General features: G+C 41.2%; 2 protein-coding genes and 1 non-coding gene across 6 annotated transcripts; all 3 read right to left on the bottom strand.

Annotated features, from left to right (window-relative positions):
• Positions 1-36738: 36738 nt before the first annotated feature.
• RDH14 (retinol dehydrogenase 14) lies at positions 36739-41779 on the bottom strand. The gene is made up of 2 exons (XM_003984483.5): positions 41048-41779; positions 36739-37813 (listed from the first exon to the last, which is right to left on the bottom strand). Exons 1-2 carry the CDS (start codon positions 41762-41764, stop codon positions 37196-37198), a joined length of 1335 nt encoding a protein of 444 aa, XP_003984532.4. The 5' UTR covers positions 41765-41779; the 3' UTR covers positions 36739-37195.
• Positions 41780-43482: 1703 nt separating this feature from the next.
• Positions 43483-69310, bottom strand: NT5C1B (5'-nucleotidase, cytosolic IB). 4 transcript variants are annotated; one of them, XM_011281313.4, is made up of 12 exons: positions 69195-69306; positions 63428-63552; positions 61579-61668; positions 61059-61241; positions 60310-60447; positions 58544-58975; positions 58036-58203; positions 56800-56929; positions 54258-54380; positions 53683-53867; positions 45375-45416; positions 44643-44874 (listed from the first exon to the last, which is right to left on the bottom strand). In XM_011281313.4, exons 2-11 carry the CDS (start codon positions 63458-63460, stop codon positions 45405-45407), a joined length of 1494 nt encoding a protein of 497 aa, XP_011279615.2. In that variant the 5' UTR covers positions 63461-63552; positions 69195-69306; the 3' UTR covers positions 44643-44874; positions 45375-45404. The 4 variants fall into 4 exon arrangements, with proteins under 4 accessions (XP_003984531.3, XP_011279614.2, XP_011279615.2 ...); XM_003984482.6 differs by lacking the exon at positions 45375-45416 and having other exon boundaries at positions 43483-44874; positions 69195-69304; XM_045054909.1 differs by lacking the exons at positions 44643-44874; positions 45375-45416 and adding an exon at positions 52304-52489 and having other exon boundaries at positions 69195-69310.
• Positions 57316-57418, bottom strand: LOC111559929. Its single transcript, XR_002741397.1, has one exon. It is a non-coding gene; the product is annotated as a U6 spliceosomal RNA (small nuclear RNA).
• Positions 69311-72089: the final 2779 nt, after the last annotated feature.

Raw genomic sequence — 72089 nt, 5'->3', positions numbered from 1 at the left:
CCTTCTCTTCCTCTTTTAAGAAAACACATGTTTCTTCCTTTCTCCTGTCTTTGAATCCTAAATTCATCACCACAGACCCAGAGAGCCTACACTGAGTCGGGTAGAAGAGACAGAAGCTGTACTCTTTGAGGCGGTGGGATAGGCTATTTGTTGGCATAGGATAGAAAGGAGAAAGCTGGAGATTATTTGTTCTGAGTGATTCTAAGTGCCAAAGTCTCTCACATACTTCACTACTTCGGAAATGATAACCAAACTCTTTTCAAATTTGCTTTTGGACCTTCCCCTCTGAAGAGAGAGCTGCTGACAGCAGTGTTTGCAATCCTGGGACCGCAGAGGGCGGTTCTGCCACCGGACTCGTCACTTCCTGGAAGAAAGGGAGAGAAGCATCCCGGTGACTCACAGAGGTGACTGAAGATAAACACTACCACCTGCGCCGGCACGAGCCTCTGGGGACTCGCCGCCGAGGTGTGTTAATGGCATCGGAGCTCCCGGCTGGCCATCGGGACATGTGCAGACGGCAGGTCAAAACAGCCTCTCAGAGTGTACCCTCCAACCATTCAGAAAATGTCTCTGATTAGTGCCAAACATAGTCCCACTGAGCAGTGTGGAAATAGCACTCCTGAAGCATAAACACGCCTCCTTTCCCCAGAGGCTTGGGGCTCTGTTTACAGATTAAATCTCAGGATGTGTATGTTGGGTGTTCTTATTCCAAGATATTAATGGCAAGATGAGCTTGTCTGGTGATGGCTCTGTCACATTAATGTCTGATGGACGGTTCAGATGTGAAAGGTGCCTGGGCCGTGCTGAGGGCTCTGCATGTGCTAGTCGGAGGCTGCAAGGCTGGAATGTGAACTTGTTTAGAGTGAGCCCAAATGGAGTCAATTTAACCCTGTAGGAGCCGAATCGTCTTAAATACCACAGCTCCAGAAGTCAGGGTCTTGACAAATAGAATGAAACATGCAAAATATTTACCTTGTGATTCACAATCTGTCTAATGCAGTCTAACGCAGTCTTCCTAGTAGCATTTCTGGGAAGCTACGTGGGTTTTAAGCATTATTTCAAAACCTATAGTCAGTGCAGAGGTCGACTAGCTATAGGGCTCTGAAGATTCCTAATGCCTGCTTAAATCTTCCAGAGGTATCTGGGTCATCTCCTGCCTGGAAAAATCTGGACAGAATGCTCACAGGAGGTGATGGGTGTGATGAGTAAGCTAAGGAGTAACCTCTTGGATGTATTGATCATTTAGGGAGCATTCATACCATGCCTGTCACTGAGCTAGGCAATGGATGGGAGGGACACAGATTTTTGGTTCTGGAATCTGATTGGGAGGTGAGGCCAGCTCGTAGGAAACAAATACAGAACCAAGTGGAGCAATGAAACCTAATGTCTTATGGGTATGGCCGGAGAATTAGCCAGACATCGAAGGACCCAGTAATATCTATCTGCCCATGTGCATTGGCAGCCTCGAGGTGATCCAAGCTTCTGAAGTGATCCAACCTGAAAAGCATTTAGCTTGAGCTAAAGCGTGTGGTTCCAGGAGTGACTGGAACAAGAGACGGTGAGGAACAGAGGACTCCCTGCTCCCTCTCTGCCCTGTGTCTGCAAGATCCTATCTCACCATTTGCCTTCCATCTTCTCCATACGTCCTACGCACAGCCCTTTAGAGATGACAGGACCACAGAGCCAGACAAGAGGGACAGCTCTGAGCTTCCCTTGGGACTCTGCTACCTGATTCACACTTAAAGCCTCAAGAAATCACCTTTCCTAGTGTCTTGGAGAGGACATGGCAAACCTTTCCTGTCTCACTGAGGACCTTCTGAAGTCTGAACGCCAACCAGTCCAGAGTCCTAAAACTGGTAGAAAAAGAGAGTTGTGATTAAAAAAAAAAAGTTTATTATATGTTTAAAACTATTATCATAAATAGCAACCTAAATTTCTCCTGGGTCTTGCTTTGTATTTACTAGTTGAAAACATCAGATGCATATGTCTCTTTATACAATTTTAGTTCCAGAATATGTAACTAAATATAGAACTGCCTTAAAAAGATGAACATTTTTTTCCTGAGAGTGAGTTGCTTTGTCTCACGGATGTATAAGAAAATAACAAAGATATTGCAGGTCCTTAAGAACTCATTCCGATAGAAGAAAAGCCAGTAAGAATGGAGGGACTGGCTTCACACCCATTTCAGTGCCATTGATCCAGCCAATTCTTGTTGAGTGCCCCTGTGTGCCAAACCTTGTGTCAGGTCTGAAGGATAGAGTGACTCAGGCATAGTGGTTGCACCTCCTGAGGCTGTTGCTGGGGAGCACTGTGGGCATCTCTTCTGTGGGACAAATAGTCCCCCAGGACACACTACCCAGCATCTTCTAACCATGATCTTTCACGACTCACGCTAAAAACGTCTTGGCTGGATTAAACTTGGAAAAAAGGAAGAAAGAAGAAAGAAAGAAAGAAAGAGAAATGAGAAGTAAATACGTTTGACAATAAATTTGAGATCATAAACCTTGGGATTCCTTTTATAATACCACGTACTTCAAAATCAAGCAGTATTTTTCATTCGACATAGATTTCAAGGTAGCTCAAAGCAAACAGGATTAACTGTAAGTAGTGGGGTAGTGAGCGGGAGCCAAGCTTCCAAATAAACACATCAGAGCCTTGGTCTAAAAAAAGAACACAAATAACCCCCTCTTGATGTGCCTACAGCTTCATTTAACTGTCCCTGGGTCAGGAACCAATTTGCCAAAAGGAGGTTAGCTTCAGTTCAGCAAGGCAGCGTTTCAGGAGACAGATTTTTGTGCCTGTGTCCTGTAGATGCTGGGCTACTCGAAGGCCCTGCCAGGGGAATGGCTCTCACATGAGCCCTTTTGAAAACCCTTTAGTATACATTAGTGGATGGGCAATGCTTTCAGAAGCTGGAGAATATGAACCTTCACAAACATGGGCTTGGCTTATCCCCAAATGTTGATGATGTCTCCAAATCAAAGCATTAGCCCCAATAAATGTGGTTTGAAAGGCTAGGTGACCTTGGGCAGCTGACTTCCCTTCCTAGGCTAAGTGTCTTCCGTTTAAAACAAGAAGCTTGTATGAGCTGCTCTTTCAAATCCCTTCCAGTACACGGAGGCCCTTCCCCAAAGACTCAGCACAGGAAGGCTGGCCTCTGCCCCCAGAAGCTTCCAACTGAAGGAGAACAGTCAAGTAGCCAAAGTCCTCAGAGCTCAGCTGTGGGGTGGTTTCCCTTCACACTAATCTGTCAGAACCCTGGGACCAGAGCAAGAGCAACCGCATTATATCATTTCCAGGCAAAGACCTAAGTTCTCATTTCGGATCACATGATTTCTCCCCAAATTTTACACTTCATCATCTGCTGCCTCGTCTGACCTAACTCGGTGAGTCTGCTGTGTGCGGAAGTTACCTGGGGATTTTGTTCACCATACACATTCCTGGGCCTTGCTTCCAATGACTCTCATTCAGTATGTCTGGGCAGGGGCCAGGAAATAAGCAGGACTTGCATGTCCCCCCCCCCCCAAGGATTCCTTGCTTCCAGAACCACTTTCCAACTGTTCTGAATTTGGGGTCTGTCCCTTCACATACTTAGTCTCCCAAAGGCCAGAGACCCTCTGACACTGCAATTAACAGAGAGCATAGCCAAAGGGTCATTCAATCCAAACTCAATGAGGAAGTGAATGAATCAGGCACAGCTGATTCACAGGGAGGGCATGATCAACCGTGAACTACCAAACACCGAGGCCACCTGGAACTCTTCAGGTAATGCTTGAGAAGCTAAGGTGAGTGGGAGAGGGGTACAAGACAGGTTCCAAAGCTGGGTCTCTGTCGTGTCACTAGAAACAGTAGGCTGCCTGCAGAGGGATGCTTCTTCTTTCGCAAACACATTTGTCCAGAGGGAGTCCCTCAGCCTCCACTACATTGTAAGCTGCATCCCTCAAAATGTCAAAAGTGGGATTGCAGTGTAAATGATTGTCAATTCACTCCAGTCCCCCTGGTACTGTGCTAAGCATTACAGGCCATTTGGGGCTGTAGGGCAGCAGGGGGCGGGGCGTTGGGGATGGTCTTTACATGTAACTGAATAGAGTGAGCCCCGGTGTGTCTTGGGAGGATAAAGCAGTTCACAGGCTGCTACTTTTTTGTGACATAGCTTTTATGGGGGGAGAGCCAGAATATTAAGCTCATTGCTTCCAGATGGGAAGGTTGGACAAGACAGAGAGGCCTTGGCTCTGAAAGCCTGGACGCCGTGGTGCGATATGGATGTGACATATTGAAGTAATCAAGATAGAAGATCTGGCTTTAGCCAAGGCTGTCAGATAGATACTTTTTAAAACATTACATGGTTTGTAACAAGGTATTGTGTATCCTCCCAGAAACCCTGCCGCCTCAGTCTCTGGGAAGGCGGTGGGGGGAAAAGTGTGCTTATTTTGCTTGAGTTACTAAAGCTCCTTTTATATATGAGGAATTTGGCATCTCCCGGCTGGGAGCGGCTGAGCCAACAGTCCGATGCACTTGTAATGTAGATCATGCTAGTGACTCGCTAAGTAAGTCCAGGTGCTTGCATAAGAGGCAGGGTCCTAAGCACTCCCTTATTTGAGCCCTGAAGCAATCATGGCCCAGCGCCTCAAATGAGCCTCAAATCTGTTTAATAAATCATCTGTCTATTTATAGAGTTAATCCAGGGAGAAATCCTTCAGTTTGTCTTGTGGACCCTCTTCCACCAGAGGGCGCCCAATGCCCGCCCCTTGCGGTCAGGGCTGCTCTTGGTTTATGGGGACTTCGGCTTCCCTGGAAACCCTTTGCCCAGTCCTTTCCTTCTCCTGTAACCTTCAGGCCCTGGATGCAGACGCAGGGATCAAAGCCGGCAGGGGATGGGGAAGAAAACCCAGACCTCTCCTCTATTGTCCGCAGCCAGGGTTTTGTTCTGGGTTGGCCTGCCCAGGCCTACTGTGGAAAGGGAAGGAGGGCCCAGCTGTTTTAGGAAATCGCCAGTTTGTAACAAGCTGGCTTCCTTGTAATTACTCCTAGTTGGGAGACTGCCCCTTCCTTGAAGGAACTTCACACCTGAAAACAGGTTGGGCCGTCCCCACGGAGCCCGGTGTCGGCCTCACATTTCAAAGCCTGGGAACTGTTAAGCTTGTGTTTTGATTAAAATTTTGTATTAGCTTTTCTTCCCCTTTCTATGTAATTTCAGGATATTTAATTTCAACCAATCATCTGAGGGGAGGGGGGAGAAGGTATGTGATGTGAAACAGCACACAGGGAAAGCCAGCCAAGTCAGAAAAGAGAACAGCTCTGGCTGTGTTGATATGACAACTGAAATCTCTTTTGTTCTCCCAGGCAGGCTCTGAAACCCAGAGCCCCTCAAGGACAGGCGATCTAGCCCCCAGCTTGGAATCAAGGGGACCAACTGTCCAGGCCGGCCTCGCTGCTGCCTTTGGGGACTTGGGCGAGTCTTGAAAGTTTCCTGCCTTCGGTCACCTGGTTGGGCTCTGGGGCAGGAACGCCTACCGTTGCTGCTTGTCATGGGATTGTGGAAACAAAAACAGCAAGTCTACAGAAAAATCGGTCTCTGGAGGCTGTGGTGGGACATTGGTTACAATATCCTAGCCTCAAAATGACTCAAACTTCAGGTTATGGTGGTTACACTAAGATGGATGAAGGGACATGAGTCAATGTTAATCCACGTCTGTCTTCTGTAGCATGGCAGTCACTTATTCACATGTCTGCAGGGTCCCGGCAAGTAACGCAAACGTAATCACGAGGGCATTCCTGGCACAGAGCGGGTGCGCAGTAAACATTTGTTAACGAATGGATGAGTAAGTGTGGGTCCAGTACGAGACATTAGGGAGGGCGGGGACATGTTAAACTGGAAGATACATGCACTGTCTTTGGTGTTCAAGTTACAGTTCTTCTGAGCCAGTGGCTACTGATTTGCATCTCTACACCACCTTTTAAATATTTTATGCCTACTTAGAAGACCAAGAAAAGAGGAAAATTAATTTGGTAGTAGAGAAAACCCCAAATCTGCCCAGTTGAGGTTGATTTTAATATCCTACCCTTGCTCATAAATATACATCTATTTGCCATTCTACTTACACGCTTTGGATTTGGGTTAACCCAGTCACTTTGGAAATCCTAAGTATGGATGGTATCACATAGAATGAAGGATCACAGACACATTCTTGATTGCGGACGTCCATATGGAGGACAGACTGATGAACTAATGACCAATCCCTTCACCATCTTCCTCAAAGAAAGCCCCCATCAACAAACCCACAAGGTTATGACAGAGCCAGAGGGACAGCTGACCTGGTTTTAGACCTGGTCATGGGACCGGGCTCTCCTGGTCATGGGACCGGGCTGTTTGTGAGGACCCATGAGATAATGTCATGTGAAAGGGCTTTGTCAGTTGCAATGTACTAAGTGAATAAAAAGAGTTAACTCTATCAATTTGGGGGAGAGAAACTGGAAGAATAGTCATCTACTGGTTCATTACCTCCCTTAAGTTAGATGATTGGCATGATTCCCTATTCCCGAAGAAAATTCCTCTATTTGTGGGTCAACCTTTGTTTCTCTCTAATGTTATTTTTGACTTGAGTTAACGAGTCCCAAGTTCACGTTTGCATGTTAGCTGTGACCCTCACTCTGTGCTCACCCACAGCCCTGCCCTTTCTTTAGAGGGGATGTAGGGAGACGAGCCTTGGGGCCAGACGGCTCCTCTGCCTCCTCCAGCCCTCCCCTCCGGCCTTAGGTCCCATTCTCAGTCATCTACTGTTTGCATTTCTGTTGTGTCTGTATTTACCTCAAGGATTTGGGGCTGCAGATTTCCCCTACTATATTTGAGATAAACATGCAACGTGATTTCATCCTGGAGCCTAGGGGAGCACACCTAGTGTTGCTTATAAGCAGGTAAAGAGGAGGAGGCTAAAGCCAGCTCTCTCTGCCAGAACCCGGCACTGCTCCCTGCTCTGGTGGACGCACATGCTCAGAGTTATGTTTCCAATAAGAGGCATGGATTTGCACTGCCTAATGATCAAAGTCAAAGTCCTAAGCCTGGAATTCGAGGCTCTCCAAATCTGGCAATATCTCCCTTGCCTTATCCTCCCCCATCTCCTTGTAAGCACCCCGGGCTTCAGGCACCCCGCAGCAGCCCCCTTCCACATACACATTCCACATTTCCTCACATCAAGCCTTTATACATACGATTTCTTCTGCCTGAAATTCTTTTCTGGACTGTCTGCCCACTGCATTCATGAGCATTTTTAGAAAGAAATGCTTATACGCCCCTCATATTTCCACAGAGAAGGAGAGGCAAGGTGGAGAGTTTCAACACCCTCTCCAGGAGAGGAGAAGTAGAGGGACATTTCTGCCCTTCTCTCCACCTTTCACGGGGAAGGGATGATGGGGGACCAGGACCTAGGCACACTGGCTCAGCTCTCCCTCCCTCTTTGGAGGGCCCCCTTGCCTGCAGATCAGTGCCTTCCTGTCTGGTCCCTACCAGCTGCCTCCTAGAAACAGTCACTAGTGCTGTGCATGGCCATCCACTGATCTCTGTGCATGGCCATCCACTGCGGCATGGCTGGCCTGGACTGGTGATGCCCCTGCAGGAGACAGCATTAGCACATCTGCTCTGCAGGCCCAGCTCTGGCCTCACAGGGGCCTCCCAAGCTGCAGACGCCAGGGCAGGGGGAGTGGGCCCTGTTCTCCCATCCAGAGGTAGCAGGAGGAACGCTGATGTGTTAGCTCCTTCATCTGACTTGATCCTTCATGCCTGATCGGTTCTGAATCCCGAGGGTGAAGAGAGAAGTTATTAATTATATCCTCAGACCTCAACACCCAAATATCACATCTTCAAAGAGGTCTTCTCTGACTCTCTTACCAGATGGAGCAATCCCCTCTCTTTCTCCTCTTAGCTTGTGTCCTACACAGTTTCAATTTTACTTCATTTGCTTATTCTTACGTTCAATGCCTGTTTACAGGTGTTGGCAGAACTGGGATTCTCCTGAATTTCAGAGGTGATGAGAAGTCACATTTTAAGTGATTGCTTCTGAAAGTCCAGTTCTCTCAATCATGTGGTTTAATGAAGACAAAATGGGCAGAAGGCCTAGGTTTGGGTCTCAGATGCAGGCCCATAAAATATCGAGAGCCTGTTCGAGGCCAAGCAGTGCCTCTACTGCTCTGGTGGTGGCTAGGTGCTTTTCGAGACCCAACCTTGAGTTAGCTGAGCAACATTATTATCTCCTTTTTGTAAGAAAAATAACTAAAGCTCAAAGACAGAAATAACACCAAAAAGAGCAATAAGGAAACCGTGGCCTGTAGCCAGCGGATGGCAGAGCCAGGCCGAGAGCCAAGGCTCCTGACTTTGAACGCTATGTCCTTTGTGCCCCACCCCGCTCACCCTCTGTGCCCCTTGTAGTCCCTCCACAGTGACAGTACTAATCTATAAAAAATACCTTTAAAAAAATTTTTTTTAATGTTTACCTATTTTTGAGAAAGAGAGGGAGACAGAGTGCGGGTGGAGGAGGGGCAGAGAGAGTGGGAGACACAGAAGCGGAAGCAGGTTCCAGGCTCCGAGCTGTGGGCACAGAGCCCGATGCGGGGCTCAAACTCACAAACTGTGAGATCATGACCTGAGCCAAAGTCAGATGCTTAACCCACTGAGCCACCCAGGCGCCCCTATAAAACATGTCTGTAATGACATAGGCAATAAATGATAATGCCAAAATAGGTATTTCAGGCTTCGAGTGTGTGGAAGCTTCCACACAAAGCCAATCCTGTGGCCTTCCACACTTGAGGCAGGTTCAGTGGAAGTGGCAGGATTGAGCTGAGCCCTGGGAAGAGATCTCTGGAGCAGGCAGAGAACCCTTCGAGGAACACTGCAGGCAGGAGGTCCCACAGGGACAAAGAAGCAGTGGCTGGGTACAACAGGGACACTCAGAACGCAGTGGCTTTACCAGCCCAACCTGACCCATGGTTGACAGGGATGAGATGGGAGGGAGCCAGAAAGGACAACTAGGTTTCTACTTGACCAGATAGCAGTTGTCAGCCTCGGATGAACCACAGGATCACCATTTTGAAAATACATATCCCCAGGCCCCAGACCCACTGAATCCAAATCTCTGGGGATGGTTTGGAGCAGTCATTTTTTTTTTTTAAATCTCCCACAGAGACCTCTGATGCTGCACAGAAGGGAAGAAAGGACATAAGGCAGATAAAGAGCCCCGGATTTGGATTCACGAATCTGGTTTTGGCATTCACAATGCTCTGGGATGGGGCAAAATACTGCCTGCCACTCAATTTCCTCCTAAGATAGGGGCAATAATAGGGTTGCTTGCCTCCCTCAAAAGATGGTTATGACAAAAAAGCAAAATGGTGCCCTTGAGAGCCCCAAGCAGCACATGCCCAGAGGAAAACCTGGGTAGATGTGCACAGACGCTGGAAACTGGGAGATTCTGCAGGTTGCTGATAAAAGCACGTGGGGCCGGACGGCGTGCAGGGAGAAATAAGCAATGAGGACTGGAGGGCACTGGATGGCGGCTGATGCAATGATTCAGGTGTGAGCTGATAGAGCACAGCGATGGTGAGGCCTTGAGGACATCTGTGTGGCCACAGGCCCAAAGCATCCAGATTCTCTGTGGGTGAAAGGCAAGGCAGTATCCTCACCTAAAAATAACTCCAGGCTTTCCCAACACTGGCCTGGGTGTCTGGAAATGACAGGAGGGCAATGAGGTACAATTCTAATTTTGGAAAAGTCGGCTCTTTTAGTACAAACTCAGAAGCAGTTTTGCTGGGGGCGGGGGGGGGGGCAGGGGGATGTCCATGTATTGTATCTTCCAGAGTATTGTCAGCGATCCCAAACAGATGTTAAGTACAGGAGTCCTGGGAGAGGGGCTGCCCAGGCAGGAGATCGGGGGTCTCTGGTTCTAGCATCTTTCAGCGGGAGGTAGGAAAGGACAGAGAAACCCAGCTCTGGGAGGTTTAAAAAGGACCGAGCTGTGAAACCACGCTCCCGATGCTCCACCTTGGTCTGACCTGGAGCCGTTTCCTGCTGATCCTGAAAGAGTTACTACACCCCAGGGTGGGGGCAGGGGCGGCTGCTCCCCTTCCTCCCCCCCTGGCAGCTACAAGATCCATTATCTCATGAACTTTCCCCATATCCCTTGGAGATAAGTATTTCCTTATGGTAATGATTGTTATTCTCATTTTAACAGCTGAGCACGTGCAGACAGAGGGATGGTCCTGAGAAGAGGGAGACATTTTCTTCCTTTTCTCTGGACTCTGTCAAGTTCAAATCATAAAACAGAAAGCACAAGGAAGGTCTCTGAGCATTTTCGAACCCGAGGTGGCAGGGTCAGCACTGGGAGATGACGGGGGACAATGTGGGTTTGCTGCGCCTTAAAATTTACGTTCAGTCTCATGGGGGGTTGGGGGGGGCGGGCAATAAATAGCATCTTTTTATTTTCATATGCCCATAAAGAAAGATGGAGTTTCAGAAATAATCTCGGGCAGTTTTTCTCTTGCATGTGAGGAAATGGAGGCCAAAAGATGAAACAGGTTAAACATGTTTCAAGGGCAAAGCTGAGACCCATGCTCTGGGTTGCATGTATGCCCCGTTGCTTCCAGCCCTAAACTCTTTCACATGCTCCGAGGGCTGATTCTCCCAGCAGAGGCACATCCAAGGGTAGTGCTGCCTTTCTTCAAGGTCATTTTGAGAGCCTGGCTGGAGGCCGGACTTATCTGTGAAGTTTGAGAAACATATTGAAATTATCAAGACTTGGAGCACAGCCGCCCCTTGCACTGAGCTTTCACCGCCTTATCGAGTTCCTACACTTGAACTTCGCAAGGTTTAGCCAGTCAGTTTTATTTGCCTCATCGGAAGCCCTGCAATCTTAGGCTTGTCCCCCAGGCCCCGGGTGAGGATTCTGGGAGGTATGGGAGCCCTGCTCGTTCTGTGGCCCTCCGATGACTGAGACGGGAGAGGGGCTCTGGGGAGGCTACCCATGCTAGGGACTACCCCAGGCATGAAGATGGGTGGCCAGCACAGAGCCAGGGCCTGGGTTACAAGAACCAACATGGAAGTCAATACTGGATGACACCCTTCTATGCAAGTCACATATTACTGGAGACTTCCCACAATGACAAATTTGAAAAATCCAAAGCTCATTTTCTCATGGGCATAAGGAAGGAAGGATGTGTCGTTGAGACTTACAAATTTATAATTATGGTAAAAGCTATATATTTTTTTACTTTGAATTTACTTTTAAAATAATAAATCTATAATGTAACATATAAAGACTTTCAGGAAATTTAGAGATGCTTATTTAATACTGCTTTTATTGTCTTGGGGTTAGCATTAGTGTTTCCCTAAATGAATTTTAAATCGACTGCTTGAGTTATCCTGGTGGATAGTTGGTCATCTTCATGGTATTTTATCACATCTACATCTATTTCCTAAGGTTTTTATTCTCAGGAATGTTTCTCAGCAAAAGCACTCTCCCCGCTGCTTAGTGCACCCTTGGATGACATTGATACAAGAGATGGGGGAAAAATTAAATGATGAGAATACAGAGTACCGAAAGAAATGGCAGCAAGAGTTCCCTTCCCCCACCTTTTTGGGTAAACAGCAGAATGGACGGGGAGGGACTCGTATGGGCTGACAAATGTAGCGTTGTCATGGGCAATAGTGAGCCCAGCTTACAACTGAGTCAGCACTATTGATCATCATGCAATTCTCAACGTTTATAAATTTTGGAGATTAGAGTTACTTTGAAGTTTGATCATTTGGTGTACTATGTTTAAATTCATCTGACTTCCTACCATACTTTATAATATGCAAAATAGTGAAGAAGTTCAGAGAACGGAGTGAGGGGGCGGAGATTAGAATAAGGATTGAAACTTCATATGTGATTTACTCACCAAAGTATCCTCTAATAATGTGCCATTCTTACATTCTTAGCACATTTGACACACCCCATTGCCTATTTGGGGGGATATCACTGCCGAGAAAGCATTGTATTTGGCACACTCATTTTATTCGGTTCTGTGACGATACCATGGTATGGGTACCCTTATGGTCAGGTGCCCACAGAGTACTTTCCTTTTGTCTCTGCTGTCTCCAGAATTGTGGCCCCCTAGTGGCCCGGGCTGCTTTGTCAGTTCCAAACTCCAGTGTTCATCTACCTAGGCTGTTAAGATTTCCCCTTAGTAACTCCCCTCCGCCAGGCTTCCCCGTCTCTCTCTCTGCACCAAGAATTGGCAAATGCACCATATCAAAACACTGTTTAAAATATCATGCACACAACTGAGCCCAAAAAGTCTTGGCTGCTTCAGTAGCTCTCTGCTGCCTTTTTACTTCATCCACTTTTCTTATTCTCGGCTAGAAAGAACAGTGGTTTGCTACAGCTACTGCATCATGACCAGAAGTGGAGGTTAACATATGTTTTTGAGATTTGTATATATATATCTGGATCATTCTTTTTAACAGATGAATAGAATTTACATATATAGTACGTTGTAGTTATTTATTTATAGATGGACACTGGGGTGTTCTCCAATTTTTCTCTGTTCAGAACACTGCTGCAAGGAATATTCTTGCACATGTTTTTTTGTGCACATCTTTGAGAATCCCTCTGGAATAAACATCTGGAAATGGAACTGCAGAGCCAAGGAGGATGCTCATTTTTAATTTCGTTACTTATTATTGCCAATTTGCTTTCCAAAGTAGACGAACCACTTTACATTTTCCCCAGCAGTGTGTGAATGTTTGTATAAAACGTTCCGCTCGCTTTGGTGATGTTTGACTATGAGACCACTTCATTCTTGCTCATCAAATGGAAATGGATTTGTATCTTCTTCTTTTGATTGTTAGTGGGATTCTCAAGTTCATTGCGTTTTAGGCTTGTTTTCTGGAAATGGCCTATTCATGTCTCTGGTCTATTTCTCAGTTAGGTGTTCGAGTCCACTGGACCACAGACCTGACCTGTGGGAGCAGTCCCTGCAGTTACAAATGCCAGGGGAGAGTTCCTCAAACAGGCTACATCAAAAGCCCAAGGGTGCTCTCACCCCTTCATCCTAAGCAAGAAATAAATAGTGATCATTTCAGATTTTAGTTTCTTTCTGCGGCTCTCCTATTATCTTTTCCCAACACTCCAGCCAAGCTCATTTCTGGGTTACTCCAGGAAGGCTTTCCAGACACATCTCATCCATAAAGACCTCTCCTTCCTCTGACAACCGTCCTCCACTATTCTCAGCGCCTGCTGCACATGGTACAGAACTGTATTCTGTCTTCTCACGTCCTCCGAGATCAACTTGAAGCCCCTAGAGGCCAGGACAGTGGAGTGCTACAGAGCTTGGAAGTGGACAGGTCAGACATATGGGCTCGGCCTTTACCAGTGTGTGATCTGGAACAAGTCACATAAACTCGTGGCCTTGTTTCCTCAACCGTACAGTGAAAAAATAGCAATATCAACCTCAGAAATATTGTGAAAACTAATGCCTTTACGCCTTTAGCAGAATGCTTGACTTAATAATCACTCAAAACATCTTTGTCATTGCCACTAGTTAAAAAAAAATAATATTTATTCATTTCTGAGAGACAGAGAGAAACAGAGTGTGAGCAGGGGTGGGGCAGAGAGAGCGAGGGAGACACAGAATCTGAAGCAGGCTCCAGACTGAGCTGTCCACATAAAGGCTGATGCAGGGTTTGAACCCACAAACCATGAGATCGTGACCTGAGCCAAAGCTGGACACTTAACCGGCTGAGCCTCCCAGGTGCCCCTTTGTCATTTCCATTATTATCATGACTTCGTATTTCCCTCCACCCTTGTGTAACACTAGGTCCAGAAGGGAATCCCACACACACTAGGTCAGTCCTGACTCCCATGGAATCCTCTTATGCACTGATGTTCACTTTCTCTCCGTTACCTCCTGTCCATTTGGTATTTGTTTGCTCGTACTCTTGCCCCAGACTGCAGGCAGTGAGTTAAGTGTGCCCTAAAATTTGGGCAGTGTGGGACAGCAGATAGGGAGCATGCTTGTGGGTGCCAGTATGCTTACAGGTCCCAGGTAGCACATGGAACCCATTCCACGGCAAAACTAAGATGGAAGTCCCATGACACGCTGCCCCGGTATGAAATATTTTTTAGCTTGGGGGCCCCAGGCTATGAATAGCCCAGTTCTTGGCTGCGACTCTAACTGTGCCAAGTCTACGAAGCATATTTTTCCTTTGTCAGTTTATCCAGATCAAAAGCTTTTGAAAGTACGCTGTCTCCATGAGATTATTTGCTTTGTAACAATAGGAATCCCATATATTTATAGAGCACATTTACAACGTGCAAGGTACTTGCACATCTATGATGTCACACAGCCTTCCAAATAATGCTTGAAGGTAGTCAGGAATCGCTGACCTCGTGCCACAGATGATTCAGAGGAGAATAACTCGGTCCATAAAACCGAGAAGGGACAGAACAGGGCTTGAGTTCAGGACTTTTAAATCTAAAAGCTTATTAAAACATTTAAATGCTTTTAAATCTAAATCTAGTGGTGCCTGGGTGGCTCAGTCGGCTAAGCGTCGACTTCAGCCCTGTTGAAGTGAGTTCGAGACCTGCATCGGGCTCTGTGCTGACAGCTCAAACCCTGGAGCCTGCTTTGGGTTCTGTGTCTCCCTTTCTCTCTGCCCCTCGCCTGCTCACTCTCTGTCTCTCAAAAATAAATAGACATTAAAAAATACAAATTTAAATCTAAATGCTTTTAAATCTAAATGCTAATTGATAGAGTTAATATTCTATGTACTGTGTGCCATGCTTTACATTGAGTTTTTTTCTTATGTCCCACTTACACTCATTTTCACGTCAATGAGATAAGTTTAGAGAGATGATGTGACTGGGCTCCAGCATACAGCTGTGACAGCGGGTTTTACAGCCACTGCTTTTGCCTCCACACCGGGCAGCTTCCAAATACCAAGGTGATGTGTATCAGAAGGCAGGAAGACACCTTACTTCAGGCCCTCTAGGCTGAGCTGACCCTAATGGCCAGCCTTCATTGAGTCACCTCCCACCTGGCCACCTCCCTCCCCTCCAGACCAGGCCCTCTGCAGGCGCTGGCCCAGCTCTTGAGGAATATTTAGCTCACTGAGGGTAGAGACCTGGGCCCGAGGAAAAGGATAAGTTTTCGACAATAATTATGCCAACTTGGGCATAGAACAGTCATTCAGATGCAGGCTTCCTTTTCCCACAAAAGAACTTAACTTCTAAGGAGAATATTGGAGAACTTTTGAATGTGTGATTTATCTAAATGATCTTCATAATGATATTCTTTTCAATGAAATACATTGTAAAACATCATTTGGGTATAAAGGAAAGTAAGAAAAATGTCTCTATGAAAAAGCAAAGAGGGTTCTTGAAGGAAACACAAAAATTCATTCATTCTCAGGGGAATTAGGCTGGGCTGGGCTGGACTGGACTGGGCTGGGCTGGAGACCTTTCACACATCCACTGGGCGTGAACTCTTGGTTACCTAACACCCTGGTCGGAGGATGAGGCAGGGCAGGGCCACTGAGGCATAGACCCTACTAAGTACAGAACATCTGACTGTAGATTCTCAATACACATCCCCACATTCATGGGCTCCAGGCCCTCCATTTACAGTAGGGTCTGAGAGCTCGGACTCCAGTGTCAGAGGAAACAGGGTCCCATCTACTCAGAGCTACTGAGCCTGCTCAAAAGAGCAGTAGCTTCCCACTTCCCTTAATGAAAATCCAAGTCCTTTGAAGGGTCCCCAAGGCTCTACCCAATGTGACCCCTTTGCTCATCCCTGCTGCTTGTGCACTGACCTCTTGGCTGCTGTTCCTTAAATGATGCTGCACACAGTCCCCGCTTTATAACCTTTGAGTGCTCTTCCCTCAGCCTGGCCAGCCGCTTCACCTTCTTCCATGTCTTTACCTAAATGTCACCCTCTTAGCGAGATGTGCCCTGTGAACTTCATTTATTATTACCACCATTTCAGCAGGCACCCCTTCATCCTCCTCAGGTTTTTCCTACCACCTTCATAATATATAATTGATTTATTTGTATTATTCCTACAATTTTATTCTTTGTTGATGTCCTTGTCAACTAGAACTCAAGCTTCATTAGAGTCTTAGTTTCGTTCATTAATTGAGTCCAAGTTCCTAGCACAGTGCTTGGCATATAGTCAGAAATTATGGTTGAGTAAAGTAATAAATGAATAAATAATGCATGGCATGGGAGCCACTTAACCTCTCAGAATCTGTTCTCTTCTCCAAATAGGAGTGACAATAGTGCTGCAAGGAGCAGCTACTGCTTTCCCCTGCACGGTATTCCTTCTACGTGCAACAACCCAGCTGCTTCTTCCCATGGTAAAGCCATTCCACGTGGTTTAGATGGTATTGACCACGGGGTTCATTTTGTCACCCAGGCTAGCCTGGCTCAGGAGCACCACTTCCCTGGCTATGGTGGTGCACAGAGGGGGGCATGTGTTTCAAACAGGGCTCGTCTGTGAGATTAGCTCAGTCTGGAGGGACCCAGGCTGGCAGGGCCGTGCGGCCTGGAGGCTGTCAGCAGCCACCTTGCATACACGTGTAGGCAGCTTGCCTGAGGATGAAACCAAGCAGAGGCAGGCAGAGCAGAGCCCGGGGCTTTAAGGAAGATCAGGCTTTGTGTTCTCTCTCTTAGTAATGACTGGCTGAGGGTCCTTTGAGGCAAACAAAACCTTTACAAGGCACCAGAAGACTAACATGGAGAGAGGTACTGAGAGCCAGAAAGAAAGAATTCCTCTGTCCGTGATGTCATCCTTCAATTTTAGCTTGGCAAACTGAGAACCTCACTGAAGAATTTATTCCTCCCCTAGATCTCCCAGGCTGAATTGATCATGATTCCCTTGTGCCCCATGGTACCAGGTTTATACTTTATCACACTCTTATCATCGTAAATTTCAGTTATCTAGTTTATTAGTCTGCGAGAGCTGCCACAACGAAATACCAAGACAGGGTGGCTTGACCAAAAGAAACTTATCTTCTCACAGTTCTGGAGGCTGAAAGTCCAAGATCAAGGTGTCAGCAGGTTTGATTTCTTCTGAGGCCTTTCTCCTTGGCTTGCAGATAGGTGGTCTTATTTTCTCTGTGTCCTCACATGGTCTTTTCTCTGTCTGTGATGTCTGTGTGCTGACCTCCTCTTTTTGTGGGGACACCAATCATATTGGATTAGGAAATACCCATATAATCTCATTTTACTTTAATGACTTCATGAAGGGTCCTCTCTTCAAATACAATCACATTCTAAGGGCCTGGGGGTTAGGCCCTCAGCATGTGAATTTGGTGGGGGGACCCAATTCAGCCCATAACATCCATTTACCTGCCTGTTTTTTCCAAGTTCATTGAAGTCACATGGAACCTGCAGTGCAAACATTTGTTGAACAAAGGAGTGGGAGAATGAGTGAATGAATGGAAAACATCATACTTCCCCAGAACAAACAGAGCCTTCATTCATTGGCAATGGCCACTTCCCTAGTCTCTCCTCCTCTGGTGGGTTTGGGAAGATCCTCGTGACCTCACTTAAGTTTACCAGAGAGAGGATTCTACCTGAGGTTATCAGAGTTCCTTTGGTCCCGTTTCAGGTGAAAGCAGTGCTGAGGGGATGCTTGTATCTGAATGGTCAAGAATCAAATTAATTATTTTAATCCATTGAAGGTCTTTCTCACCACCACTCTCTAGCTCTCTTCCCACATCCAGTAAGTCTCCCCAAGCTGTCAATTCTGCCTCCAAAGTAGCTCTCAGTCCTGACTAGCTCTTTTCCTGGATTAAGAGCTGCAACTTCCAAACTGGTTTGTCTACACCACTTCCCCATTTCAATGACCTGGTCCTTGTGATCACAATCTATCCGAAATACGGAGCTAGCTGTGACATTCATCTGCTAAAAAAACTCCAACGACATCCCATGGTAAAAGCCTAGGTTACCTTTCTGTCCTTCACAGGCCCTTCATGCCAGCCACGACCCTTGCCTCATCCATCTTTCCCGCATCTTCCTTAGTGTCCACCCTCCTGCCACATCATGGCCAAGTCCCCGTGCCTCAGCCTGTGCATCCCCCACTGCCTGTGATCTTCTTCTGTCCCTTCTTCTGCAAGGAACCCACGCTTCCAAGGCCAGCCCCAAACCACATGCTTACCTAAAGCTTTCCCCTTTACTATTGTTAGTTTTCCTGTGAGTTATCACAGATCCAATCTAGTATTTATTTATTTTGTATGCACATATTCATCTACACCTGCCAGACTGAGAGTATCTTGAGGGGCAAAAATTGGTCTTATGCATCGATGTATTATTTCCAGCACCCAGCACAATACCTGGAATATGATAGATGGTCAAAAACAGGAGAGTTTTTCGGGACGTCTAGTATGTGCCAGGCATAGAGATGCACGTGGGCCTGACCTAGAGACAGACATGACTTACAGTAGTGTGTTCAGGGATGGAAAGGATAAGGAGGTGGGAAAGGCTTTTTGTAGAGGCGGCATGGGATCTGGGGTTCATCACACGGCTAGTGATTTTACAAAGGAAGTGAAAAACAACCTCTGGCCCGTGGAGGGTGAAAACAAGGGGAAGCATTCCCGGCAGAAGTGAGTGGCCCAGTTGGAGGAAAATAAGAAGCAGCCAAAAAAGCTTCAAGAATACGGAGTGGCTGAAGCTAGCTGAGAAGTAAGTTATCGTTTGCTGAAAGTCTTCATGTTGAAGTGAAGGTCCTTGGCTTGCAACGCAGGTCACCTGTTTTCGTGAACTTCCAGAGAGCAGAATAGAAGGCGAGGGCCCACATATGGGGTGACTTACATTGGTGCGAGGGAATGTGTATGTCACTCTGCTCAGGGGTGGTATGTGCTGTGTTATTAGGCCCAGGCTGAGGCCACAGTACAGTCATAAATCAAGAAGCGGGTGTTTAAAAAACAGTGGAAGTGTTAAGGGAACATGAAGTGGCTGACCTGTGGGGCTGGCTGTTACTCCCTACAAGAATTTCGATGACTAATGATGTGGATAAATAAGTGCTTAGCTTTCTCATAACCGCATGTGTAATTTATTTAATTCTGGGGGTATTATGCAGTTCTGGAAGCCCTTTAAGATGATGGTGATCCGTTGAAAAAGGTTTCCCACTCTTCAGAAGAGGCCAGAGCCTTTTTCTCCCAGACAAGTCCCCCCCCCCCCCTCCGGTAACTGGGATTAATGCACAGAAGGATGGGATTTAAGGGTAGCCACCCACCTTTCTAGTTTAATTTATGGTTTTTGAAGTTCTACCAGCAGATAATCATTCACCTGGGTCTTTCAGAGCCTTTTTGGAAAAAAAAAAGAATAACTGAGAAAGAGGTGAGTCTCCCCTTAAGATTTATTGGATCGCATTGACAGAGGTTCATGGATCTGCTGAGCGAAAGGCCTAAATGCTTGTGAGGTCGAAGGATGGCAGGTAGCGGAAACCTGAGACTGCCTGCCCTACCGTTTAGTCGCTGCCACTTCACACCTCCAAGCCTCGATTTCCTCATCTCTAGAAGGGGCTGAGGGGGGGCGCCTGGGTGGCTCGGTCGGTGAAGCGTCCGACTTCAGCTCAGGTCGTGATCTCACGGTCCGTGGGTTCGAGCCCTGCGTCGGGCTCTGGGCTGACAGCTCGGAGCCTGGAGCCTGCTTGGGATTCTGTGTCTTCTTCTCTCTCTCTTCCCCTCCCCCACCAGTGCTCTGTCTGTTTCTCTCTCTCAAACATAAATAAACATCAAAAAATTTTTAGAAGGGGCTGAGGATACTGGCCTCGCAAAATATTGTGAAGCTCAGAAGACAAAATAAAGTCAGATGGCTATTTCCGTATAATATGCTTCTTACAGGTGTATGAAATCCTAATATAGATATAAGGAATGGTTGATCCAGATAATTATAAATGGCAAAATCTCACATTGGCCCTGTTGTGGTATAATATTCAATGTAATATTTCTAGTATTTTGTTTATATTTTTTGATACATTTTGATTTATAACTGGGCACAGAGATAACGAACTTAAGCCCAATGAACATATAACTGATGTTGTAAGTTGTTTGCTTTCATTACACTTATTTCACTCACTCATTCAACAAACACAAACAAATAAACGAGTATCCATTACTGGACAATTTAATCTCCAATGTGTCAGGATTCTGAGATTTATATTGATTTATCACTTCCTTTTAAAAAAAATCTCGAGCGATTTTTAAAAACGTATTGATAAAATGCAGTCCATATCAAGTAAGTTTGAAAACTTCTTCTAATACTCAACCTTGCTTTTCTTATCTCTTTTTATGAAATAAGCACTGTCCAATAAGCCACTTGCCTGCTTATCTCTACTTCAGAATCTGCTTTTCAGGTGATGTGCAAAAGACATATAAAATGGTATTTCGGGGTAGTCAGAAATTGGGTAATGTTATCATAGATGGATTATAAATTTTAGAGACAGAGTCTATAATACTTGTGACCATTCTGATGTATCTCTAAATAAAAATAATTGGAGTTTTAATTTTCAGAATACTATAATTTAGGCTACTCTAGGAAGGTCAGTAGAAAAAATTATTTAGATTAGGCAGAAGGGCTAATATGAATCATTATTTATAAACTAGAAATTCTGTTTCAGGGGCACCTGCGTGGCTGAGTTGGTTAGGCGTCTGACTCTTGATTTGATGGTTCAGGTCATGATCTCAGGGTTCATGGGATCGATCCTTGTGTCAGGCTCTGCACTGACTGACTGATAGCCTGCTTGGGATTCTTTCTCTCCTCTCTCTCTGCCCCTCGCCTTGCTCGCGCTCTCTCTTTTTCAAAAATAAATAAATAAAATAAAAAATAAATAAATAAAAACAACATTAAAAAAAAGAAATTCTGTTTCAAATATATACATATCCATCAAAGGCTAATTTTAAATGAAATATGATGATCTTTGATTTGCCAATTAATAATATGGTTAAAAACAACTTCTCTTGACCAGGTGGTACATTTCATTGCATATTCATTTGCTTGGGATATGCTTTGTCTTGAGAGAATGTGAAGGCAACTCATTTCATCTTCAAACATGCTATTACAAAATCCCAATTAATTAAGTCACAATAATGAGGTTTTATTTCATTTACAATTACTTTAAGAACAGATGCATTTCTAGGATACAAAATCACAAATGTATTTAGCAATAGTTTTAGTAATTTTAAAGCTATCCGGTAAGCATCTGAAAGCTAACCTTAGTTCTAAATTCAATTACTTTTCTTGTTTATGTTTTATTAAAAAAAACCCATATACCAAAAAACAAACAAACAAAAAGAAAGCATAGCACATATGCAAATAGTTTTAAATGCCTGTACCCAATCACCCAAGAGATAGAACATTCCTAGACACCTGGATCACAATTTCCTCCCTCCCTCCTATAGTTATCCACTATCCTTCCTTCTGTGAGGTTATTTCCCTAGTTTGCTGTATTGTTTTATCACCCACATATCACAGATCATTATGCTCCCTCCCTTGGAATCTGAATGGGATTACAATTAGTGTAACTAATAGGATCCGACAAAACTAATGCTATGCTACGCAGATTTCCAGGCCCAAGTCTTAGGACACAGCAGCTGCCACTTGAAATCCAGATGCCATGCTATAAGAAGTCCAAGCCATCACTCAGAGAGGTCCACAAAAACAGAAACCATGCCCCCCCACCCAACCGTCCTATCCGAGCAACCAGCTGACAGCCAGCACCAACTATCCAGCCACATGAATGAACCATCTTGGAACCGGATCTTCCATTTCAGGCCAGTTGCCCACTTGGGGCTGGCTACGTAATGTGTGGGGCTCAGTGCAACTGAAAATTCAGACACCTTTGTTCTTAAAGTAGGAGAAAAGTTTTTTTCTTTTATTAATGGCCTCTTGGTTGACCTGCCATAGGTTTTTCGGTTGTTGTTTGCTATTTCATATTGTGCACCCTTTGGGACAGGGATACATGCCAAGTGAGTGCCAACCCTCAAAGGTTTCTCAGCACTGTGCAAGAATAGGGATGGTTGAGGCAGGTGCCTGATAAAGGTGGGAGCCAGGCAGCTAGGAATCCTCTCTGGGATGCTAGAAGGTGTCAGAGGGCTAAACTACATGTAACCTTAGGCTCCAAGCCTTTACTGCATGTTCCATTGTCCCATCAGATTTTATTTACAAAACACAGATTCAAAGATAAAATTATTAAAAAGTTGAAGAGACTGTGGGCCCTCTTATGAATATGAGGCCCTCTGCACCTACGCATATTGCATACCTCAAACCAGCTCAGGTCCCAGCTAATGTGAAGAGGAAAAGTGATGAGCCCCCAGTGCAGAGCCTGGTCCCAAACTGCCAACTCATGAGCAAAATACATGGTTGCTATTATTTTAAGTAACTGCGTTCTAGAGTGTTTTGTTTCACAGCAGTGAGGAAGCAGAACAAATTTTGATACCTAGAAGTGGAATAACATTAAATCAATCAATCAATCAGTCAAAATAAAGGCAACACGGTTTTCGGACTAGACAGCAGGCAGAAATTGGAAGAGCCTCACAGAGATCATTAGTGAAAGTAGGTAAGATCTTAAAGAAGATTCTGCCATTGAGGGCTTGAAGGGCAGTGAGTGACATTGTCTGTTTATTTGTGCCTTCTCTACAAAAGGTAGGCCCATTTTATAAATCTTTTCAAAGAATCAACATTGTTGATTTTCTCAACTGTAAGTTGATTTTCTATTTCATTAGTATCTGCTCTTATCCTGAAAATTTTTCACTTTTCTCGAGCTAATATTTGCTGTACTTTAACCTCTAGATATGAATGCATGCCTGATTGATTCCCAATGATTTTCTACTTCTAATATATTCATTCAAGGCTATTATTTAATCATCGTATCTTTTAAAATATTTAAACATCTCTGTTTTGCTTTCTGATTTGACCCATTGATATTTTAAAAGTTTATGTTTCAATTTTGAAACATAAGAGAATTTCTGATTATTATTCCTGATGTTTATCTTAACTGCATTGTGATTAGGAAATACATTCTATATGATCTCAAATTCAAGAGATAGTTGAAACTTGGTTTATAGTCCAATACAAAATCACTTTGAGGGGCTCCTGAATGGCTCCATCAGTTAAGCATCTGACTCCTGAGTTCAGCTCAGGTCATGATCCCATGGTTTGTGAGTTCAGGCCCAGCATTGGGCTCTGAGCTGACAGGGCAAAGCCTGCTTGGGATTCTCTGACTCCCTCTTTCTCTGCCCCTCCCCCGCACTCTCTCTCCCTGTCTCAAAAATAAATAGATAAACATTTAAAAAGTAAATAAAATGAAATCACTTTGAAATTCTTCTGTACAAGCTCGAAAGTTCATGGATTCTTCAGCTGTTGAGTGCAATGTTCTCTGTCTATTAAATTAGCTTTGTTAATCAAATTATGGCTCAGATCTGCTACAGGCTCATTGACATCTGGTCAGCTTTGGGTATCAACTACTGAGAAATGTGTGTTTAAAAAAAAAGATACTGGGGCGCCTGGGTGGCTCAGTCGGTTAAGTGTCCGACTTCGGCTCAGGTCATGATCTCAAGGTCCGTGAGTTTGAGCCCCGCGTCGGGCTCTGTGCTGACAGCTCCGAGCCTGGAGCCTGCTTCGGATTCTGTGTCTCCCTCTCTCTCTGACCCTCCCCTGTTCATGCCCTGTCTCTCTCTGTCTCAAAAATAAATAAACGTTAAAAAAAAAAGATACTATGACAGACAGTAGATCTGCTTTTTTGCTTTCTGCTTTATATGTTTTGAGGCTCTATAATTTTTAATTTTCACACAGTTAGGTTCATGGCACATTTGAAAAAAACAAAAAAAACCCAAAAACCAAAAAGCAAACCTATCATATCTTCCTGGTGGACTAAAAGTGTTACTGTTAGGAAGTGACCTTCTTTATCTACACTAATGTTTTTTGGCTTAAGTTTTACTTTGTCCTAATGTCCGTTTTCATTTGGTGACTTGTCCTGATGCAGCCTTTTCCTTTCTTTTGCTTTTAATATCTTCATACCTACATGTAAGGTGTATCTCTTGAAACAATGTACAATTGGGTTTAAAATTTTTTTAAACATTTATTCATTTTTGAGAGACAGAGCACAAGCAGGGAAGAGGCAGAGAAAGAGGGAGACACGGAATCTGAAGCAGGCTCCAGGCTCTGAGCTGTCAGCACAGAGCTCGATGCAGGGCTTGAACTCACGAACTGAGAGATCATGACCCGAGCTGAAGTCAGACACTTAACTGACTGAGCCGCCCAGATGCCCCTACAATTGGGTTTTTAAAAACCAGGGCGTGTGGGTGGATCAGTTAAGCTGCCGACTTCTCAGGTCATGATCTGGCAGTCTGTGAGTTTGAGCCCCACATCGGGCCCTGTGCTGACAGCTCAGAGCCTGGAGCCTGCTTCAGACTCCATGTCTCCCTCTCTCCCTGCCCCTCCCCCACTCATGCTCTGTCTCTCTCACTCTCAAAAATAAACATAAAAAAAAAAAGTCCAAAAATCTTTGTCTTTGTTATAGGAGTATTTCATCACTTACATTTATTATAACTATACATTTGGTGTAAGTCTACCATATTATGCTGTGTCCTATGTTTGTCTCATATTACCTACTCTTTTTCTTAGTTTTTATATTCTTTTAGAAATATTTTTTAAAACTTTTTATTTATTTAAGTAATCTCTACGTCCAAGGTGGGGCTCAAACTCACGATCAAGAGTCATATGCTCCTTTGACTGAGGCAGCAAGGTGCCCCTAGAAAGATTATTTTTATTTTTTTTCCTGCTGTATTAGTTTGGAGATTATACCTTTTAAAAATTATTTTGGTGATTACTCTATAATACACCATGCATCCTTGACTTAACAAATTTGAGTACCAATCTTGACTTTTTAATCTTACTCCTGGATAATGGAAAACCATTAGAACACTTTAACTCAACCTACCACTTCATGATTTCAATCTACATCTTATCAGGTGTATTAAGTCTATTCTTTCACGTTATTATTTTATATACATTATTTTTATATAATAAGTGTTCATATGATTCTTATTTTCTAATATAATTATCAGTTTTACTTAATATTTTCTTTGGTCTTATCTCCTCAGGACTTCCATCTGGAATTACGTTCCTTATGCTTGAGTGAATTGTTTAGAATGTCCTTTGATGGGGTTCAGCTGTGGCTGGTTCTCTCCATTTTGGACTGTTTCTGTTTGTTAACATTTTTATTTTACTTCCATTCTGGATATACACTTTGATTGAGTATGGAATTCTAGGTTGGCAGTTATTGTCATTCAGTCTATTACTGTCTTTCACACGTGTATGTATTTTGTATGCAACCTTTCCAGATTGATTTCTCTCACTAAACAATATTCATCGAAGTTTCCTCCATGTCTTTGCTTGTCTTGAAATCTCATTTCTTTTTAGTCCTGAATAACCTTCCAATGTTTGGATGTACCACAGTTTACTTAACCATTTACCTGCTGAAGTATATCTTGGCTGTTTCAAAGTTTTGGCACTTACAAGTAAGGCTATAAATATCTGCGTGCAGCTTGTTGTGTGTATGTAAGTTTTCAGTGTGTGCCTTTTTAACATTCCTTTTAAAATTAGGTTTGTTGAAGTTGTGGATTATTGTTTTTTATCAGTTCTGGAAAATTCTCTGTCATTATCTCTTCAAATATTGCCTCTGTCCCTATTCTCCCTTTTTTTCTTTCTATAACTACAATAAAAATATATTATATTCTGGGGTACCTGAGTGGCTCAGTCAGTTTAAGCATCGGACTTCGGTTCAGGTCATGATCTCACAGCATGAGTTCGAGCCTCGGATAGGGCTCTGTCCTGACATCTCAGAGCCTGGAGCCTACTTCAGATTCTGTGTCTCCCTCTCTCTCTGCCCCTCCTCAGCTCACACTTTGTCTCTCTCTTTCACAAAAATAAACATTATATATATATATATTATGTTCTGTCTATAAATTTCTTGATCTCTCCCCTAAAACTTCCATCCTTATGTCACTCTTTGAAACATTCTGCATTATTTCTTCTAATCTGTCTCTTTAGCTTATTATTTCTCTCTTCTGCTGTGTTCAATCAGCAGCCAAATCTACCCTCTCACTTTTCATTTGTTACAATGTTGTTATAAATTATATTTGTTGTAATTTGCTATAAATTCTATAAATAAATTCATTTCTAGAAATGTTATGTAGTTCTAAAAGGTGTCACTTTTGTAGTTTTTCTCTGATGAAATTTTCAACTAATTTTTATTTTTTTAAGCATAGTACACATACTTGTTAGATCATCTATGTCTGAGAATTCAACTTATTTGTTATATCATCTATGTCTGAGAATTCTGTATCTGAAATCCTCGGATCAGTGCTGCTGATTCTTACTCATGGTTCCTATGCTCATACCTTAGCTACTTGTTGACTTTGAAAAAAAATATTTATGGAGATTGCTCAAGCCCTTTTATGAAGGTCCCTTCCTTGGAAGAGGATTTGGGTTTTTTTCTGCTGGTCCTCTAGGGTACTACCAGTCCCCCAAAGGACTTTCGGCCAAATTGATGGTTTGAGTTTTTTGGGGGTTGCTCTGGTGAAGTCAATGGGCACTTCTCCTTGGGGGCCAGGGCTTAGTCTTCCTTCCAGGGAGGGGTTTTCTCTTCTTTTATATGTTCCTTCTTCTGTTCAATGTTAAGACAACTCCCCTGTTCCACGGGACAGTTGGGAGTATAATTCAATGTTAATTCTTTTTCATACTTACCACGAGCGTGGAATGGTTCAGAATCCCAGCTTCATGTGAATTTGTGTGAATGTGTACCAAATCCCAGATTTTGTGCAGGCTTTCACTTCTATCCTCCTTCAGGCTCTGGGCAGTCAAAACAAAATTTCACATTCATCATTGTTTCTGCTAGGGAGACAAAGGTCCTCTGGGCAAGAGTAATTTTGCCTTCTCTCTTAACTTTTAGGATTCTTACATCATATTTGCCTGATTTTGATCTAAAAATTTCTCACCACATTGTCCGCATATTTTTTCTATTTTTATCCAGAATTGTCAGTTGTCTTTAAATTAAAGTATTGGTCTAAGTAACCTGTCATTTTCAGCAGCCAAAATTCCCTCAAATATTTTTTTTTTTTTGGAAAACGAAACACAAAAAGTATTTTTCTTGTCATCTCTCACTTCATTCAGAAAATTTTACATGAAATAATATTGATATGTCAAGTGTGTTATCAATTGCAAAGTGGGAAAACTATTCTAAGTATTTGGAATCTTTAGAGGGTTTTTGCTAATAGGATATGTATAATCTCTGAATTTTCAGCAGATGTTGGAGAGTTAAAACTGCTTTATTTCAAAAGAAATGGATGCATTTACTATAAAGTACAGTAATACAATTCTTTTGATCATTGTATTATGATTTAACTCAGACATTTCATTGTTTGTGCAATTTCTGCAAAGCCATGAAAGATGATATATATCCCTTTGGCAGGGAACCAACATTCTGGATGGGGCACTGGGTTTTTTAACTGCCCCGATAAATAATTTACACTTCGGGATATTATGCAGAAACCTTTTCAATTAACTTGTGTTGACAGAGAAACTAAATATAGTAGTCAATGAAAAAAAAAATTAACACATTCTTGACCTATCAGGCAGAAATAACCTTACTTAAAATATTATCTACTCTAGAAAATGAATATATTAAAGGGACAGATTGGGAATAATAATGATCATAAATATGAGAATGAAATATCTACTATTGTGTTGGTTTTAGAGAAAATTTTAACTTTTTCTATGTACATTATTTTAGTTCACTAAAAGAAGTGCACACTGGTAGGAAGGAGCCAAAGTCTCTAAAACCTGAAAAATTTTGGTTCAAATCCTAGGCCCATCACTTTCTAGGCAAGTCACTTAGGCTTTCTGAAACTCTCTTCCCTTATCTGCAAATTAGGAATAAGAATATCTTGCAGTGTTGCTACAAGAATTAGAGATAATATATGTGAAATATCTCTCATAAATAATATTATTCTAGAAAGAACTCTCTCTGGTGAGTTTAATCACATCTCAATTGTCCTAATTGAATTGATCATCCGTGGTCTTAGGGATTTGCAAGAATGGTGGCATTATTTTTAAAAAGAACATAAGCCCTCTTTATTTCTTTTCATGCATATATACTTATTTGAAAATTAATTATGAACCAGAGCAAATACATGCTGGTTGTGGCAGAATTAATTGTGTTGGCTTTGGCAAATCCTCTCTCATCAACTGAAGGCAGACTGCTTACTGGATGGCACTAGTCAATAGTTTGAATGAACTATATAGATGTTTCCAGGGGAATCTGTGGCAAGATTCGTTTTTTTCAGCCTGTGAGCCTTCTTTGTTGACATTCTAGTTTCCCCTCCTACAAATTCCTAATTATTATTGACTATAACTGTCAAAAATGATGACACACTTACTCAAGGCTCTTTCATACGCATCATTCCGTGTTTTGAGTAAGAGTGTATAAGACAATCCAGCATCACTGTCACAAGCCCAAAGAACCCTTTACTCCCCATGAAGGTTGAGCTTATTTTCCAGGATGTCGGAAGAGACCATCTGCCAGGCCAGTTAAATCAGCTCCATCTATCCTGACCATCAATATGGTGGTAGACACCTTAGTTTTTGGTAATTAAATAACTAATTAAATAATCAGCCTAATATCTTGTGAGTAATTGATATGTTATAGCCCCATGCCAGATGTTAGCAGGAAGAAGAAAATGTTCAAACATGTCCTTGCCTTCCATGCACTATAGTCTGGTTCTTAGACACTCACATGTAGCCTCCGCATCCCCCTTATGTCTACTTCTCTGATTTGATTTGCAGCAGATAACTAGAAATAAATATTCCTAGGGTAGCCAGCGTTTCAGTTATGAACATCCTTCTAATCCATTCACACTGCCCAAAACACTTATGCAGGATTATCCATCACACGTCATTCTACAATCTTAATCAAATTGCCTGCTGAAGGAAGCCTAGTATTTATTACATTTTTCCTAAATGGAAAACAGCTGTGATAAATTAACCTGTTCCCCAGAAATCTCATATTAGGAAAGATTCGCGGATACTCTCTCATATGTCAGCCTTTCCGACCATGAATAATATATTCCTCTACCCCTACCTGTGTCTTTGAGTGTGGCTAATTCACTTGGCCCCTTTTACTTCTCTGTGATATGAAGAAGTGAAATGTTTCCTGAGGCAGACTAGCCATATTTAGGTGATAAGCACAGATTTAAAAAAAGGAAAAAGAAAATGTCACCCAGAAGGTGGAGTAGTCAACAAGAGAACACATCGTTTCAAAGCCCCCTTCAAGAGCCATGGCCATCTAGAGCATAAATCTGCTTATGAATTCACCTAATACAGGTATCTAATCGAATTTCTGGTTATAATTTTGTTCCCCAAATGGAGTTCCTCACTGTGTGTCACCCAAAGGAAAGAGGTTTCCAGTTCCTTTGGTAGTTTCTCATTGTCTACTGACATCTTGACAAGTTCAAATATGTGAGGCTGCTGAGTGAGGGCCCAAGCATTGTACTTCTGTGATTTTACCAAAGAAATGCCATGTTGGCTGCCTCTCCTTCATCAGCTCCCTCCCTTTCCAGCTGTAACCCTCCATTTCTTTGTGTCTTCTATTATGCCATTGCTTGCTCATTTGCAAGGTGGTTTTTATTTGAAACTTTATGCTTCTTGTCCCTGGTCAGTAATCCTGTTAATCTGCTTTCTTTCTTTCTTTCTTTCTTTCTTTCTTTCTTTCTTTCTTTCTTTCTTTCTTTCTTTCTTTCAGCAGAAAACAATCCTCCCAGATATTTTAAGGAAAAGGGGATTGAGTAAAGTAGGGAAGTAGGTGCCTACAAAATAATGGGGAGGGCTGAAATACTGGGTTAGGTTATAGTAACAGGAATGAATCCAGAAATACTACAGAACTGACCTGTAAGAGGAAGCTACTACTTCTGTCATGCATGGTCAGGAGGGTGGGAGCCTGGGGGATGTTGGCAGAAATACTTATTTACAAGACACAGCTTTGATTCTGGGATCAGGAAACCAGAATCAGGATGCTGCTACTGCTGTAGACCCTGCTCAATACCCACTGAGAAGTGAGTGGACACAGAACTACAGGGTCTACCTCAATTGCCTCTTGTTATCAAAACAAAACAAAACAACAAAAATAAGACTGAATAAAAAGAAGCAACTCTGTTTCCACAACTACCAGAAAATAGCCAAAAACAGTAGGAAGAAGGCCTCCTTTTAGTCACTCATTCAAAATCTCACTGTAGAGGCATCTTTTGTTGGAAACTGGTTTTTGTCTGGAATGTGCACAGTGCAGTTGTTTTACTAAAAGGAAAGAAAACTGAATGGCAATTTAACATATCCAAGATAGTTCTGGTTCTATTTGTCTTCTTGTTTTTCTATAAGCTGAATGCAAGTTATATTGAAGGCATCCTATCCTGCGCATAGCCCATTGTTCACATGAAATCTCTTAATGCTTGTATATGCATTAGTGGGTAAGATAAGAATTACACACTGGAGTTAGTCATAAATTATACTCGGTGTAAGGTACTGACTTAGACCCTACATTGTCCCACACCCCAAAAGGCTATGGCTAAGTATGTGGTTGGTGCCTTTGAATGTCCCCATATCACACATAGTGAAAAAAAAATCCCCACTGAAAATAAGAGCACATTTATTTGATTTCTTCCATCCCGCATTTATTTTAAGGAGGTGGGGACCCTCTAACCTGCTATTCCTTTCCTTTCTACCCTGCTGCATACTTTTCCAATTTAGCTATAGTTACTTCTTTGTGGCTACGATGATTTCTTTTAAAATATTCCAATACGGTTCTTCTCCTCTTTTACAGGTCACAAAGAGAGCTATGGTGTGTTTGGAGAAGAATGAAAAATCTACATTCGAGCCTTCTCCACCCTCCTGCAAAAGACTCCATTGGCTTTTGCAACACCCCCAACTTCATTTATCTATAGGATGGCTCTCGATAGCTTTGTGTGAGCTTTTTAAAGTTCAGCCAAGCCAGCTGCATGATCAACACAAAGACAATAGCTCCCACACACAGGGCTACATGGATTAAAGAACCCGATCCATCAGTAAATCTGCCAGATGGCAGTGGAAGAAAGCTTGTAACTCTCTCACTTTCATTTCAACAGCAGCAAACAATGTTCAATGTTTAAAATAAACTCTTCCAGATGAGCTAAAGATAAACTCTGAGGTGGGTGGACTTGAGCTTGCTAGGCTGCAGCTCTGAAGTGTTTGATTACATTAACACAAAACCCCTGGGTAGGACCCGCTTCTGTCAACAGAATGCTCAGACTCCAACACCTACTACATGAAGCCATTTCCTGTGCTTTCATGGGTTGGTGGCAGAAACTTGCTTTGCTTTTTTCACAAACTAATGATTATGTATTTCTCTGTGCTCAGCATTTCCTCAAACCATGTGTACAACTTCAAGATATTCCTAAAATGTTAACATTGTATGTCGGTCTGTACAGATAAAAATCTCTTGAATATATTTACAACTTAAACTTCTATTTACTCATTCATCTTACTGCTCTCATAGTAGCAGGAAAGGTGCTATTAGGATTTAAAACCGTTCTGCTAATCACTGGATTACTATGTAGACTATAGGGTACACTCCCTCCAAAAAAAAAAAAAAGTATTTTTTAAGTCAGAATTTATAAAGGAAGTTAGCAATTTTTTGTTGTTTTTTGAATAGATTTTAAAACTTGAGACTTGGAACAGACCAGGCTGTCATACATCATATGTAACATGGCAACTTCTAAAGACCGAAGGACATACTGAAAAAATAACTATTAAATATTAAGGAACTTACCTACTTAACACAATTAGTAGGGGCTTTAAATGAAGAAGAGAAACAAACAGGGTTAATGATGAAAATAAATCTTAGGATGCAAAAACACTCAGGACGAAATAAACCCAATAATCAATTAAGTCTATTGGGGTACTAAAATATATATATATATATATATATATATATATATATATATATATATATATATATATATTTCAATTTAGATTAGAAGTCTTAGGGAAAATATGACTCACTATGCAGAACACATTTATTGCCAATTCCTCCAAATTGAAACTTTCTGGTGTCAGTGATAGCTCTATTTCATACAGCACTAGCCCTCTTCTTTGGAATTGGTTGGTTACATGAACAAGTTGATTAAAGAAGGAAATCATAAAGATGAATCATATGCACCCGGGATTTATTATTTCAACTTGAAGCATACAGCATATTCATTTATTTGCCTATCTTCTGATACAAAGCAAAGGGCCCTTATTTGTTGTTTTTCTGAGTATGAGTTCACTTGGAATCCCATCTTATTGCATTATAGTCACTTACACAGTATAGTCTATGATTTCCAGTTTTTGTGTCTTTAAAATGGAGTCAAGGGGCGCCTGGGTGGCTCAGTCGGTTGAGCGTCCGACTTCGGCTCAGGTCATGATCTCACGGTCCGTGGGTTCGAGCCCCGCGTCGGGTTCTGTGCTGACTGCTCGGAGCCTGGAGCCTGCTTCCGATTCTGTGTCTCCCTCTCTCTCTGACCCTCCCCTGTTCATGCTCTGTCTCTCTCTGTCTCAAAAATAAATAAAAATTAAAAATAAAATAAAATAAAATGGAGTCAAAGTTGAAAGTCACCTGCAAAGCACTAAATATAGACACCTTTTAGATTTTTATAAATATATTTTTAGTATTTGACAGGTGTTTTGAAACTTTATTCAACAGCAAGTTTCTAGCGATCTCCCCTCACTTAATTGTAAGAAAGCACTCAGCTTACCTTTCATAGAAGTTCTTTCTCTTTGTGCTCATATTTCATTGGTTTGTATTATGATGAATAACTTCTATTATGATTAATAATAGTGCACAACTAACCCACACACACAGATTTGGTTGAGTTTTCTTTGTTGCCCCCTGCCTCCCCAAAGCCTAGAATAATGCCTGGCACATAATAGGCATTCAATAAATATCTGTTAAGTGAATACATGAATGCTCTACAACTCACTCTTCCTAAATATATGATAGAACAGGTGGGAGCAGAATTCTGAGCCAGAGGTGCCCTGCCAGCCTAGAGCATTTGCACCCTATGGGTATCAGTCAGTATGTTTTACAAGAGTGGAGTTATTACAGTAAGTCAATGGTCGGTTAAAGGTGCTTCTCTGTACTTTGGTGATATATCTAATTTAGCAAAAACTCTTCCTTACTGGTGGTGCAAAATGGAGCACTCCACCTAACTTGCCTTTAGGAATAAACTACTTCCTCCATGTTAACCTGTAACTAATTTAACTCCCTATTGTCCAGATAAGCTTTGTGAAACATCTGAAGCTGTCTGTAGGGGCCAAGCTCCTGAAGGGTGATTAGTAACATGTTCTCTCTTCAGTGTTCCTTAGGACATTTGGAATCAATTAAATATTCAAATAGAGGTTCCCTCAGATCTCTGGCCAGGCTCAGCAGGTTTGTGAGGGGAGAGAGTTGAAGGCGGATAACTATGATTCCTCACACCAGAATCGATAGCTGGAGAGAGGTTTTAAAAAATACACTCTCTAGACTTCCTGGGCTGCAAACAAATAGTCATACAAGGTTAGAAATGATATGAAGAAACAACAGGAGCCACACAAAGAAACTGGTGTTACAGCACCCTCGAGAACCGCTGTCATGCACAGTGTCTGAAAGAGAAGAGTTAGTTAGTCCATTGGGCTGTTGCATAAATATAATGGTCTGGCCTGCATGAGCTAAGAATGGTTTTTACATTTTTTAAAGGATCATAAAAGAAAAAGAACATGTACCACAGATTGTATATGGCCTAGTGACTTTAAATATTTACAGTCTGGCCTTTTGTAAAAAGTTTGCTGACCCTTGGTTTAGTTTTCCTTCCATCATACGAACGCATATAAACATTACTATTATTAATTACTATTACCATTAATAGTAATGATCAGGTGCATTTGGGAAGGGGAAATGGATGAGTGTCTATTATGTGCCAGGCACTTTGCTAAATGCTTCATTTACATACTCTAATATATTCAATATATCCTTTAAAGGATTATCTGAATGATAGAGCCAAGAAAACAGAAGCTCAAGGAGGTTAAGTGTCTTGCCAGTGTCTCAGGGAGAACTGGATAGTTGAGCTGTTAATGAAATCTGATGTGGTGGTGTCTTTATGCCATGAGATCCCTTTCCCAGTTAAATGCTACTGGGAACCCCCTATACAGAATAGTTACTCTGAGTAGAATCGAGGCAGAAAAGCTAGCAAGTTCACTTCTTTTCAGAACAAGTTGCTTGATGTAGAAGGCAACATTTCAAAAGATGAAGCCAGAAACCAACATGAAAATGGGTTTCTAACTCAATTATTGCATCATCTGGCACACTGCACACTTCTAACAATATTTTGCTAAGGGTGAGAATAAGTATCGGCGGAACAGAATTGCCTTTTGCTCATTTCTTTGCCCAGTGAAATGGTTAGAAGTCAGCAGAACAGAAGAGTTTAATAATAATCTTCAAAATCTAACTAGTCATACTATAGCTATTAGCCCTCGATTCCATACAACACGGGGTGGGAAGGACATCTTCCAAATGGCAGCTCATTTTACCTAAATACTTGGTGTTTCCAGATGAGTTTCTAGTTTTCCATCATGATAAATTAATATATCCTATTTTATTATGGTGCCGCAAACAAGAACTCTGAAAGGCTCAACTCTTACAAAAGGCCCAACTCCCCTGAAAAGCATCAGGTATCAAAATGAAGCCAGAAAAGATGGTATTAACTGGAAGAAAAAAAAATAAAAAAGGCGCTCTTTTTAATGAAGTCGAGGTGTAGGACAGATTTATTAGCTTCCATTTCTCCAAGTTGCATTCTGGTGTATTTCCTGCCATATTTCTAAGTTCAGCAAGTCTCTTTGTGGAGTATTTTTTAAAAATGCATTTCAAAGAACATGATGCAGCTATACCCACTACACCTGCAGAGGCACACCTGTGATGATACAAACACTGTGTTCCTCAGATGCACAACCCAGTGCTCTAACAGAAAACAGATCTTCTGTGTAATCTGCCAAGGTCCTGCCATTCTCGAAAAGAATTGATACTGGTAACCAGATAATATAAATAGTCTTGAAAGTAATAACCAACCGAGGATTACTCCTGAGCAAAATGGTCCTTAAATTCAGTATTGGGAAATTCCAAATTGGGAATTTTCTGTCCCAATTCCTTTTCCAATAAGAGATGGTTAAGACAAAGAAATACTAATTATTATTTCTGATGTTACAGTACAGATACCTACAATAGCCCTATTCAGACTTATTTTTAGGCACAACACTGACCCATTACTTATTACTCATTCAAACATCATTATTCAATGTTTACTGTGTGTCAAGTACTACACTTGATTCTTGAGGAAGGAACAGTAATAAGAATATAACAAAATAAAAAAAATTCCTTGAAGAATTCTTATTCTAATTATCTAACTGGATTTTTGAGCAAATAATTAGTAAAGCTCCAAAATTAATTAAAACAAAGCAGAAAAAGGACTGGTTCTGTCTACAGGGATTGAAGGAACGATATAAGGAAAGGCCAAGAAGCAAGTGAACATATGACTGATTTATACTGATGACTGGGTTTTACAATGGAATGAAGAGAGATTCCTGTCTGAGACATTAGTCACTAGGCACCTGTGCCTATTGAAATCTAAATTAATGTTAAATAAGATTAGAAATGCAGGTCTCAGTTATATTTCAAGTACTCAATAACCACACGTATCTAGAGTGTACCTCACAGGACAGCACAGACACAATTACTTCCATCATTGCAGAAAGTTCTATTGGACAACACTAAGAGGACAAGGTAAGCCTGTGGCCAGTTCCTGGATAGTCTCAAATGTATATTAAAGACTTTAAACTTTAAATAGAAGTAGTTTGTAAACTACCATATTCTGCTAAATCCTTTCAGGCATTAGCAAAAGGAACATATTTGGAAGAAGACAATACTAACAAGTATTGTAATTACTTGTTTTATCCATTAAGTTTCTCTACTTAAGACTTTTTTGTTTTGTATTGTTTGTTTTTTTAGAGAGAGAACGAAGAGGGTTGGGGGTTGAGGGGCACAGGAAGAGAATCACAAGCAGGCTCCGTGCTCGGAGCCTGACACAGGCTCGATCCCATGACCCTGGGATCATGACCTGAGGTGAAATCAAGAGTTGGATGCTAAACCAACTGAACCACCCAAGCACCCCTTAAGACTTCTTTTGAAGAAAGAATTCTGCAGCTTAACAAAAAAAGGCTGGAAACCCACTGTTATGGGCAATTGGAAACCACCACATTTTTTTTTAAATTTTTTTTTTTAGCGTTTATTTATTTTTGAGACAGAGAGAGACAAAGCATGAACGGGGGAGGGTCAGAGAGAGGGAGACACAGAATCTGAAACAGGCTCCAGGCTCTGAGCTGTCAACACAGAGCCCAACGCGGGGCTCGAACTCACGGACCTCGAGATCATGACCTGGGGCTGAAGTCGGCCGCTTAACCGACTGAGCCACACAGGCGCCCCGAAATATTACTTCTTAATGCAGCATGCAAGATGTGTGGGAAGGGAAGACACTGGGCATACCAAGATCAGTGGAGGCTAATAAGATGATAAAGGACACAATTTAGTGAAACTTGTAAAAAAAAAATGCACAATTAGGAATTTGCATCACTGAATTTATTCCAAGTGAGAATGGTACACACAATAGGCATATTATTTTCACACAAAAACCAGCACTGCAATATAAATATTTAACACTTTGGCCAAGAAACTCAAAAAGATATTTGAAAAAACTTCTCAAGGTGTTTAAGTCACTGGATTCTTTAATATTTATAATCCATGCTTGCTCAATCATAATTTATAAAATTGTTCATTATATATTCATTATACTATTGCTCATTACAGCACTCATTATGCTTATATTTAAAACTTTTCTGAAATTTTATGTTCTCTAGAAAATAACTGTTTTAGTACCTTCAAAATATCCTTATGTACCTCTCAGCAGTTACTGTAAAACCAAAGCTGTGTTTTCAAGTAGCAAGTACTCAAGCCACACCATTTCTGATTACAGATGTAAGGCATCCAGTTTTATAAATAGCTCTTTCACTCCTTGTTCCTATTTTAATATGCCAACCATTACTTCACTGATATCCCAGAGTTTTCTTGTAACAGACTCATCCATAGCTTTGGGCAATAGCGCTTCCTCTTTACAGTCCCCAAAGTACTTTCCCGACACGCCTTCCACCTCAGGTGAAGAGGCTAAATAAACTGAAGTCTGGGCACCTTCTACTGGGGTTTTAAAAAAAGCCCACGACACCAAATTGAAAAGTGGTTTGACCAACAGTGGAATGTGTATGTGCCTGCCAAGATTCGTCCGCACAATACCAGGGTGTAATACGTTGACAGTAACGTTCGTGCCTTCTAAGCGGCGGGCTAGTTCTCTGGTAAAAAGAATGTTAGCCAGTTTGCTCCGACTGTAACAAAAGCTTTTATTATAGCTTTGTTCACTGTTCAAGTCTTCAAAGTTGATGTCTCCATATTTATAAAGTTTGGAAGAGACTACCACAATCCTGCTGGGAGCTGAACTTTTGAGGAGTCCAAGGAGAAGATTGGTGAGTAGGAAGTGCCCCAGATGGTTCACTCCAAACTGCATCTCAAAACCATCTTCGGTCTTCATATAAGGGCACTGGAAGATCCCTGCATTGTTGATTAAGACATCCAGTCTAGGCTCTTCCTTTAAATGTCAAAAAGAGAATGAGGTAATTATGAACACAGGCCTCAAATGAAATTAAAAACAAATTCTTGCAAAGTACTAAAATTCTATGCAATGCCTTCAAGGGTTTTCAACAGTCAAGGGTGGGTTGCATGCTTAATGGGGGGTTTGTGCTTCTCACATGTTATCTCATCTACCCTCAACAACTTCAAGAGCAAACTGAAGCACCCGGGTTAGGTGATTTGTGAAGACAGGGCTCCTAAGTGGCAAACAAAAATTGGAAGAGGAAATCTTCTGACAGCAATGCCCTATTTTTTAATGCCCCTATTTTTAATTAGTAAGCTAGCTTGCTTTTCTAATTGGGAGTTTCAAACTATAGCTAGAGAATCGATGTGTGCTAGAAAGTGGAAGTATAGCAGAAGGCAGGTCAGTATCCTTTATTCCCAGAGCTGCTATTAACAATGCCAGGGCCAAATTAGGATTTCTCCATTCTGTAGTTTTCTAAGGGCAAACAGTACCATGGGGATAGAGCAACTTCAAGTGGTTTCCTCAAAATTGGGACAATAGAGAGGGTCAAGGATGCAAAATAAGACTGGAGAGGATATCAAGAATAAATCAAAGAAATATTAAGAAAAAAATAAGTAGGTAATATCAAAATATCAGAAACTACACAATGGGGAAAAAAAACAATGCAATGAAACATAATACTAAGTCTCACAATGACAGCAAAGGACATTTAGAGAGGAGTTAGCCCCAACAAACACCTTTAACATCTATTAGGATTCTAGAATACAGTTCTTTTTTCCCTGTATGAAATCGACCTCTTTCAAGCTACAAAAGGCCCGCAGCTTAGAAGATCTATATAGTCAGAATTCTGCACTTTGTACCCTCCTGCATCTCTCCAGAGTAAAATGCTAAAATTTAGACTGTCCTCAAAAGGAAGTCTTTTCATTTTTTAATTCATATTAAGTTGGTTTTCCCCAGCCCTTTCCTGGCTCCTCTCTGTCTCTTCTGATGGGCAGAGAAAAAAATGCACAACATGTTCCAGGTGTAAAGACAGAGTGATGACCTACGATTAAATTAATTTGAGGTCAAATTTCAAATTTCACTGGTCCTTTTGCCAAGTGTAAGTAAAAAGAAAAATGTGTTAAATTTCACAACTGTTATCACAGCCTACCTGTCAGAGGATCAACTATTTATCATTCTGTCTGTCTACGCACCTTTGGCTTTTCCAACAGTCAACTTCAAAAAGAAGGCAAAAGTTCACCCGTGGGGGAAAGAAAGGAGTGTTCTTTTTTCACTAATCCTTTGGAAGAGTTTCCTGTATTAATCATTTCTGAGCCATCATTCTTTGCTGGGCTTGTATTATTTTAAGACCTTATCATTCACCATTTTTTTTTTAATTCGAGGAGATAAATGATATAAATACCATGAATACTAACCTGTGGGAAATTTACACTTCCACTATATATATATATATATATATATATATATATATATATATATAGTTATTGTCACTGAACTTCAGAGCCAGGAAGGAACTTAATAAAGTTTATCTCTTTAACTTTTAATTAGTTCTGTCTTTAATGGCCAAAGTGGTTAAATGCTGTAAGTATCAGAAATGAGAAGGATTCCCAGACCCATCCACATTTTAATGAACAGGAAGACCCACTTTTTATGCTTCAACATCTTTTATACATCAGTACTGTTAACTGTTTCAGCTGATAATGAAACACTAGTTATTAAGACAAACAGACAAAAAAGATCTGCAATAGTTCCCAAACAATGCATCAAAGCGCCCTACAGCCTCATAAGGGACTCCACAGGGTGCTATGGATAATTTTATATTTTCCAGGGAAACAAAGTGATAATCTGTACAACATCTCAAACTACTAGCTGCAGGGGGCTCACAGCTTAAACATTAAATTTTGCTAAATTCCTTTCAATGGTGTCTCATCTCTGCAAAGCTGAGTTTTTACCAAAATGCAAGTACAATGTTAAAAATCAATGTAGAACAAAAAAAAGATGGACATTTCCAGTCTGATCCCAAAGACTGAGAAGTTGGTGCAGTGAACAACAGGTGCACATTTCCCATCACTAGTTATGGTTATTGAACAATGAAATAAAAAATTTTTTCTTTGAATTATGTGTATTATTTTTTTCAAACAGCTACTAAGTTGTTAGGATGTAAATACTGGGTTGCTTGGACCTAATTACTTAATAAACTGATAGATCTTTCCTTTGGCTCACCAGCATTATGAAAAAAAATAATTAGTTTGGGAACCTCTGCTGTAGACTCAAGAGGCTCCATTTCATACAGGCACCTTTCCCATGCCAGCTAATTTTAAATTTCACTTTTCTATATGGCCTTTTGCAAGTTACCCCTGCAGGAAACTCTTCTATCTCAATTTCAACAGAGGACATCCCCTGCAGTGGAATATTTATCAGCTAACCGAAGAAATCCTACACCTCACTGGCAGGCAGCGGGAGTATAGAAGCTAACAGCGAGGGCTTTGGAGACAGATCCTGGGCAAATTACTTGGCCTACCTATGCCTTCATTGCCTAACGTTGTAAAATGGGGATAAAAATGTCTACCAGGGTTGCTGTGAGGCTTCGATGACAGTAATAGCCAAGGGCACTTTAATTTCATTATAAGTGCTTGGAACACCTCCTGGCACATAGGAAACCTTCAATAAATACTAAGTATTATATTTATTTGTCCCCGTTTAGAGCACTTGGCCACTGGGATTCTGAGCTCCAGTCTATTTAGAAATCAGGCCAGATACTGCTTAAGGATGTGGTGCTAATGAGTCTACTGGTGACAGAGAACTAAACTTCCTACCCCAGTAGGGGGGGAACATTGTTTCAAGGTCCCTGGCTCTAAGGTTCTCTGAAAGATGGCTTGGTGCAGATTCACTCGGGACACAGAAAAAACAGTCCGTGACCTCGCGGATCTCCTCCAGGGCCGGTCCTCACATAACGAAAGGAAATGTGCAGAAACTGGCTTATTTTCCTCTTGGGGCCATTATTTCCCCAGCATCTTTGGAAGGCAGACGCCTGTCCTACCAATTTTCCCAGCCTGCACTCCCTAGCCTTCTCAAAACCACTGGACTGTTGGGACTCTTAGGCTTGGTCTTTCCCAAGGTCACACCCCCCGGACTCTGGGCGGCCACCCGCCGCTCAGCCCACGCCCCGCCCGCTCGCCGAGGCCTGCGCTCGTCCCCGATCTCCAGCTGGCTCCCGGAGCCCCACACCTGGAGCATCTCCTGACAGAAGGCGCGCACCGAACGCAGCGAGGCGAGGTCCAACTCCCTGACGACGAGCTCGCCGGCCTCGCCGGCGTCGGAGCCCGGCCCGGGGCCCCCAGCCTGGCGGAGCTCGCGGCGGAGCTGACCCGCTGCCTCTTCGGCGCGCGCGCGGTCACGGCAGCCCATGATCACCCGCGCCCCTAGGCGCAGCAGCTCGGCGGCCGTGGCGCGGCCCAGGCCGCTGTTCGCCCCTGTGATCAGCACAGTCTTCCCGTGCATGAGGCCGGAGTCCCCTCCTCCGTGCCGGACACTGGGCCCCACGAAGCGCCGGGCCGCCAGCCACAGAGCCCCACCCAGTGCAGCCAGGAGTGCCGCTACTGTAGCCACCAGGGCCATAGCCGCGGGGGCCGAGGGCCCACCGGCCCCTGTGCGGGACTTCCGGAGTGGTCGCGCGCGCCAGGGACTAAGGCTGCCACCTGCACGCGAAGAATTCTGGGGCGCGGCCTTTCGCCGCCTGACGGGACGGCGTGGGGCATACTGGGACTTGTAGTTTTCCTTCCGAGGGCATCTGATTGGTTGTGGGAGGAGAGTGCCCTGGGTCGTGGTGAGTCCGTGGAGAGGTCTCCAGCCTGAGCGTGGAGGGTGAGCACAGGCCCCAGAGTAGCGGGGGTCGACCCCATGGGAATGCCTAATGAATATTTTTAATTTACAAATCCCATACATCGGAGCTTGCTTAGTATATTTTCCGTTAAAGGGCCCTGGGACTTGTTAACCCTCAGTGAAGTTTACTTTCACCCTCAGGAGAATTGTCCCTGCCCACCTGGAGTCTGAGGAAGGGCTTTTTTTTATTATGATGAGGCGAAGAACTCAGCAACAGGAACCACTCGGAAATGGAATGGATCAGTGGTTCTGGTTGGTTTAGCGTTGTATCAGAATCTCCTGGAGGACTCATAAAAAACAATCCCCCCCCCCCCCCGAAATTGTAGGGTGCCAGTACGAGTTTAGAATTCAATAAGTTCCAGATGGGACCTAAGACTTTGCAATTCTAACAAGTTCCCAGGTGATTCTGATGCTGCTGATTTGTGGACCACAGTTTGAGAACTGAAAACCATTGTCATTGGTCTCTATAGCAAAAGGCATCCTCCAATGGTCTTATTTCATACTGGCAGAGATACAGTGGGAAAAGCCCATTCATTAGTGCCTCCACGCCTCCCTCCAGGAGGCTATTCAACGTGATAATGGAAGGGAAAGTGCTTTGTACACTGGAAAAATGATACAAAGATGCGAGGTCTTATTGCCACAGGGACCCATCTTCAAGCTGCAAACTTCATAGCTTTAGACCCGACTTTTCTCAAGTTGTCATTCGTTCATCTACTCACCCATCCGGTATGTGCCAGGCCCCTGCCCTGAGAGAGCCACAGAGAAATAGGACACCATTTCTTCCCTCAATGTGCTTATTGTCTTGTACAGAGACCTCCCCTGCCAAAGCCCCCATTCTAGAATCTTTAGGATAAGAGAGGAGTCACACAACTTGTACAGTTTGAAATTAACTCCCTAGATTATTTTGATAAACTCTCCTCCACTCCTGTACATTTGGGAAGGATATAACATGCATTGAACACGCACATAGAAGAGGGTTAGAATGCCAGAAGAAGGTTTCGTGTGAGTGCTGAAGGTAGAGCTTACAGGTGGGAGGGAGCACTGTCCCTGAGGATTCCACAAGGCACCAGAGAAGAAGTCATCAGGGGTGGACCTTTATTTCTTCCTTTTGGTAATTTGAAGTTGCCTCTCAAGCTCACTGATCCCAGAGCACATCTGTTTCCTCTTTCTTTTTCTACCTATCCATGTCTTTTTCATCCTTAAAAGCTCACCTCGGTTCTCTCTATAGTCTGACCACATCCAGCCCACACAGATCTCTTCCTCAACTTCCATGTGCGACCCTCTCTTGGCACTGAGGACAAACAGCTTTTTGGGGTTGACTATATCAGTTTGCATGCTTGACTTACTCTAAGGGATTGTTCAAGGTTTTAAATTTCCCAAAGGACAGGATTATGTCTGAGTTTGTCTTGTGGTCTTCACACTGGAGAATGCATAGAAAACAGTAGGTACTCAGTAAGTGTCATGACTGGTACATTTTGGACTAGCTTATATCAAATTAAGAAAGAGAGCAAAAGCTATATGTCAGCAGCAGTCTTCTTTACCTAGAGCCAGGCCAGAATATGTATACATGGGTGCAGTAGAGATAGAAGTGGGGGTAGAAGAAGCAGGAGAGGGCATGAAGAGGAGAGGAGGCGGCAAATCCTCAGACCTGTTATGTTACTGCTATGTAACTGAAGCATAGAACGTAATGGAATGACTATCTGTTCAGGATGGGTCCTATGGCCATGGAATTAATAACAACTTGAAGTGGAAGGCTGTATATTCACAGAGAAAACAGAATGTAGCTTTTGAAGGAATCTCAGTCCTACCATTTATTAGCTGCACGTTATTGGACAAGCTACTTTTTCTTTGCGAGTCTTAAGTCCTCCATTGGTAAAAATGAGGGTAATAATAATGTTCTGTGACAAACATTTGGTTTGATGAGAAAATGAGGTAACGTGAAAATAACCAGCTCACTGTGCCTATTATGCAGTAGATTATGGTTAATAACCAATAGATGTTTCTTGAAATCAAAAGAAAAATAACAAAATAATAATAACAACGAAAGGCTAGGATATTACACTTCATGTCACATTTTGAAGTGGTAGCCAAAGATTTTTTTTTTTTTTATGTAAACATTGGACCTACCTGTCAGGCCCAGAGCCAGAGACTTCAAATATGAAGCCTTGTAGTCCAGAGGTAATGCACCCTCGGGTAAGCTTCAAAGAACCTTCCCCAGGTTCTTCAGGTTCTCCAGACCTTCTGTTTGGAGCTCATCTTAGATGGAAAGTGCCCTCTATGAATAACCTGCTGATTTATTTCTCAATGAGCAGTGTCAAACTTGGTGCAGGAGTCAAAATTGCAGGTGGAGTGACCTTTTCATTTTGCATTGATTAAAAGCCTGGTCACAGAGGCAACAGAATAAAAAGCTCCAATTTTCAAGAGTGTATCTAACCCTACTCTTTCCTTCTTTGAAGACCAATATTCTACAATGATGGTGGGTAACAATTCAATCAACCAACATCCAAAAATGAGCAATGCTTTGTAAAAATAACTAGACACCTGAGATAGCCCGTTAAGTATTCAAGCATTCAGGTTCTAAACTTATCCTAAAGAGTCATCAATATGACTTACACATAAAGGTAAGTGCAGTGGTATTCAACAGCATTGATAGCTCAAAGAGAAGTAGCTTGAAGGTAGCTTGAAGGTTCAAAATATTTTCAAAATATCAAGAGGAAACGTTTCCAAATGAACTAAGTTCTGAGGTCCAATCATCTGAAATAACTATCTAATTACCCTAGAGATCCACAAAAGTGGCTTCTGTAATACCAGACTCACTGCTTTATTTCTCCTCCCCATCCCTAATTGTTCATTTTTTGATTAATGCCATAAGGTACATGAGCTGTGATGGTGCCGAATTTCTGTGCCCCTTCAATGTGGAACATGTGGTCATCAAAGAAAATGTGGGGCCTTATCTTTACCAAGATGGGACCTTTGGGGGCTCCAGCAAGGAAAAGAGCTTCGTCTATCTCTAGACCCCAGCGGCGAAGGGTTTTCAGCACTCGGGCGCCTGAACTGGCTGCACTCCTGGCTGTAACCAGGTAGGTCCTGATAGGGCAAAGTAACCGTTCGTCTTTGGCATAAAACTTCTTTTGCAGTCTGCCTAAATCTTCCAGAAAGCCTTTTAAGGGACCCTGTAAAAGGAACATATGTCATAGCTGTGATCCAGTGAGCTAAAGGAAGTGAATGCTGAAAAAGCAGAGGCTTATAGGAGCTTATAAAAGGATATAATACAGCATTAGACTGTCAGTATTCTAAGGCCAATGGCAAAGTCCTGAAACTCCTTGCGTTTATGTGAATATGTTTCCTTTTGTGGAACTATCCTTGCATTGCTGGAATAAATATAGGATAACCATATAATTTATCATCTAAACATAGATGTTTTAAGAGTGAAAGAAGTTTCTATACAAAGTTAAACTGGGGCAACAGACATAAATTATCCATGGCAAAATGGGATACTCTAAATAAAGTCTGGTTAATCACTGAAGCACTATTTTGGTTTGCTTTTTGTGAATTGCATGTTTTATTATTATAATTTATGCTATATTATAATATATGCTAGTTAAGTGACTTCTTGGCTTGAATCTAACCTTGTCTTATATTTACAATTACCTTTGTATATCTTCACACTTACTTTTATCTTCATCTTTCTGAACACTTAGTTCTAGCTGTTTCTCTGGAATAGAGCAAGAATTGGATTCTGCTATATGATCCAATATGGAATTCTTAATTTTTTAAAACAAAGTTGAGTTTTAGGCCATTTATATTTATTGGCATTACTAATATATGCGATAATGGTTCTGTCTTAGGATTTTTATTGTATTTTCCTTGTTTATTGAGTATCTTTTTTCTTTGTGAACATGTGTATGTGTGTTTCTTCTAACATTTAGGAAGGTTTGTAGTATTTCCTTATATTGGTTACCTTTGTAACTTTAACTTTTTATAGTACTTTTAGTCCTTTATTTTTTAAATATCAGACCTAGTGTTTTTTTATAATGAGAAATAATGAAATTACAGTCCTTTTTTACCTCTCTTTCATCTTCTGTTTCTTTGCAAGCATCCAATTTTACTTGTTCCCTCTTCCTCATTTTCATTATTAAAGATTCCTATATTTCTATTTATCAGTTTTACATCTTATCCTTTGATCATTATTGTAACTGAAGATATCAACATACTTATTATTCCTTGGATTTTTTTCCTCCGCATTTTTCTTGTTTTCATTAGTGATATAATTTCTACATCGTTAGGACATATAATGTGAACTTTCTTTTCTGTCACCCTAATCCCTACAATTGTTTTAGTTTTGGCTCTATGGTTAAATATATTCTGCATCCATTTGTGCCTCCGTGTTTTTTTCATCTACATGTGGGCCAATATGTGTCTTCTAGACTAATTTTCCCAAGAAAATCTTATGGAAATAACAATCTCTGAGAATATAGTATGTTTTCAACTGTTGATCTATTTTCTTTACTTGAATAAACTTTTGGCTAGATATAGAATCTGTGATATATATTTTCTCTCCAAGTGATTTTATAAGTAGTACACCACTGTCTTTTGCTATTGAGTGCTGCTGTGGAGAAAACTGAAGACAGCTTGATTTTTTTCCCCCACTCATATGTGCAGACTGCCCAAAGAATTACTTTTTCATCTTTGATGTCAAAATATTTTACTAGGGAATGTCTTGGTGATGATAATTTTGTTCTAGGTCCCAATTACATAATGTCACCTTTAATCTTTATTCTTTTAATAGTTTACTTTTTAAATGTTTTTATTTACTTTTTTTTTTTTTGAGAGACAGAGAGAAAGAGAGAGAGAGAGAGAGGAAGAGAGGGAGAGGAAGGGAGGGAGAGAATGAGCTGGGGAAGGGCAGAGAGAGACAGAGGGAGACACAGAATCCAAGCAGGCTCCAGGCTCTGAGCTGTCAGCACAGAGCCTGATGTGGGGCTCGAACTCGTGACTGTGAGATCATGACCTGAATCAAAGTTGGACACTTACCTGACTGAGCCACCCAGGTGCCCCTAATCTTTCAATAAATCTGACAGTTTCAGATATTTTATTGATTTATATTTTGATATAATTTTGCATCTTTGTATTTACCCCACACAATCCTCTCCTCCTCCCTTCAAAACATAATTTCAGTGTTTTCTTCAGGGATTCCACTTATGCATATGTTGGATTTTCTTTACCTATGATACATTTCTGTCATTTTTTTCTCTGTAAAATCCTATTTTTCAATTTTACTCATTTCCAGAGTTCTACCATTTAACATTTTATTATCTCTCCCTTGATTCTTGCATTTCCACTTTATGACCCTGACCCTGCTTTATTATGTTTTTAAAGGTCATAGTAAATGTTTAGTCACAATTTTTACCTATGCTTTGGCCACTATTTCTAGTGAGAGATCTACATCTGTTATTAGATTTTGCCCTTTTTTGCCTTTGTCTCAGTATCTTTGTGTATGTTCTGTGCTGCTTCTGTTTTTATTACTCATCACTGAAGCAGACTGGTTTTTCTGGGAACAATTAGAGAGTTTATGGGGGAAGGACAAGGATAGTATTGTAAGACTGACTTGTTTTCAGTTCAAAAGATCCCTTCCCTGCTGTCCTGGAAACAAACTGTTTATTTATAAACATGACTTAACAGATGATCTTTTGTCTATTTAGATCTAAACATTATTTAGATCACTGTTTCTCTAAGGCTGCAAATATCAGGAAAAAAAAACCATGTAAAATTCATTTTCTAAAGGTGTTCTAAAACTATTAACTATTTCTAAAATTGGCAACAGCAGCAAAGGGGGTATGGTGACTGTTGGCAGGATCCACCCTACTAATAACTAGTTTGGCTTTGAAACAAGAGGAATACAGTTCTCCTACTGCTTTTGAGTAGTTTCCAAAGGGAATAAATAGGGACCAGTTTATGTCACCATATTCAGAGCGGGTGTCCATATCATCCTTTCTAGGGACAATTTAAATGTAAAAACATAAGGATGCCTGGGTGGCTCAGTCATTTGAGTGTCTGACTTCAGCTCAGGTCATGATCTTGTGGTTTGTGAGTTTGAGCCCTGCATTGGGCTCTGTGTTGACACCTCAGAGCCTGGAGCGTGCTTCGGATTCTATGTCTCCCTCTCTCTGCCCCTGCCCCATTCATGCTCTGTCTCTCTTTCTCTCAAAAACAAGTAAACATTAAAAAAATAAATGTAAAAACATAAATCGGTTAAAAGTAAAAATTATAGAAAAGATATGCCATGCAAACACCAGTGAAAAAACCCAAACCAAAACAAATAAAAAAGCTGGAGTGGTTATATGACTATGAGACAGAGAGACATTACATAATGAAAAGGGATTATTTCACCAAGAAGACATAACAATCCTAAATATTTAGGGAGTAAGCAGAAGAGATTAAAAATACATGAAGCAAACACATATAATTGAAAGGAGAAATAGATTAATCCCCAAACATACTTGAAGGCTTCATCCCTGCCTCCTCAATAATGGATACAAGAAGTAGGTAGAAACCTACTGACAATATGGAAAACTTGGGCAATATTACCTAATACACTGTCAATTTAATCTAATTGACATGTTTGACTACTCAACTTAACAATACGGAATCTCAAGTACACATGAAACATTAACCAAGATAGACCATATTCTGGGCATAAAACACTCCTCAATAAATTTAAAGAATTGAAATCATATAAAATGTATTCTTTGATTACAGCAAAATTCTATGTGGAATCGATAAGAATGAGATATCTAGTAAAATTCTAAATACTTGACAGATAACCAACTTCTTTTTTTTTTTTTAATAATTTAAAAAAAATTTTTTTCAACATTATTTTTTGGGACAGAGAGAGACAGAGCATGAATGGGGGAGGGGCAGAGAGAGAGGGAGACACAGAATCGGAAACAGGCTCCAAGCCATCAGCCCAGAGCCCGACGTGGGGCTCGAACTCCCGGACCGCGAGATCGTGACCTGGCTGAAGTCGGACGCTTAACCGACTGTGCCACCAGGTGCCCCAAGATAACCAACTTCTAAATGACCCATAAGTCAAAGAGGAAGTCAGAGGAAAATTAAAAAATACTTAGAATTGAATGAAAATTACAACCTATCGACATTTGTGGGATGCCATCACAGCATCATTTAGAAGAAATTTTAATGTATTAAATGCTTATTTTAGAAGTCTTAAATCAGTGTCCTCAACTTCCATCTTTAGAAACTTAGAGCTGGCTATTGAGAAGATAAATAAAATTATTGTCTAGCTAGACTAAGAACAGGGGAGAACCACAGAGAAGACAAATATTACTAATATCAGGAATGAAAAGGTATATATCACTACAATCCTAAAGATAGTAAAAGCAAAATAAGAACATATGAAAACTTTATGCTGATGAATTCAGTGACTTCAATGAAACAGGCAAATTACTTTAAAGATACAAACTCATAAACTGCCGGAAAGTAGGACAAAAAGAAAAAATCTGAGTAATAGTTTATTAAAAATAATTGAATTTTTAGTTAAAGCCTTCCTACACAGAAAAGTCCAAGCCCAGATGATTTCTCTGTGAAAGTCTACCTAATAGTTGGAGAAGAAATAATACGAACTATACACAAAGTCTTCCAAAAATTTGACAGGAAGAAAATATTTCCCACATGATTCTGTGAAGTTAGCATTATTCTGTAAGATATTACCAGAAAGGAACACTATAGAGTTATATATCCTTCAGGAGCATAAAAGCAAAAAAAAAAAATCCTAAATTATATTTTTACAAATTGAATTTAGCAAGATATAAAAAGGGTACTACAACATAACCAAGCTGAATTTATACCAGCAGTGCAAAGCTGCCTCAACATTTTTAAATACATCATTGTAATTTAGCTATCAACACACTAGAAAAGCCACATGCTTTTTTCAATACATGCAGGAAAGAAATTTGACAAAATTCAACATGCATTTATCGTAAAAATTCTCAAAAAATAGGACTAGAAAGTAATTCCCTTACTTGGCAAAGGGCATCTTGAAGAAAACAATAGATAATATACTTAGGAGTCAAAGACTGAATGATCTGTTCCTAAGATCAGGGATAAGGCAAGGATGTCCCCTCTTATCACTCTTATTGAACATTCCACTGAATTCACAAGCAAGGCTAATAAGGCAAGAAAGATAATTAAAAGACATACAAAATGGAAACATAGAAATAAAAGTGCTTTTATTCGTCAATATTGTCTATGTAGAAAATCTCAAGTCATCTATGAAAAGTTTACTATATTAACTAGTGAATTTAACTAAGTTGCAACATACGAAGTCAATATGCAAAATCTGTGATAACAGATTGGAAATCAAAATTTTAAAGTACCAATCACAATAGCACCAAAATTATGAAATACTTAGGTATAAATCTAACAAAGTATGTACAATATCTATATACAAAAACATTTGAAACACTGAAAGAAATCAAAGATGACCTAAATGAATGGAGAGATGTACTATACCCATGGACTGAAAGACTTGATATTAGGACATCCCCCTGCCTCCCCCAAGTTTAAGCTATAAATTCAACATAATCATAATAAAAATTCCAGCAGAATTTTTTTTTTCAGGAATGGACAACCTAGTTGTTAAATCTATATAAGAATGCAAAAAAAAATTCAGAATATCTCAAAGAATTTTAAAAAATAACAAATTTGAAGAATTCACACTACCTGATCTCAAGACTTACTATAAAACTGCACTTATCAAGACAGTGTGATATTGGTAAAAGCATGGACACCTACATTAAAGGAACAGAAAGCCAGTCTTTTTCACAAATAGTGCTGGAACAATTAGGATATCCATAGGCAGTAAAAGTGAACTTAACCAATACTTTGCACAAATACAAAAGTTGATTAGAAGTAGGTCATAATCCTAAAAGAAAAAAACCCTAAAATTATAAAATTATGTGCAAAAACATAGGGAATTTATGTGACTTTGGCAAACAGTTTTTACATATGACATTAAAAGCATGATTCATAAAAGAACTAACTGATAATTTAAACTTCATCAAAATTGTAAAATTTTGATCATTGAAAGACAATGAATGGTATAAAGAGAATAGAAAGACATGTTTGTCTTGAGACTGAGCGAAAATATTTGCAAAACATATCTAATAGAGGACTTGTATCTCGAATATGTTAAGAACTCTCAAACTTAAATAATAAACCCAATACAAATGAGCAAGAGATTTGAGCAGATATTTTTGCTAAAGAGCATATATGAGGGCATATGTTCAATATGATTTATTGTTAGAGAAATGCAAATTAAAACTACAGTGAGATCCGGAACAACTTAAAAGAAGCAAACAAAAAAAAAACAATTACCAGTACAAAATACTGGTAAGTATGTACTGCAACAAAATCTCGTATATAGTGCTATTGGGAATGCAAAGTGTATGGTCACTTAGGAAAATAGTTTCACAGTATCTTATAAAATTAAACATATACTTAACATGTGACCTAGAAATCCTACTCATAGGTGTTTACCCAAGAGAAATGCAATCTTATGTTTGCACAGAATGCTGTATGCAAATGCTTAAAGTGGCTTTATTTATAAATGCCAAAAAATGGAAACAGTCTAAATCTCCTCCAACAGGTAAATGGATAAAGAAAATGTGGTACATCCATAGAAGAGAATATGACTCAGCAATAAAAAGGAACAGACGCTACTGATACATGGAATGGCATGGATGTATTTCAAATGCATTATGCTAAATGAAAGAAGTCAGATTCAAAAGATTGTATACTGTGTGGTTCCATTTATGTGACATCTGGAAATGGCAAAACTATAGGGACAGAAATTATATTAGTAGTTGCAGATCCTGGAGATAGCAGGGTAGGATGACTACACAGAGGTATGAGGGAATTTTGTGAGTACATTGAGTATTTTGAATTTGGTCTTGGTTTCACAACGGTATACATTTGTCAGAACTCAGAAGCATCCAATAAAAATTATGAATTTTACTGTATATAAATTATACATCAAATGTTATGATTAAAACACACAGAGACACACACAGATGCATACATACACACAGAGTTGGAGACCACTGTTTGAGAATGGTGAGACTAAGTAGGGATCAAATCAGGAAATGTCTGTTCATTGTTATAGTGCCACACTGGAAGCTTATAAGCCACCAGAGAGTGGCCAAGTTAATCTTCTCTAGCTGTTTCATTTTCTGGGGACTCTCAGCTCTCCTCTATTTGAGACAAGTGGGACATTGTCATGACCAAGCTGCAAGTCCCATGACCAACATACTTGAAAGGCTTGGGTAGGAATTGTACCTCAGTTGTACTTCTTTCTCATCAGTGGAACACATTGGCAATACCTGATATTTATAGAAAAGCTACGTTTACTGTGTAAAAAATAGCATCTTTATGGGGTGCTTGGGTGGCTCAGTTGGTTAAGTGTCTAACTTCGGTATGACCTCACGGTTTGTGGGTTCCAGCTCCGCATCAGGCTCTGTGCTAACAGCTCAGAGCCTGGAGCCTGTTTCCGATTATGTGTCTCCCTCTCTCCCTGCCCCTCCCCTGCTTGTGCTCTATTTCTCAAAAATAAACATCAAAAATAAGTAAGTAAGTAGGTAAAATAGCATCTTTATCCACTGCCAGAAGGACTGCATAATGAAAACAAGTATCTTCAGTTGAAATTTGTTGGGTATTCCAGCAATAACTAGCGTTGGGCTTCACAATTTCAATGTTTAATGGAAAGAACAAGTTCTTTAACACGGAAAAGGGAAGTGATTAATGCAAAATTTAGAATAAATTTGATTTACCTGAGATGAGAAAATGGTATTTTAAGATTATCTTGAAATAATTATGATTTTGAATATTTTAAGTGTTCTTTTTTTGGAAATTTCCAAATTTCAGTAATAGACTACTATACAATGGACTCTGAATTTCAGCAGACTTACTAAAATATAACAAAGGATTTTCCTCTCAATTTCTTAACAATGAACAACTTCATAACATAAGATCAAGTTTTCCAAAGAAGCTGTTAAGGCAGGGACCATGAAGTTATGTGCACATGTGTGCACACGTACACACACACACACACACACACACACACACACACAGTTTAAATATCGCTTGCTATCACAAGACAAATTAGTGAAACTTTTCAGCTTTCTGTTAGTCTATTTATGCTTTTACAAGTATAATAAAAATAACAATATTTGTTTAAGTTCAAGAAAAGCTGAAAAAAAGACCAATTAAATAATTAAATTCTTTGGTAAAATTCTTAGATTAAAACTAAATGGTCCATCAGTTTAGATTCAGTTTAGAGAATAGCTTGATGTTTCAGATTTCCTTTGGTTCAGGAGTTGTAAGTTTTGTTTATTTCAGACTGTGACTTTAACATTTCAGTTCATGGGTTGATTCAAAAAACTTAAATATTCAGTTTCATTTTGATTCAGTGTTCATAGCTTGCACTTACTTGAGGCTCATTGTTTGATTCAATCTGAGCTCACACTTGTGCAAATTTTCTCAATTAAATAATGCCTTTATTGAGTTTGAGGTCTATGGTCAAAGAGGTCCATAAATGTTTACCGAACCTATTGGAAATCACTTTACTATTCTGAGAACTTATTATGTAGAAATGGTTTACTGGTAAGCCATATTACCTCTATTACTTGTAATTTGGAGCTGAACTCATTATCATGAGAAGATCATAGAAACATTTCCAAAACAGGATAGATAAAAGAACGCTAAAACAAAACAAAATTAAAAACAAAACAAACCAAAAACAAAAAGTACCCAACCGGCAGCAGATGTTTCAAAATGAGGAGTTCATGAAAGAAAGGGAGCAAAGTGTGAAGGATATGAAGTGAGGAATAGCCTGCCTAAAATAATTCAAAACATTTATATGTTGGAAAATAAGTAGATCAAAATTAATTAGAAATCACTGAACCTACCTGAGCAAGAGGCTTATTTTCAAATAGTGCTTCATGTTGAAAGAACTTGTCCAGCCCGTGCTCCTTGGTAATATGTTCAGATTCATCCGAGAAGAGGACGGCATCCCCATCAAAGGCCACGCGGAGCTGTGTGTCACAGTAAGCCATGTCTTTGGCTCCATCAAACATAGTTGCAGAGGCGATCCCTGGCAGACCATGGAGATTTATTAATAGTCTTCCCAGAAGCGTCAGTTTCTTCTACCATTTTAATGATTAAAAAAAGAAAAAAAAACCTTTGCAGTATTTTTTTTTCAAGCTATTACCTGATGACTCAACTGCTCTTTATAACCACGCATCCCCAAACTATTGTTTACACACTGCCTCCATTTCTATAAGGGATGGGAAAGTGTAAAAGCAGTTGTAGGACAATCACTGAGGATGTCCACCTCTAGAAGGTCAGAGCTCTAAAAGACAGCCTTAGGGGCTGCCACTCATTGGAAACGGCTTACCAGAAAATTTAACAAGCCACATAATCATATATGAAGCCCAATGAAAGTCAACACTAGCGCAAACCTTCGATAAAACCAAATGAATACCTTCTTGTATGGCTTCTTGTACTTTTTCAGAATCTGCCGAAAGATATAAGTTGGTAAGATATGCCTTCAAATAGCCAATGGGGCTTTTTCCACCAGTCAGACAGAAGCGGTCAATTAGTAAGCCTATTATTGGGCAAGAAAGACTTTGTTATGTCAGAGACTAAAGACAATCTACCTACTATAAATGTAAATCAAAGTTATCATAGGAATAATTGAGTGTCTATTGAAGTTTTAAAATTCATAGCACTAATATTGAAAAACTGCTATATTACATTTAAAAAGCTATTTTATATAATAGTGGATGGGTTTGGTACATGATAATTCATTAAGTATGTCCACGTAGACCATGCCAATTTACCCTCACAACAACTGTATGACAGGCATTATTCTCATTGTGACACAAAAGGAAACCGAGACATAAAGACTTGTCTAAGCTCATTGGTTCATAAGGACTCTTGTCTAGACTAGAGCATAGTTCTTTTCCTTCAACCACAGGCTCTTCACTTGTTGAAAGAGATAGTTAATGTGTGGCTCTATTTTAAGTACCATTTCTGTATTTCTTCAGTAACAGTACAATAGTAATGACAAGCAGTGCCAGGATTTAAACTGTTTTCTAAAAACAACAACAAAAGGTCTGAAAGTGTCTCCTTCTTCACTTGGAATTTTAAATGTAATTATTTAGCAGACTAAATATTAAAATACCACTAAATGTCTTTCAAATCAACAACAATTAAAAAGCAAACGCTAGATGTTGGTGAAAGTTTTGTAAAACACGTACCCATATTCACTTTAGATGAGGGTATAAACTGCTATAAGCTATCTAGAAAGTAACCTGACAATATGTCTCAAGAGCTTTTGTTAGTTTATAGCTTTTGACCTTTTCATAGTTTAATCTAAGGGAATAATCTGAGGCTCTGATAAAGATTTATGTGGAAAGGTCTCAGCTCAGGATTATTTATAAAAGCAGAACACCGTTTAATGATATGAGAATAGCTGAATAAAGTATAACATTATGCATATGAGATAGTACATACCCATTCAAGTATTTTTTAGGTACATGATGAATGGGTACCTGCATGTGATACAAAGCAGAATTTTGAGTCTAGTCGTTGTGTTTCATCTGTATGGACCAACAGAGTAGATAGAGTCCATTGACAGTTGAGGTGGAAGTGTTTGCTACTGTATGAACAAAATACTCTTGTTTTTCACATAAGCCAACATTGGGCATAAGTGGCACCGAAGTATACTCTACAATTCCTTAAATATATTAATTTAAAGGTCAGAAATTATTTGGTGGCATGGGGGACTTCAGAAATGATTAAAACACCATCCCAATTTGCAAGTAAATCATAGTTCCCTGAGCAGCCAGGCACGTAAAACAGATAATTGTAATCTAACAGGCCATACGTAGCAGAAGGAGACACAGATTGCATTCAATACTCCGAGAAGAGAAATGATGCTTCCAGGTGAAAGGTTGTTATTTCATGAGTAAGGCTGTGTGAAGAGATGGAGCTCAGTCAGTTCATTAGCAGAACTGTTAGGTCAATAACCATGATTCCTTATGCTACTAGCCATGATGGACCCAGTTTGGCAAGGGTCAAGAGACCTAAATCACCTACTAAATCAAATAAGATTGCTGTAAAGTTAATAGCTGCCATAACTGAGTGATTATGCTGCTCATCTATACCAAACCTTTTATATACGTTCTCTTTTCATGTCATAACACTATGAAAGCTCCTTTTTTGAAAGGCAAACATTTTTTAAAGTACGTCTCAGACATCAGCCTTATAATTAGGATAATGTAAAACTCATAATTTGTAAAATACATCTTGATTATTTATAAGTATGCCCACTTTAAACCCACTTTAAACCTTGAATATACCAAAGTTCAACCTTACTCTGACTTCACATACCCATAAGACTGGATATGTCACTTAAAGATAGGCTAAAGGTCCTCAGATAACAAGTCAGGTAATTCCATAACAGGAAAATGAGGATTTTTCTCTTAAAGTATCCAACACATTGATGGAAATGCTATGAGAAGACTAGAGTCAATCCAAATTTCCATGTAAAGGAACAAAGACATTTTTGCTGGCATGGATCTGATGTGCAGGGAAAGCAGTCAAGGAGAATCAAATTGTTAAGAGTCGAAAGGAAAGGGGAAAACCTGTAAACCTTAGACATGGATATGTGGTGAACAAGAAGTGTGATCACCCAGAGAAAGCCTCTGGGTTGATGGCTCCGTGAAGTCAAGTTCAGAAGTGAAAAACATAAAACAGAGAAATATATCGCAGGAGCTGGGATTAAGTCTTTGAAATTCACACTTGACAAGTTAAGTCCGGAGCTTTGGGCCCAACTCTGCTGAAGTTAAAAATGAACATGGCCTCTCTTTTTCTGACATAGGCAAATAAACATTCCTCACGCAGAAGGGGGTGTCAGTATCAAAGACGTCGCGTTGGTTAGGCCACAGTTAGCAAAATGACATGGCTTCTCCCTTCCAGAGCAGCTAGCTGTTCTTCCACATGTTGTTTATTTTACTTACCATAGTGATTGACGCTGTTTATAAGCCGCACTCCCACTTGGGCATGGTTATTAGTCATCAGTACAATATCAAATAAGTCCTGTTCATTAGGATACAGCTCACGGAGTCTAGCATTGACATGCTGCAGTGCCTGCAGGTTACAAACATGAATGCATGTAAAGAGGGCCAGGCAAGGTGGGCATTGGAGTCTGGAGTCTGGAGAGAAAGGATAGCATCAGTGTCAAATTCAAACTCTGAAGACTCTTCACTGAGAGATTATGGCTCCGTTAAGGCAGGGTTATGTCATTCATTCCTGTATTTCCAGCCTCTGCTACACAGGACATCAGTTAATGTTTGCTGAGTAGATAGGGAAAGTTTGTTGAAGACTGTTACATTTGATTTCTTAGAATTATCTCTGTGGGGTAGGTAGAGGGAAGGATCAGGTTAACCCTTTTATGCTTTGTCTATTTTTTTTTTTTTTTTTTTGGATTCATAAAATCTGCTTTTCCGGATCATCTGGTGATTATTTTTTATTGTGAAAATATAGAATGCTTCATGAATTTGCAGGTTACCCTTGCACAAGAGCCATGTTAATGGTTTCTGTATTGTTTGAATTTTAGGATATGTGCTACCAAAGCACTTTGTCTATTTTTCAAACATGAGTCTTTAAAATAGGTTAGTGGTTTCCTCCGATGCATCTACCACGCCCCACAAATACCTTCTACTCACAACTTGTGGAGATGTCGTTTATTTCTGTCTGGTTATAATGTTATGGTGTAAAATTTTGTAAGTTATATAGGGGATCATAAGTGCTATACATTTCAGTGTGAGTTCAGAGAACTTTACTTTCTCTATTAAAATCATGCCTCTAAGCACCAACCAAGATCATCTCGATACTATGTTTGGGGCAGCTAAAGTGAATTTCACTTTGTTTCTAATGCTGGGATTGTAACTCATTATCATTTCCGGTTACCACTCCTTCTAGGAAGGGAACAAAGGTGTCTCTTACACATGTCATCATTAGAACTCGGCTGAGGGCCATCTCAGCATCCCAAATCTAGAACTGGAGACCCTTTCTCACCAGTCTAGGAGCCTCTGTGAAAGCATAAGTTGACCTGAGGTCAACTTGAAAAGGGCAAGAATTACAAAGGTAGACCAGTAATTATAAAGAAACCTTGATGAGTTCCCAGGGACCTGCCTGGGTCCTTCCGTCTCCATCCAGGGTTCTGACAGGAGGAGCACAGCTTTGGAGAGTACCTTGACAAAGCGGAATGCAGGCCCTGGGGTCAGGATGACATTCTCATTGGTGAGCTGATATTCCATGTACTTTTCTAGACCCTCTTCCTCGAAGATTTTCCTGCCGTCCACCATGTTGAAAAGTGCCCGGGATGACACAGCGATGGTGATGGCATGCTTGGGTTTGGGCTGCATAAAAGGGGTGCCAATGCGAGGACAGTCACACAGAAGGAAGGGATCAGCAAAGGGGCTCATGCCAGGGCAAGGTGGAAAGGTGGAAAGAAAACACCTAGGCGTCAGCTTGGAGCACTGAGATGCTGGAGACAGCAAAGGGCTGAGAGTCCACAATCCAATACCCGCCCCCCCTCCAACTCCTGAACCTACAGGGGTGGGGGCTTAGGGGGAGGAGAAGCAGGAGGCTGGGCAGGACTTCCCTACACATTGGAGAGGAAGAAGGTTGGGGGAGATTCAGGCTGTAGGGTTGCAGAGAGGGGGAGTCCCGGGTCCCAGGTCGGTGGGCCACGCTCACCGGTCGGGGGCGAGAGCAGCTGGGGGTCTTCTCATACAGAGTTCTCACGGATGCCCAATAGGCCTCATCCTCTTCCTCCTCTTCCTCCAGCTGCTGCTGCCGGGGCAGTTCTGACAGGCAGTCGCGGTCCAGCTGGGTGGAGTAGGTCGTCCTGCGCTGGGCATAGGACTTCCATTCGGTGGGGGGCGTGCGAGGAGGGTATTCCCGTAGCTGCATGGAGTCCCGCGCGATGCCATGAGCCCAGGCCTCTGGATTCTCCTGCATCTTGCTGCTGCGCCGGGACTGGGAATAGGACTCCGGGGGAGTGGGAGGGCTCGAGTCGAGAGGCATGGGTGGCGTGGGCGGCGAGGGCTGCTCCGACAGCTCTTTCTGGGAGTCTTGCTGGCTGGGGGAGGTGGATGAAGTCCGGGAGGTTGTGGAGCTAGTGGGGAGCTGGAGCGAGAAAGTGGGAGTCTGAATTAGATGCTCGCCTTTCCCCCTATCTCTGCCTAGCAGGAGTAAAGGACCCTTGCCCTTCCCTTTGTTACATTTTTAGCCCTCAGTTGGATCCCGGTCATCCCAGCTCCTTTAAGTAGGGCTTGGAGGGGCTCACATGTTTCAAGAACCCAGTTATTAGGTATTTCTGTTAAACAGACACAGAGACAGACTGCTTTTATTTTCCCCTCTTTCCTCCCCCCCCCCCCCATCCCATCAGCACCTCACACTGTTTTTTGTTTGTTTTGTTTTGTTTTAGTTTGAAGTAGATATTACAGGTCTTCTTGCCCTTAGGCAGCTGGCACATAGTTCCAAAGTTCTATGCCTTGCTTTCATTTTAACTGCTCATTCAGAGACCTCCAGGTAGGATGGAGGGCTTGAGTAAGGGACCTTGCTCACCACTGCCTTCATCTGTGACCTCCAGTGAACTATGAGCGACTAGACCAGATGCTCCCACCAGCAGACTCTACAAAACATCTGGAGGCATCTCTCTCTCTATTTGCCCTGTGATTAATGCAGCAATTGCTGGGAGGGTTGGTAGTCTAGAGAACCAAGGGTCTCCCTGTTGCCTTCAGAACTTTGTGCCAGTGGAGCTCATTTGGAGAGAATCATCTAATTAGAAAGGAAGTATACCTGTGCAGTAAATTATTAAGCACCTATATCTTATTTCAATTTTGATGATTGTTTCGCGTGTTTCAAAAGACATTCGTGGTTAGATTATTGAGCCACTTTTCAAACAGGAATAGATGGATTGTAGGGATACATATTCTCCATCTAGGTCTGTGTCACTCTCTCTGTACTCAAAAACTCAATCTCAAAACTAATGTTTTCTTTTCATGAGGCAAGGCTTCCATAAGGGCCCAAAACACCACACAATCTAACACTTTTCAACAACTTATTTCCTTTGTTGATTTTTCCACCCCATCTTCTAAGGCTTCAGTACTCAGTTATTGAAGGAAGGAAAGATGGAAGGAGAAGTCAAAGAGCGTAATCATTAAGTGTACAGTTTATAGACCTGGTAACCCTGGGTTTTAATCTAGCTCTATTAGTGTTATTAATGTGAGATCTTAGGCAAGTTACTCTGTGTTTCAATTTTCTCCACCATAAAATAGGGCTTATAGGTTTGTTTGTTTTTAATGATGACTGAATTCGCTAAAACATGTAAAATGAATAGAATAGGGCCTGGCACATAGAAAGCATCAATAAAAAATTATTATCGTCATCATCATCATCATCATCATCGCTATTATCATTATTATATCATGTTCCCTTCATTTCATCTCCATCTCTACCTTAAGACTGGCACTCTTGCTTCTGGTTTCGTCTACTGATGGAGCTCTGGTGGATGGGCTCCGTGAAGTTCGTGACCACTGATTTCGCACAACGTACCCCCGAGAATCAGTCTTCGGCAATGGTGATTCTTGTGATTCCTTTGGAGGAGAGAAGAGACCCAGGAGTATGATACCCCATCACCCACTCCTGCCATGCATGTACCTACGGAACAGCCATGTCAAGCTAAATATAGCAGAGTCCAGTGAGAAGGTCCCTGGCCTATATGATTAATTCAACCTTGACCCTTATGTACTATTCTAGCTCCGGCCCAATCCTAAACTCTGTGAGGGACAAACAGTGGGGATCCACCTGGAGGAGAATCCAAAACTAAGAAACAAATCTGATGTCTCCTATTTTTTTCACCTGTGACTCCTCTTATATGGAACATAGTAGAGTTGACCGTTTTTCCTCCCTTTTCCCCACTTGTTCCCTTAAGGGTAAGCCTGTTAGCTGAAACTAAGAAGATGTGATTCACCATTTTTGACCCTACTACAAAGATGAGGGCAGGTGCCTCCTAAATGGGGCTGCAGCATGGCTCCAAAGCAGCTACCGAAGAGGGAATAGAGCACTCTGGCATTTCCTTTGGGAGGAGTAAGAATGGAGGACACCACGGAGAGGCAAGCGGAAGAGTTTTTATTCCCCACATCCTGCCCCTCACCCAGACTGCCTGTGGCTCCCCTCCGAAGTCAGTTGTTTGATCTCTGCTCACCCTGATCATGGTGATCTGCCGGCCCTGCTCCCACAAGAGGCACATGTGAATATAAACACGTATTGTGCGGCAGGGGCCAAGAAGTACTGTTCCCTCCGCTGCACAAAGGCAGCGTCTACACGACGAGTGACCTCGCATGGGGCAACATCTCAGCAAGTGATTCGGATTGACTGCACGCCTCATCTGAAAGATTGTGCAGAAAATGGTCAATGCGATGGCCAGACTCCCCTTCCCTCCCTGATTTGAACAATGACCAGTCTCCTCCCATAGGCTGAGCAGAGAATATGGCTGTGGTTTCTACACCATATATTCTATATGAACATGGGGATGTGTACTGGTGGGGAAGGCAGGGACCAGCTTCTCCTAGTCTGTCCTTAATCTCTCATGAGAACATTAGGTTTCCCTTAGTAGAAATCTCGGCAGCTCAGTCTTCTCTCCCAGAACTCCCTTGCTGCCTTACATTTTCTGTTATGCTTTCTACTCTATAATTCACTCATCATATCTAAAAAGGTCAGCTCACCTGCGTGCTCAGACGAACTCCTGATTTCTCAGAATCCTTTCTTTTCTCTGTGTCTATGCTGTCTTTTGAGTTCTTCGATCCAGTATCATTCTTAATATGAAAACAAAGTGTATTTATTAATTTTTTAATCCTAGGGGCATTAGAAACCTTGGGTTTAGGAATGGGAGGATAAATAAAAATTAGAATTTGTCTCTTTCCCAATTTAAAAGTATATATAAATTTTAGACATTTTCCCTCTGTTATAACAGGCATGGGTAAAAATAACACCTATCAGAGAACTATATAAACAATTTTTTAATTTAGAAATTTGTTGGCTTATATATTGAGGCACGAGGTATTTATCATTTAAAAAATGATAACAAGGGAAATGCTATGGCAGAATTTTCTAGGGCTCAGCCAGACTTAAATTTAATGTGAAATTGCTCACACAGAATAATTTTTTTTTCTCTCCATTCCTCTGAAGATTGCTGCATGAGGAACTTTTCCTTTTGCCACGTAGAATTAAAACTTCTCTTGTTTGTTTTCTTAACAAACCAGAACTCCAATCTTCTGTGCATCTAAGCCTCACCAATATTAGCTTGATTTTTAAAATCAAGGTTCTTAATCCCATGCAGATCTAATGACCGACCTGTCTTCAGTACATATTTTCTAATTACTCATACCAGCTACAGTGAAAGGATGGACATTTCTTAATTAACAAACTTGTAGGGAAGTCTGTGTAGGAGAGCACAGGGAGATAATTCATGTCATGGACAGCTAGTCAAATATTTTCATTTTCAATTGCGGAACATACCATTGTGTGTGTATTGTTTCATACTAATTCGGCAGCTGTAATGCAATCAGGATTAGCATTATTTCTGTTTTAAGAGCTCATCTTCTAGCTTAGACCACGGTGCTCAGGCGCAGTCTAGGCATAAAGCTCTTTGTGCATCTGTGTTAGTTGAATGATGGAGACTGTGACTGCAGAGAATGGCAGAGCTGTGTGGCCCTAGAACTGATCTTAAAATCCTCCTAGCCATTCTCCACACCACTACCCTAAAATCCCGTCAAAAGATATTTTAAACCCAATCCTTCGTCTCTATCCCTAGTATCATTGCCTTGTTCCAGATCTCAGATCGGTATAGGACTGCATTCTCAGAATTATAGACTTTTGGTCAGGTTTCATAACTTTAAATCCTCCCAACTTCTAGATCTACCCCATCAATTTAAAGTGAACTTTATCAAACATAAATCTAATTATGCTTCATTTCCAGGTACACCCTTCATTTGCTTGGTTTTACAGACCAGGAGCCTCATGGTGCATCCTGTCCGCCTCCAACTCGCCCTCCACCGTACACTTTTATCTCTGTGTTTGCTTGTGCTAAATGACTTGCATTTGCCTTCATATCACCCTATTTCCTTGTAACCTCCTCTTCTCTTTAATGTTCTTCAAAACCCAGCTCAGCATGACCTGGGAGAAGTTCCCAGAGTTAAACATTCTTTTATGTTGCCTGTGTCTTTTATACATATTTTCACTGAGCACTGAATTGTATTTTGTTTATATATTCTCTTTCCTACTAGGCTGTGCATTCTTCACAGATAGCAACAGTGTTTCCACCTCTTGCCACTGACATAGGAGCCTCAGCCCAATAAAGGCTAAATAATTCAATTGATTGCTACTGTATGCTCTAATCTCATTCTTCTCCATTCTTCATTTCCTTTATTTTCCTTCCCTTTTCTCCACATGCAGTCATTATCTGAAATGATTTAATTGTTGCCGAACATTCCCGGAGGTAATGCTATCTACATTTGTTGATATCTACATTTCCTTAGCTCTTTGGCAAGATTCTAGGACATTCAACTCACTCACCTTCTTTTTCTGTTTCAGAGATGTTTGACTCATTTCTTTTAACTGGAATTTCTTTTGTTGTTACGCAGGTTTTCCTCTCCCCAGCTCCATTTCCTGTTGTTTCTGTTGCTCTGCCTAGGTTTGCGCTTAGAATGTCAAATTTATGACATCATATGTGATTCCATAGTAACAAACTGACTCTATATATATGACTATAAAAAAAGCAATAGTATTTCTTCAAATTTGAGTACATCTACTCATAACCATTCTTAGAGTTTTTAGGAAGTGATGTCTAAACAATGTTAAAATGTTTTATACGTAGCAATATCAATATTACTGCTTCCTTCTTTTTAAACATTACTATATTACTCATCAGGTAAACCCCACTGTGGGTGTACATTTTCTGGTACTGCAAAATTGAATGGCAAACTCATTTGCGGCCCCGATCATTTATTATTGTTTACCCCAAAAGATTTTGGAGAACTTTGTGCAATCTGGAGATGATTTTTGACTCAGAGCTGAGGTTTTGTTCTCATGGAGAACAATGGAGTTTAGACCTGTTTTTAGTTTCATGTTGGGTGTTTCTTTCACAATGGCAAGGTCATTTCCATTTTACAAAGTCAAAGCACCTTCCCTTGGACCAGACAGTGTAGGAGAATGATACCTGCACGGTCGTTTTGCTATTTGCCCCATCCTCGAAACTTTAAGCGCATATTTGTCCCTCTTGTGTGCACACAGAAAATATACAATCCAGTCCCCAGCTCTGGTTTACAGGGTCTGCTAATGTAATGCATTTAATGGTTCTGGTTTTATCTTCACCCAGGCTCTAGGAAAGAGACTCACACACCAGCCTGAGTTGGTCAAACCAGCGAGGACTAAGGCAGATTTCCTCCTCTCTTAATTGGAGTTAATAATTTAATTTGAATATCAGAGGAAGTTTTTGAAAGCTTTAATCAAAGTTCTCCAAGGAGTCTTCTAGATAGTAAAACACATTGGCTCAAGTTTAGAGGCCCTCAGTTTGAATTCTTTCCCCACTGTCACTCTGTACCTCACCCCCACCCAGTATCTCTCTGAGATTCTGAACAAGTGGTTTAATCTTCCTAAATCTCAACTTCCTTATTTGTAAAATGGAGAAAATGATGGTATCAACATCAAAATGCACACAATGATAGTAATTGTGATAGTTGAAATAGTGTGAAGTACTTAAGACAGTTCTTGGCATTTATAAGTGATTAATAAATGTTAGCTATTACTGTGTTACTCATAATTATGCTATAGCTATGCTAGAGAGTTCAAACAGAAAATCTCTAATCTCCAATGCAATCTGGTTGTAGGAACAGAAGTTTAAAAATACCTATTGTTCAGATACATGTATAATCAATCAAATATCAGTTTGGTGGTTCTTCCCATATCCTAGACTCTCTAGCCCCACTGGTGAGACAGAGCAAGGAGGGCAGGCTGGAAGGGAGCAGTTGTTAAAGTAGCAGGAGCAAAAGCTGGAGCGCTCTGAGACTTGCTTTCTATAACACACAGGAGGAAGATTTTGCAGAGATGAAGGATTGAAGAGTCTGGTTTCTGACTGGTTCTTGTAGCCAGGATCAGCCTTTGCTTCTTGTCCTTTCCATGACTCTTCCATGTAAATCAGCATCCATATGTTCAATAAGTTCCTTGATTATTGCTCCTTTCCCGTATCACACAGCCTCAGATAGACTATGAGCTTCATGAGTGTTTTGAATTTTTTTGTGTACCAAGATTTAAATATGTCATTTTGTTTTGAGTGCTGAGGATGATGTTAAAGAATTATTCGTATTTTTTCAGATTTCCTCATTTGTCTTTCTTTATTATCTGCTGATTATTAACTTTGTTATTGAACACTGAAAGCTACGCATACATGGAGGCAGTTGTGCTAGTCAGGATTCTCTAGAGAAACAGAACCAATAGGAGATATATAGATATAGAGGAAGACATTTATTGTGGGAACCAATTCATGTGACTGTGAAGGTTCTTCTGACTGCCATCTGCAAGCTGGAGAATGAGGAAAGCCAGTGGTATGAGTCAGTATCAGTCTGAAGGCCTGGAAACTAGGGTAGCCGATGGTGAACTCCCAAACCAAGGGCAAAGGCCAGAGAGCTTGAAAGGCCCCTGGTTTAAGCTCTAGGGTCTGAAGGTCTCGGTATCAGGAGCTCTGATGTCGAAGGGCAGGAGGAAAAGGTAGATGTTATGGCTCAAGAAGAGAGAGAGAATTCACCCTTCCTCCACCTTTTTTGTTCCCTTTGAACCCTTAATGGGTTGGATGATGCTTGCCCACATTGATGAGGGTGGATCTTCTTTGCTTAGTCTACTGATTCACATGTTAATCTCTTCCAGAAACATCCTCATATATACACCCAAAATCAAGTTTAACCTGCTATCTGGGCATTCCTTAGCCTAGTCCAGTTGTTACATAAAATGAACCATCACAGCAGCATATCTCTTGTTTGTCTTGGGTTCATTTCCCCATGAGTTCAACCTTGGTAATAAAGCCAAGATACTACAAAGTTATGACACTGTCATGTACACTTTCCAGATCAACCAAAATCATTTTCTATAGTGAAATCTTCATTCTAGTTGTGGATGAAATTTTTTTATTTAAAAGAGTTCCATAGGGGCGTCTGGGTGGCGCAGTCGGTTAAGCGTCCGACTTCAGCCAGGTCACAATCTCGCGGTCCGTGAGTTCGAGCCCCGCGTCGGGCTCTGGGCTGATGGCTCAGAGCCTGGAGCCTGTTTCCGATTCTGTGTCTCCCTCTCTCTCTGCCCCTCCCCTGTTCATGCTCTGTCTCTCTCTGTCCCAAAAATAAAACGTTGAAAAAAAAATTAAAAAAAAAAAGAGTTCCATAAAAGGACTCTAAAAGACATTTTAGAATACCACAAATGTGTATAACTAGGCCTTTCCCATCTTTTTTTGGCTAATGAATTTTGATTCTTGCCATGGTTATCGACAGGAATATACCCATTCCCTTGACAGAGCTAAGAGGATTTTGCATAGTCATTTGTGGGATGTGACTCCTACTGGGTCATCCTTTTGCTATTTCTTATTTTCTTGTGAAGCTGTGATATTATGCAAAATTTCTGGGGACACCAGGAGACTCTGCTTTCGCCAGGAGATTTTCATAACGTAGGAGGCATATTGCTTAATACAACTAGGCACTAGTGCACTGGGAAGACTCCGAAGAATCTTTTTTTTCTATGTCCATCCAGGTCTATTGAAATAAATATGGTGGAAAGTGGCTCTATTGCTCTCATAGCTTTTCTTCTCTGAGTCTAAAGATACACAAGTAACTAGCATGTCAGAATGTCAACAACATTTATTAATAGTTTAAACTGTTTGTACGTATGCATATAAATAAGTTCAAAGATAATGAAATTTAGTGAAAATTAGAGAGTTCAAAAAAAGGCACCTGTGAACTCAGTATCCTAAGATAGTCATAATTATATTCTTCCAAAATTTTTTCACCCATTTGTCTGACATTTAATTTTTCTTCCTTTGTAAAATATTATTAGAATTATATAGTGTATACAGTTCAGTATCTTGATTTTTTTTCTATATAATATTAAACGCAGCTATTTTCATGATATTACTTGGTCTGAGTAATCATTAATTTAATGACTCCATATGCTCTACAGTGGGTCTGCTACAATTTGCATAAGTATTTCCCTATTATTGAATTTTTGGAGTATCTCCAGTATTTTGCTATTATGAATAATATTTTCCTGAGTATCTTCTTTCTCAGCTAACATAAGTTTCTTAGTACAAAATCTTTCTTTCCATAGTGACTAGTACATTCAGACATGTATTGGATGGGCCCATCAGAATCCAAGTGCTCTTGATGAAGTGTTACTTGTGTTCAAGAGGGCCACATTGGGTTGGTTGGGGTTTAAGCAGATGGCATTTATTTTGACCTGACTTTGTTTATTGTCTCCTTTGGACTCACTGTCCTGAAAATTTTTCATGAGCAGAGACCTGTATACCTTGTCCACTGCTGTTTTCCTGGTGCCTAGAACAGTTACTAGGAGGTACCACAATAAATATTTCTTAAATAAATACATCATTCCCTTAAGAAATGCATAGCAGTAATAAGCAGGATACAGAGTGCTGTGATAACAGTAGTGGTGAAGATGAGAGGAGACCCACAAGGTCAGTGAGTAGGAAGGAGAAGTACAAAAACACCTTATTTTTTCCCTGTCTGTTTAAGTTCTTTTTCTAGATATCAGTGGTTCTCAAAAACAAACATGCATCAGAATGACCTGGATGGCTTATTGAAACAAGACTGTAGTAGGTGAATGGTTACACAAACGTCCATACCATGGAACGCCACTCAACAGTGCAAAGAAAACATTGATTCTCACAACAACTAGGTGACTCTCCAGAGAATTATACTGAGTAAAAACAGCCAGTCCCCCAAAGCTATATTTCGTTTGATTCTATTTATATAACATTATCGAATGACAAAATTATAGAAATGGGGACAGTAGTGGCCAAGGTTTAAAGTACATGAGGCCAAGATGGAAGTGAACGTGGCTATAAAAGGGCAACATGAGGGGTGCCTGGATGGCTCAAGTGTCTGATTTTGGCTCAGGTGATGATCTCGCGGTTTATGGTTCAAGCCCTGTGTGGGGCTCTGTACTGACAGCTTGGACTATGGAGCCAGCTTCAGATTCTGTATCTCCTCTTTCTCTGCCCTTCCCCTGCTTATTCTCTGTCTGTCTGTCTGTCTGTCTGTCTCTCTCTCTCAAAAATAAATAAGCATTAAAAAATTTTAAACGAAAAAGGGCAACATGAGAGATCCTTATGATGGTGTAAATATTCTATATTTTTAACTTAATTGTATCAGTCTCGATATACTGACTGTGATATTGTACTATAGTTTTGCAAGATGTTGCCATTGGCATATATTGGGCAAAGGGTGATGGTGATGAAGTTTTGGGGCGATGGTGGGGTTTGTGGGGTTCAGAGCTGATGGCTAAGAAAGAATTCTTGAAGACGTTTTTGGTGTAAAAGGATGATTTTATTAAAGCACAGGGACAGGACCCGTGGGCAGGAAGAGCTGGACTGGGGTTGTGTGGAATGGCTGGTTATATACCAAGGACTTGGAGTAGGTAAAATCAAAAGGGAAGTTTCCAAAGAGACTTTCACTTGCTAAAGACTTGCTGGAAACCTAACTATTGTCAAAGCTAAGGTTGTTTTTCCCTCTAGCAAACAATTAACATTAAGACAGTAGGGAGTTCCTGGACTTTAGGCCATTGATGGGGTTGCCTTTTTCTTGTCAACTAGTGGAGACTTATTTATTTTGTTTTTGGGTAGTGGGGGTGTCCAAAGAATATCATACAGGTCCCACCTGGCAGGGGTGGGGTGCATGGGGGAGGCTGGGGGTGTGGGGGGGTGGGTAGTGGTGCTGTTAGCCTGAACTTGACCCTCAGCTGGCCCACACTCTCTCATTAATGGGATGGTTCTGTATTATTTCTTATAATTTCCTATGAATCTATTATTATTTCAAAATTTGTAAAGGTTTACTTTATTTAAAAAAATATACATTGATTGTTGGGCCTCCTTTCCAAGGTCTGTGATCATTAGGTTGGGATTAAAGCCCAAGAAACTGAATTTGTAATGAGTACCCAGATGAAGTTGGTGTTGCTTGTCTGAGAACTACACTTTGATAATCACTGAACAAGAGTAATTAGGAATTCTTACCACTCAGAGTAGAGCTCTAGCTAGCCCACACTTAACCAGTTCAAATAGTCTTCTCCTTACCTTAAATTTTATCTGTTGTGGTAAAATCCACCATCAGTGAAACTGCTTCTTGGATGGGCCCAAGAAACCCCATTACTCATGATGGGGCTTTATCTTGATAGGGAAAAATCTGTTATAAGATGGCCGACAGGACTGATAGGGGAATTCCAGTCCCTGCCTGAAGACTCCCCTTCTGGGTTCTTCCCGGAAGAACTGCTTGCCCCTGGCACCAAATGTCTACTAATGAGGAATGCAGAAGTAACAGACTACAAATTGTCCCCTCTGTTGGTGTTCTGGGCTCAGACCTCTGGGGAATTAACTCCTCGGAACCCACCAGTGTAAAATAAACCTCCTGCCTTCCAAGATCTGCAAGTGCCACTTGGTTCTTCTGCCGGGTGATCCAGACCAGTTTCTGTAACAATCTCTGTTCAGTAGGGCCAAGTCTTGTAGGCTAGGCTGTAAGCATTGGTAAGCAACGGGTGGGCGCTCTTCTGCCAGCCTCACCTGGAAAGGAGCTATCCAAGCCAGAGGTTCACAGGCTTGGCTGTGTGTTAGAATGACTTAGGATCTCTTAAAAATTTCACTGCCCAGACCACAGTCACAAGAAGACTTAATCGGTATCATTTGTGTTTGGCTAGAGGGCAGAGCCCCAGGATCTAAGTAGAAATTTCTAGGTACCTAATGCACATCCCCACCCACCACCTCCCACAATTGCCTTGGGTCCAGTTCCCCAGACTCTAAAAAAGGCCAGGCAGGCACCATCATCCTTACAAAGCTGGACTCTCAAACTAGAAACCCCAGTGGTCTTGAGCTTCTTCCGTATCTTAAAAAGTTACATCTTTTTTTCTGTCTCCATTGTTTCTCAAACATTAGGCCTTCTTCCAGTCCTTTTGCCTTAGGCCAAGTCTATCTTTTCAGTGAGTTAATCTCTTTACCAACCTCCTAGTCTGCAGTATATGTCTCTCTTCTCAAATTCATCCCTATAGAGCCACTAGAGGTATCTTTCTAAAACAATAATAGGACTTTTCACTCCCTTATTTAAAACCCTTTGTAGGGAACCATTATTTTTGGAGGAACACATTCCAGTCAGATTAGCTTGATATGCAAGGCTTTCCATGACTTAGCCTCGCCTTCCTTCCTCACCTGCTTCCCTAACCTTATATACCTCACTTTCTCCTACAAAACTTTTCTCACTTTTCTTTTTAGAAAACGGCTTTATTGATAGGCACCTGGGTGTCTCAGTCAGTTGAGCATCCAGTGAGTTAAGTCCTGCATCGGGCTCACTGCTGTCAGTGCAGAACTGGCTTTGGATATCCTGTCCCCTTCTCTCTCTGCCCCTTCCCCGCTTGCACCCTTTCTCTGAAAAATAAGATCTTTAAAATAAATCTTAAAAAACCTCTTTTACTGAGATATAATTAACATGCCAAACAATCCATTTAAAGTGTATAATTCAATTGTTTTTAGTGTATTCACAGAGTTGTACAACCATTTGGGTTCTCTGCTCAAGGTCTCCTAAGGCTGGAATCAAGGTATCAGCCAGGCTGGGCTCTTATTTGGAAACTCTGGGGAAAAATCTGCTTCTAAGCCCATTCGTGTTGTTATAAAATCTAGTATCTTGTGACTGCAGGACTGAAGTGCAAGTTGTTGGACTGGCCAATCCTTGGCCAAGGATTACCTTCAGCTCCTAGGGGCCATTCTCAGATTTTGCCCCACATTCTCCATCTCATTATTGGAGAACTTGCCTTGGATGAATTTCTCTCATTGTTTGTTTGTTTGATGATGTTTATTTATCTTGAGAGAGAGAAAAAGAGAGGGGGAGAGGGAGAGAGAGAGAGAGAGCTCGCGCATGAGCAGGGGCGGGGCAGAGGGAGTGGAAAAAAGAGAATCCCGAGCAGGCTCATCCCTGTCAGTGCAGAGCCCTATGCAGGGCTCAATCTCACAAACCTGGTGAGATCATGACCTGAGCCAAAATCAATAGTTGGATGCTTAACCGACTGAGCCACGCAGGCACCCCAAATTCCTTTCCTTTTAAATCTCTCTGCCTTCCTCTTCTGTTGCCAGACAGAGAAAACTCTGTTTTTAAAGAAGTCACAAGATTAGGTTACCCCTACCTGGATAATCTCCTTTTCAATGAACTCAGAGTCAACTGATGAGTGACCTTAATTATAATTACAAAATCCCTTTTGTCAGGTACAGTAACATAATCATGGGAGTGATGTTCCATTGTATTCACAGGGGAGGAAATTATTCAAGGGTGAGGGATTTTTTTGGAGGGGTCATCTTAGAATATTGCCTACAACATTCATTTAACTGACTTGATGTTAGTGATCTTTCAAAACAGGGAGTTAGATGAATAAAACCTAGGCTTGCAAATTGATGATCACCATCATCTATCTCTGGGAATATGGGCTAACTAGGTAGGGCTGCTCTTGGCACTTGATTTAAAAACATTTCCTGTTTTTTGAGAATATGGGCTGGGAAAAGTAATATGTGATGAATTGTTTGAGCCTGTTCTAAGTCCCTTGGATTCATGTGTTTGGACATTTTTGGAGGAGTAGTAGACCCTTCCCTGTAGATTGTCGAGGCTGGCATGGAACAGACTTGGAAGCACCTTGACATCTAAAAGGAGAGTTTATATACTTAAGTTTTCTTGGGGTGCCGGGGTGGCTAAGTCAATTAAGCATCCAACTTCAGCTCAAGTCATAATCTCATGGTTCATGAGTTTGAGCCTTGCATCGGGCTCTGAGCTGTCCTGGAGCCTGCTTCAGATTCTGTGTCCTCCTCTCTCTGCCCTTCCCACTCACACTCTGTCTCTCAATCTCTCTCTAAAATAAACATTGACAAAATTAACAAAAAAAAAGAAGTTTTCTTTGGAATAGTCTTAAAAACATAAATGTGAGGATAAAGTAGTGTATT

The sequence above is a fragment of the Felis catus genome, chromosome A3, assembly GCF_018350175.1.
Source record: "Felis catus isolate Fca126 chromosome A3, F.catus_Fca126_mat1.0, whole genome shotgun sequence".
NCBI lineage: Eukaryota > Metazoa > Chordata > Mammalia > Carnivora > Felidae > Felis > Felis catus.
Note: the sequence above shows the minus strand (reverse complement) of the source record. Positions and strands in the feature narration are given on the sequence as shown.

Excerpts from the sequence above, each read along its gene's own strand:
- NT5C1B (XM_003984482.6), bottom strand. The coding sequence starts at position 63,460 with ATGAGTCAAACATCTCTGAAACAGAAAAAGAAG. Across the intron at positions 58,204-58,543 it reads GCTGCTCTCGCCCCCGACCG|CCCAAACCCAAGCATGCCAT; the intron begins GTGAGCGTGGCC and ends CCTTTTATGCAG. Across the intron at positions 56,930-58,035 it reads CTGCATTCCGCTTTGTCAAG|GCACTGCAGCATGTCAATGC; the intron begins GTACTCTCCAAA and ends TGTAACCTGCAG.
- RDH14 (XM_003984483.5), bottom strand. The coding sequence starts at position 41,764 with ATGTATGGGATTTGTAAATTAAAAATATTCATTAGGCATTCCCATGGG. Across the intron at positions 37,814-41,047 it reads TCTGTCAGGAGATGCTCCAG|GAAGAGCCTAGACTGGATGT; the intron begins GTGTGGGGCTCC and ends TGACATTTAAAG.